A 72,089-nucleotide genomic window follows, 5' to 3' on the forward strand; every position below is an offset into this window, starting at 1 on the left:
GCTCATCCGCCCTTTGACTGGTCATGTTTGTGGTCCTGCTGGGGATCCATAGCCCCCTCCTCACCTGACAAACCAGGTGGGGGAGACGGTTTAGTCGTGGACTATCCGACCATGGAGCAGGTAGCACGGGATTACATGGTACCCGTGGCAGGGGGAACTCCCCCCGACCCATTCCTCCTGCTACTTATTTCCCGCCACCCATCCCTGTATACGCCTTCTCCATCGCCCAATCCGATGTTCCCTTTTTATTTTATTTTCCTCCTTCCACCCTTGCCCTGGCTTTACATTTCGCTGCTCTCCTTTCCTTATCTGACACGCTTTGGTCTCCTCTTCACCTCATATCTCTATCCACCTCCCAACCACTCCCTTCACCTGCATTTGCCTACAACTTGCCAGACTTTGGCCCAACCCTATCCCTTTTCCAGTTTTCTTCCACCTGCCCAATCAGTCTGAAGAAGGGTCTCCCCCCCCCCAAAAAAAATGTAATCTGTCCATTCCCTCCACAGATGCTGCCTGAGCTGCTGAATTATTCCAGCATTTTGCTTTTTGCTTAAAAACAGGAACAGCTATGGATGCTTATCTACCCAGAATGTTGTGGGTTGTAGCTTTACTTGCTAAGCTGTGTGAAGTTACTTGAGCATTCATTCAATGGGTGATCTGCCTGCAACCTCAACTCCACAGCTCCATCTATCATCAGGAATTTTTTCACTCCCTTCCTTAAAAACAAGCTGCCCTGTCTCTGCTTCAAAACATATTCAGAGGCTCTACTACCCTCTTGTGGAAGAGTCTTCCAGATAATCAAAATCCTCAAAGAAAATCCTCAGTGGGACACAGCGGTAGAGTTGTTGCCTCCCAGGGCCAGAGACCCAGGTTCAAGCCTGACTATGGTGCTGGCTGTAGGAAGTTTGTACTTGTAAGTTTCTCCCTGTGACACGTGGGTTTTCTCTGAGTGCTCTGGTTTCCGCCCATACTCAAGATGTGCAGATTTGTAGGTTAATTGGCTTCTGTAAAATCTCCCTAGTATATAGAATAGAACGAGTTACGGGTGATTGTTGGTCGGTGGGGACACGGTGGGCCGAAAGCCCTATTTCCATGCTGTATCTCTGAAGTTTAAACAAAGTGCCTCATCTCTGTCTTAAAAGACCATAATTTATTTAACCATATAACATATAACCATATAACAATTACAGCACTTAAACAGGCCATCTCGGCCCTACAAGTCCGTGCCGAACAATTATTTTCCCTTAGTCCCACCTGCCTGCACTCATACCATAACCCTCCATTCCCTTCTCATCCATATGCCTATCCAATTTATTTTCAAATGATACCAACGAACCTGCCTCCACCACTTCCACTGGAAGCTCATTCCACACCGCTACCACTCTCTGAGTAAAGAAGTTCCCCCTCATGTTACCCCTAAACTTCTGTCCTTTAATTCTGAAGTCATGTCCTCTTGTTTGAATCTTCCCTATTACCATACTCCAGATTTGATCTCACCAATGCCTTGTACAATTTTAACATTACATCCCAGCTTCTATACTCAATGCTCTGATTTATAAAGGCTAGCATACCAAAAGCTTTCTTTACCACCCTATCTATATGAGATTCCACCTTCAAGGAACTATGCACGGTTATTCCCAGATCCCTCTGTTCAACTGCATTCTTCAATTCCCTACCATTTACCATGTCCGTCCTATTTTGATTTGTCCTGCCAAGGTGTAGCACCTCACATTCATCAGCATTAAACTCCATCTGCCATCTTTCAGCCCATTCTTCCAAATGGCCTAAATCACTGTAGACTGTGGAAATCCTCTTCATTATCCACAACACCCCCTATCTTGGTATCATCTGCATACTTACTAATCCAATTTACCACACCTTCATCCAGATCATTGATGATACATGACAAACAACAAAGGACCCAACACAGATCCTTGAGGCACCCCACTAGTCACCTGCCTCCAACCCGATAAACAACCATCCACCATTACCCTCTGGCGTCTCCCATTCAGCCACTGTTGAATCCATCTTGCTACTCCTGCATTTATACCCAACATTTATTTATTTATTGATATTAGAAGCGATTGTACAATGATAAAACATTCGGCATCTAAGATGTTACAATTATTGTACAACTTCATTTTTAACCTTGTAACCTGAAAATGAAAAAAGAAAAGAAAAAGAGAACAAGAAAGGGAAAAAGTGAAAAGATAGCTCAAAAAAGCACAAAGAAAAGTCCCCTAAACTACCAACGTAGTGTGGCCAAAAAATATAGAAATAAGAAAAGAGAAAAAGGAAGGTGGAGCTATACCTGCCCCCCCCCCCCCCCCCCCCCCCCCAGCCCCCCCGCCCACCTCACCCAGCACAGCATCGGATTTAAATGTAAATTTGTGTTGCACCATGCTATTCTTGTACAAATTCGGTGAAGGGTGTCCATGTCTTGAGAAATGGATCTGTTTTTTCCGCCAAGACAAGCTGAATGTTTTCCAAATGTAGTGTCTCGGACATTTATTTTTAAACAGCATTGCCTAGTTCTCAATTCTACCACAATGAACGCATATTAGAGTCAGGGTTATACAGCACGAAAACAAGCTCTTCGGCCTAACTTGCCCTTTCCAACCAACATGCCAATCCCATCCTTTTTGTCCAAACCTGTGTGATTTTAGAGGTGGCATTGCTGGCAGAGCTGCTGCCTTTCAGCACCAGAGACCCGGGTTCGATCCCTAACTTAAGTGTTGTCTATGTGGAGTTTGCACACTCTCTGTGACCACGTGGGTTGCCTCCGGGTACTCCAGTATCCTCCAGAATCCCAAAGACTTGCAAGTTTGCGGTCAATTGGCTCCTGTAATTTCCCCAAGTGTGTTGGGGGTGGATGAGAAAGTGGGATAACCTAGAACAAGTGAGAAACAGATCAATATGGACATGTTGGGCAAATGGGTCTGTTTCCACACCTTTTTTCAATTAGTTATTCAATCAGTATTTGTAATGAATATGAAGGTGTAATGGATTTGACACACACTTATAAATTTCTGCAAATATAAACCTCGCCATTCCATCCTTTCCTTATGAGGGAAATGTATATATTATTTATTCCCTTTATTCTATTACTTCATTAAACTGAATTGCAGATGCCTTATAATATTAATAACATTCTCAGTGAAGCTTTGCCTAAGGCAATTTAATCTTTTATTAGCCCTAAAATAGTTATCTATAGGAAGCATTATCTTACTGGCCTATTAAATAGGTTACCATATGAAATGCTAATTACAGCTTCTCTACAGTTAGTTCTCACATCTCTCAAAGCATTCGGGGGTATTAGCCGGAGGTTGCAGGTAGACCTAATAGAAGTATATAAAATTATGAGAGTCATTGATCTTAAGAGTAGAATTAGGCCATTCAGCCGATCAATCATGGCTGATCTATCTCTCCCTCCTAACCCCATTCTCCTGCCTTCTCCCCATAACCTCTGACACCTGTACTAATCGAGAATCTATTTATCTCTGCCTTAAATATATCCACTGACTTTGCCTCCACAGCCTTGTATGGGTTCAGTCTTAAATGATGTCTGTGTGGAGTTTGCATTTTCCACCTGTGAACACATGAGTTTTCTTCAGGTATTCCCGTTTCCTCCCCCATCCCAAAGACATGCGGGGTGGTAGGTTAATTGGCCTCTGTAAATGAGTGTGTGCGGAAGTGGGCTAACGTAGAGCTAGTGTGAACGGGTGATCAATCGATGGTCAGCACGAAGGGCCTGATTCCACTGTGTCACTAAACTAAGCCTAAACTGTCAACTACGAGAAAAAGTAGTAACTTTTCATTTTGGCATGTTAATTGTTCTGGAGCACATTCTGTATTTCCTAACAACAATTATTGATTTCAGGCACTGTTTCAGTATTTGCCAGTGATGGTTCAGTTATAATATCACATGGTGGAATTGAATCAGGTCAAGGATTGAATACCAAGGTAAGCTGCTGAATCAGTGGAATAATAACAGCTTTGTCTGTGGGCCAGGTTTTATTTCTTTCTTTCTTTCTTTTAATTTCTTGATCCCAACCTTTTCCTCTTAATTTTCCTCTCTTTGCACCTTGTATCTCACTTGCTGGATTTCATTTTGCTCCTCGCATACAAATTATCGGGCAGTCAAACTCATTTCAGTAGAGCTAAGTCATCCTGAATTAGAAATGTAATAGGGTGAGATGAATGCAGAACGTTTTGGATGGATAACCACAAGGGAGAGATAGGCTTATTGGTTAAATTGGGTGGAAAGTACCAAATCGCCATGCAACGTTAGTCACCATGTGGAGGAAGTGAGTGTTTAGCCAGTGACAGTGCACTCCTGCATTTGAGTCAGAAGATGATGGCTTCCTGACACAAAGCCATGCAGCATCTGCTGATTGACTTTAAAATATGGCCATTCAAGACCGCAGTGGCATCCTAGAGTATACCCTGCTCTGGAAATGGCGATGACTGACTCAGCAATAGTGTTCTCAAGTGAAAGGAGTAGAATTAGGCCATTCGGCCCATCGAGCCTGCACCGCCATTCAATATGATCATGGCTGATCATCCAACTCAGTATCCCGTACCTGCCTTCTCTCCATACCCCCTGATCCCTTTAACCACAAGGGCCACATCTAACTCCCTCTTAAATATAGCCAATGAACTGTGGCCTCAACTACCCTCTGTGGCAGAGAGTTCCAGAGATTCACCACTCTCTGTGTGAAAAATGTTTTTCTCGTCTCGGTCTTAAAATATTTCCCTCTTATCCTTAAACTGTGACCCCTTGTTCTGGACTTCAGATCCAGATTCAGATTCAGATTCAACTTTAATTGTCATTGTCAGTGTACAGTACAGAGACAACAAAATGCAATCCCCAACATCGGGAACAATCTTCCTGCATCTAGCCTGTCCAACCCCTTAATAATTTTGTAATTTTCTATAAGATCCCCCCTCAATCTTCTAAATTCTAGCGAGTGCAAGCCGAGTCTATCCAGTCTTTCTTCATATGAAAGTCCTGACATCCCAGGAATCAGTCTGGTGAACCTTCTCTGTACTCCCTCTATGGCAAGAATGTCTTTCCTCAGATTAGGAGACCAAAACTGTACGCAATACTCCAGGTGTGATCTCACCAAGACTCTGTACAACTGCAGTAGAATCATGGCTGATCTCTGCCTCCTAATCCCATTTTCCTGCCATAACCCTTGACACCGGTTCTAATCAAGAATTTGTCTATCACTGCCTTAAAAATATCCACTGACTTGGCCTCCACAGCCCTCTGTGACAATTAGATAGCAGAGAATTGTGGACGCAGCCCAGACCATCACACAAATCAATGTCACTTCCACTGACTCCATCTACACCTCATGCTGCCTCGTCAAGGCCAGCAGCATAATCAAGTTCCCGTCGCACCCTGGCCACTCCTCCTTCTCCCCTCTACCATCAGGCAAAAGGTATAGTAGTATGAAAACACACACCTTTAGACTCAGGGACAGTTTCTTCCCAGCTGTTATCAGACAATTGAACCATCCTACCATCAACTAGAGAGCAGTCCTGAGGTACTATCCACCTCAGTGGAGACCCTTGGACAATCTTTGATTATATTTTACTGGACTTTATCTTGTACTAAACATTATTCACATTCCCTTGATCATGTATTTGTACTGTGGTTGGTTCAAGTGTAATCATGCATTGTCTTTCCGCTGACTGGTTGCCACACAACAAAAGCATTTCACTGTACCTCAGTACACGTGACGGTAAACTCAACTCAAACTCAAAAAGGTAAGAATTGAACAAAGGCAAGGCAAGCATACTTGGTTGAAAATAGATAATAGACAATAGGTGCAGGAGTAGGCCGTCCGGCCCTTCGAGCCAGCACCGCCATTCAATGCGTTCCTGCCTTCTCCCCATATCCCCTGACTCCGCTATCTTTAAGTCATATCTAGCTCTCTCTTGAAAGCATCCAGAGAACCGGCCTCCACCACCCTCTGAGGCAGAGAATTCCACAGACTCGCCACTCTCTGTGAGAGAAAGTGTTTCCTCATCTCCGTTCTAAATGGTTTACTCCTTATTCTTAAACTGTGGCCCCTGGTTCTGGACTCCCCCAACATCGGGAACATGTTTCCTGCCTCTAGCGTGTCCAAACCCTTAATAATCTTGTATGTTTCAATAAGATTCCCTCTCATCCTTCTAAACTCCAGAGTATACAAGCCCAGCTGCTCCATTCTCTCAGCATATGACTGGAGGAGCACAGTGTAAGTTAGTTTGTCTGAAGAAACAGAGGGTTTAGGGAAGATAATGTATCATATGGGCACAGACCTGCAGTGTACCTTTAATTACGGTTGCTTCATTTAAGGGCATCAATGGAAAACAGACTAAACAGATCCAAACATTGAATGGCAGCAAAGATGGTTATGAATTTGAAATAAGTGTACATTCAGCAAAGTTGACAGTTTAAAAAATATATATAATCCAAAATGTTTTAATTCAATTATATACAAATACAGAGTAGTCACACAATCAAGACTGGCAGTTGACAAACAAACAGTTGTCAGATTAAAATATTGTCAACTTTGTCTACAATACATCCCCCCCCCCCCCCCCCCGCCCCCCCCCGCCCAGCATCAACCAGCATTCACAGAAGGCCTCACAAGGTTTACAGCGTTGACCTATATAAGATTTAGGTCTGAACCTTTTGAGGAGTGAGGTGATGAGGGAGGTTTTGGAGAAAAAAAGGCCAATACCTTTTCCATTTTATGTTTTGATTCATTTAATGGTGAAATATGTACCTGATTTCCATGTCTCTTGCTATTTAGGTTGCTCAAGTATGTGCCTATATGTTGGGGATTCCAATTGATACTGTCCTCATAAAACCGACCACAACTGATAGCAGCCCAAATTCTGCAGCAACAGGTGGCAGTATCACCAGTGAGCTAAACTGTATGGTAAGGCATTTATAACATTATTTTAAATATAATCACAGTCTAATTTATTTTACGGTTGAGTTTCATCCGTTTCTGGCGGAGGTGGAATTCATCGCCACAGACGGCTGTCGAGACCAAGTCAACAGATTTTTCAGGCAGAGATTGACCGATTCTTCATTAGTAATTAGGCCGATTGGGAAAAGGGGAGATGCAGCGAGACCTGGGTGTCATGGTACACCAGTCATTGAAGGTAGGCATGCAGGTGCAGCAGGCAGTAAAGAAAGCGAATGGTATGTTAGCCTTCATTGCAAAAGGATTTGAGTATAGGAGCAGAGAGGTTCTACTGCAATTGTACAGGGTCTTGGTGAGACCACACCTGGAGTATTGCGTACAGTTTTGGTCTCCAAATCTGAGGAAGGACATTATTGCCATAGAGGGAGTGCAGAGACGGTTCACCAGACTGATTCCTGGGATGTCAGGACTGTCTTATGAAGAAAGACTGGATAGACTTGGTTTATACTCTCTAGAATTTAGAAGATTGAGAGGGGATCTTATAGAAACTTTCAAAATTCTTAAGGGGTTGGACAGGCTAGATGCAGGAAGATTGTTCCCGATGTTAGGGAAGTCCAGGACAAGGGGTCACAGCTTAAGGATAAAGGGGAAATCCTTTAAAACCGAGATGAGAAGAACTTTTTTCACGCAGAGAGTGGTGAATCTCTGGAACTCTCTGCCACAGAGGGTAGTTGAGGCCAGTTCATTGGCTATATTTAAGAGGGAGTTAGATGTGGCCCTTGTGGCTAAGGGGATCAGGGGGTATGGAGAGAAGGCAGGTACGGGATACTGAGTTGGATGATCAGCCATGATCATATTGAATGGCGGTGCAGGCTCGAAGGGCCGAATGGCCTACTCCTGCACCTAATTTCTATGTTTCTATGTTTCTAATGGTGTCAGGGTTGTAGGGAGAAGGCGAGAGAATGGGGCTGAGAGGGAAAGATACATCAGGCATGATTGAATGCCGGAGTAGACTTCATGGGCCGAATGGTCTAATTCTGCTCCGATCACTTATGAACTTAACTGATAAATGTTTAAAGTTGGGCCGAAGGGCCTGTTTCCACACGGTATCACTCTATGACTAATGTAGCTGGGACATTGTTGGCCAGTGTGGGCAAGTTGGGCCGAAGGGCCTGTTTCCACACTATCACTCTATGACTATGACTCTCGGGCCAATGACATGTTCTTACTCCAAAATGTTATTCAAGTACATGATTCTTACTTAAAAATCTGGTGTAACATTTAGAGGGCTCTTCTTTAAGAAGTGTTCAAAAATTCATAGGTTGTAGGAGCAGAATTAGGCCATTCGGCCCATCAAGTCTGCTCTGCCATTCAATCATGGCTGATCGATATTTCCCTCTCAACCCCATTCTCCTGCCTTGTCCCTGTAAACCCTGACACCCGTGGTTAAAAGGAGGGAATGTTACTGGATGGCAGGTTTGCTGCACCCAAATACAACACAATACAACTTTATTTGTCCCAGGTGGGAAATTGATCTGCCAAAGTCATAAAACGCACAATACATGAAACATGAAATTAAAGCCCAAGAAGAGACGTTGAAGGAGTGAACCATCTCAAAAAGTACAGGCGTCTCTGTCCCTTCTTGTACAGGGCCTCTGTGTTCCTGGTCTAGTCCAGTTCACTGTCCAGGTACACTCCAATGGTAAACTGCACATCCACACCATTGATGGAGACGGGACAGGGGTGTTCCTCTCCTCCTAAAGACCACCACCAACTCCTTAGTCTTGTTGCCTTCGACCCAATGCTGTCTGTGCGGAGTCTGCATGTTGTCCCACGGGCTACATGGATTCCCCCCCCCCCCCCCCCCCCCGATGCTCCAGTTTCCTTGCATGTCCAAAAGACTTGCTGGTAGGTTGAATGGCCCCTAGTATAGTTAGGGGCTGGAGAAACACAGGGAGTTGGTGGAAATGTGTGGAAGATTAGATTACAGGGAAGCAAATGGGGGAATGGAATTGACAGTCTTGCTGCAGTAAATAACATGGACTTGGTGGGCCAAACTACATTCATCTGTATTGTGATTAAAACCTTAATGTACATTAGAAAGCAAGGTGCAGTTAGAGAAGTACTTTAGACTTTAGACCTTTTAGTTTTAGTTTAGAGATATCGCCCAGAAACAGGCCCCTCAGCCCACCGAGTCTTAAACAATCAGCGATCCCCATACACCAACACTCTACAGGGACAATTCTACATTCATACCAAGCCAATAAAACCTACAAACCTGAACGTCTTTGGAGTGTCAGAGGATACCGACGATCTGTGAGAAAACACGGGCAGGTCACGGGGAGAACGTACAAACTCTGTACAGACAAACACCCGTAGTCAGGATTGAGCCCGGGTCTCTGGCGCCGTGAAGCAGTAGCTGTACAACTACGCCACGGGGCTGCGTTAGCCAGTGCCACTTTATTTTGGACCCATGAGATACATCACGGAATAAGGCCTTTCGCCCACAGAACCCACGCCAACCAATGATCACTATCGCACCGCACACACTAGGGACAATTTACTATTATTTCCAAAGCCATTACCCAGCATTTCTTTGGAGTGTGTGAGGAAACTGGGGAACCTGGAGAAAACCCACTGGGTCACAGGGAAAACAAACAACTCTGTACTGACAACACCTATAGTTCTGATCGAATCTGGGCCTCTGGCACTGTAAGTCAATAGACAATAGGTGCAGGAGTAGGCCATTTGGCCCTTCGAGCCAGCACCGCCATTTAATATGATCATGGCTGATCATCACCAATCAGTTCCTGCCTTCTCCCCATATCCCCTGACTCCACTCTCTCTTGAAAGTATCCAGAGAACCGGTCTCCACCTCCCTCTGAGGCAGAGAATTCCACAGACTCACCACTCTCTGTGTGAAAGGCAGCTGTTCTACCGCTGCAGCAACTGTGTCACCCGCTACTCCACTGTTTACTTGCAGAAGGAAACATAATTAATGTGAACAAGAGAATAGTGTGCAAAATTAGAGCACATGGTATTGGGGGTAGGGTATTGACATGGATAGAGAACTGGTTGGCAGACAGGAAGCAAAGAGTAGGAATTAACGGGCCCTTTTCAGAAAGGCAGGAAGTGACTAGTGGGGTGCCGCAAGGCTCGGTGCTGGGACTCCAGTTATTTATATATTAATGATTTGGACGAGGGTTAGGTACGGACTAGAAGGGTCGAGATGGCCTGTTTCACGGCTGTAATTGTTATATGGTTATATGGAGGGAATTAAATGTGACATCTCCAAGTTTGCAGATGACACAAAGCTGGGTGGAAATGTGAGCTGCGATGAGGATGCTATGAGGCTGCAGGGTGACTTGGACAGGTTGGGTGAATGGGCAGATGCAGTATAATGTGGATAAATGTGAGGTTATCCACTTTGGAGCAAGAACAAGAAAGCAGATTATTATCTAATTATTAGCTAAATGGTATCAGATTAGGAAAAGGGGAGGAGCAACGAGATCTGGGGGTCCTTGTACATCAGTCACTGAAAGTAAGCATGCAGGTACAGCAGGCAGTGAAGAAAGCTAATGGCATGTTGGCTCAAGAGGAGTTGAGTGTATGAGCAATGAGGTCCTTCTGCAGTTGTACTTGTGAGACCGCATCTGGAATATTGTGCAGTTTTGGTATCCTAATTTGAGGAAGGACATTCTTGCTATCGAGGGAATGCAGCATAGATTCACCAGGTTAATTCCTGGGATGGTGGGACTGACATATAATGAAAGAATGGATCAACTGGGCTTGTATTCACTGGAATTTAGAAAGATGAGAGGGGATCATAGAAATATATAAAATTCTTAAGAGATTTGGCAGGCTAGATGCAGGGAAAATGTTCCCAATGTTGTGGAGTCTAGAACCAGGGGTCACTGTTTATGAATAAGGGATCGGCCATTTAGGACTGAGATGAGGATTTTTTTTTTCAGCCAGAGAGTTGTGAATCTGTGGAATTTTCTGCCACTGAAGGCAGTGGAGGCCAATTCACTGGATGTTTTCAAGAGAGAGGTAGATATAGCTCTTAGGGCTAACGGAATCAAGGGATATGGGGAGAAGGCAGGAACGGGGTACTGATTTAGGATGATCAGCCATGATCATATTGAATGGTGGTGCTGGCTCGAAGGGCTGAATGGCCTGCTCCTGCACCTGTTGTCTGTGTTTCTATGCATACCATGTCTGGATGGTGTGAACTAGCTATTAAACTGCTGCTCATTCTATCTTAGCACCTCTTGCTGTGAGTGAAACCGAGGACAATGTTATTGAGTTTCTTTTGCACTAGATCAGGGTTGCTTCTCTGCGGGTAGGCACAAAATGCCAGAGTAACTCAGCGGGAGAAACAGCACTTCTGGAGAGATGGAATGGGTGATGTTTTGGGATCACACCCTTCAGTCTGAAGAAGGGTCTCGACCCGAAACGTCACCCATTCCTTCTCTCCAGAGATGCTGCCTGTCCTGCTGAGTTACTCCAGCCTTTTGTGTCTCCCCTCGATTTAAACCAGCATCTGCAGTTCCTTCCTACACACACTGCTTCTCTGCTGTTAGCCCTATGGAGATCAGGTAACTTCAGGAATTTGTACATCTCTTACTCTATATGTCCCTTAAAATTCCACCTTAATGTATGTTATTGAGAATAGACAATTTTGTTTAATCAAGACGGGCAGCATGGTGGTACAGCGGTAGAGTTGCTGCTTTACTACACCAGAGACCAGGGTTCCATCCTGACCACGGATGTACAGAGTTTGTACGTTCTCCTCGTGTGTTTTCCCCGTGTGCTCCAGTTTCCTCTCGCACTCCAAAGATCAGCAGGTTTGTCGGTCGATTGGCTACGGTAACATTTGTAAATTGTCCCTAGTGTGTGCAGGATAGTGCTAGTGTGCGGGGGGCCGCTGGTCAGCACGGACTCCGTGGGCCGAAGGGCCTGTTTCCACTCTGTATCTCTAAACTAAGCTAAACAAAATAATTTAGTTCCTCATGGAATTGACAGGAATCCTTCTGGAGGATTTGGATACACGGTTGGTCCCGAGTATATGACTGATATGACTTCCACACAGGGTGTACAACTTTGTTGTGACATACTGAAGCAGAGAATGAAGCCGGTGAAGGATAAACTTCCTCCGGGCACGTCCTGGAAGGACCTGGTCGCTGCCTGCTATCAAGCCAAGGTGAATTTGACTGTACAAGATTGGTGAGTAATTAGCTAACCTTTCCTTGGATCACATTAGTGTATTCAGTTTGTATTTGCAGCGTTTAAAATAAGTTCTAATACAAGCTGAAACTTTCTAGTCAAACTTACTGTGGTCCGAAACCTTTGTGGTCTGGGATGCATTGAATATATAATACAGATTTATACTGATTAATCAATTCTAACTAAGATTCAACAAAGATCTAAAATGATCTAAGAACCACACCATGTTATATACAATTATACCCGTTACATATTTACATATTCTGTGGTGCTGCAGCAACTTAAAGCCCTGTCCCACGGTACGAGTTCATTCCAAGAGCTCTCCCGAGTTTAAAATAAATCAAACTTGTGTTAAGCACGGAGAATGAACGTAGCAGGAACGTCGGAGCTCGGGGACGTCTCTTAACGGCTCGTAACGCTAACGGCAGGTACTCGGGAAGACTCGCTATCGGCAGGTAAGCTTGTGAAGACTCGTGAGGATTTTTCAACATGTTGAAAAATGTCCACGAGAGCCCAGAGTACCGACGAGTGGCCATTACCATAAATCTCCGAGTTCGATTCAGGGCAAACTCGGGAGAGCTCTTGGAATGAACTTGTACCGTGGGACAGGGGTTTATGAATTTCATTGTCCCATCTGGGGTCATATGACAATAAAACACTCTTGACTTGACTCTTGATGTGTAGCCAGCTAGTTAATCTTCCAGTGCAGTTTTTACACTTCCGTCTGACAGCGTATCCAACTTACAGAAGGAGTCCGGGCAATTTTCAGAATTGACCAGGGTGTATCTATAGATTCATACTGCACAGAAACAGGCCCTTCGACCCAACGACCCATGCCGACCAACATGCCCCATCTGCATTAATCCCATCTGCCCCCTTTTGGCCCAAACCCCACTAAACCAGTCCTATCTAAGCTGTCTAAATGCTTCTCAAACGTTGCGATAGTACCTGCCTCAACTACCTCCTCTGGCATCTAGGTTCCACACACCCTCACCTTGATCCTATGTCCTCTGGTTTTCAATACCCATACTCGAGATACCCGGTACTCAAAACGAACAGTTCTCCTGCTCGGAAGATGATGATCGGGGACATTTACTGTGCCCCAGATGTTCTGAGGTCTTGCACTTCTGATCCCAAGGGTGCCAGACCTGCCCCTATACACCCCGATACACGGTTACCAAAATATGGATGCAGATGCTAGATGTGAGACCACACCTGGAGTATTGCGTGCAGTTTTGGTCTCCAAATCTGAGGAAGGACATTATTGCCATAGAGGGAGTGCAGAGACGGTTCACCAGACTGATTCCTGGGATGTCAGGACTGTCTTATGAAGAAAGACTGGATAGACTTGGTTTATACTCTCTAGAATTTAGGAGATTGAATCTTATAGAAACGTACAAAATTCTTAAGCGGTTGGACAGGCTAGATGCAGGAAGATTGTTCCCGATGTTGAGGAAGTCCAGGACAAGGGGTCACAGCTTAAGGATAAGGGGGGAAATCCTTTAAAACCGAGATGAGAATAACTTTTTTCACACAGAGAGTGGTGAATCTCTGGAACTCTCTGCCACAGAGGGTAGTTGAGGCCGGTTCATTGGCTATATTGAAGAGGGAGTTAGATGTGGCCCTTGTGGCTAAGGGGATCAGGGGGTATGGAGAGAAGGCAGGTACGGGATACTGAGTTGGATGATCAGCCATGATCATATTGAATGGCGGTGCAGGCTCGAAGGGCCGAATGGCCTACTCATGGACCTAATTTCTATGTTTCTATACAGGGAACCAAGGCTGCTACTTGTTAAATTATATCGCCCTTCATTTCTTTAGGTAGAGTATTGATCTTATAAAATATTTTTGCGTTGTATATATCTTGGCCATCTAGTCTGTATCGACAAGAAATACTGCTGCAACCCTTTGTTGCCTGTGGTTCAGTTAGATTAATTTAGAGATGCAGCATGGAAACAGGCCCTTCGGCTCGTTGGCCAACGATATCCTACATACTGGGGATTGTTTACAATCTTTACCCAAGCCAATTAACCTACAAAGCTGTATGTCTTTGGAGTGTGGGAAGAAACTGGAGCACCTGGAGAAAACCCACACGGTCACGTGCAAATTCCATGCAGACAGCATCCGTAGTCAGGATCGATATACAGAATCCATCATCGCATACATCAATATATACAGAATCCGTCATCGCATACATCAATATATACAGAATCCGTCATCGCATACATCAATAAATGTATTGAGGATGTAACGGTGGTAAAAACCATCAGGAGGCGTGCCAATCAGAAACCTTGGCTAACTGGGGAAGTGTGTTCCCTACTGAGAATCCGGAATACGGCATTCAAATCTGGGGACAACGAAGCATACAAACTGGCAAGGGGTAACCTATCCCTGGGGATCAGGGAAGCGAAGAGGCTGTACGGACAAAAACTCAATAGCCACTTCGCAAATGACAAAGACACACGTCGCTTGTGGCAGGGATTTCAGACCATCACTGACTACAAGCCCCCCCCGCTGCGCGGATATGCCAAAACAACCCCTCCCTACCAGATGAACTGAACGAGTTCTACGCACGGTTTGAGGTTAAAAACAGCACCCAGACACGTGCACTACTGCCATCTCCCAGTGACCAGTCGCTCAGGCTGTCCGCAGCCAGAGTTAAAAAGGCCTTTGCCAGCGTCAATCCACGCAAAGCTGCAGGGCCGGACAACATTCCTGGATGCGTTCTAAGAGACTGTGCCGGGCAACTGAAAGATGTCTTCACAGACATTTTTAACATCTCACTCAGCCAAGCAGTAGTGCCCAACTGTCTTAAGAGTGCCACCATCGTCCCTGTCCCGAAGAAACCAAACCCAGCCTGCCATAATGACTTTCGACCAGTGGCCCTAACACCCATTGTAATGAAGTGTTTTGAGCGACTAGTTATGCAGCACATCAAAAATAGTCTACCTGCCGACCTAGACCCACTGCAGTTCGCCTACAGAGCCAACCGATCCACAGAGGACGCAGTCTCAACAACACTGAACCTCGTATTGTCACATCTCGATCGGAAAAATACCTATGCCAGGATCCTCTTCATAGACTTCAGCTCTGCTTTCAATACAATCATTCCGCAGCAGCTGGTGGAGAAGTTGGAGCTATTGGGGGTTGATGCTGGCACATGTAGCTGGGTCCTGAACTTTCTGTCGCAACGGCAGCAGACAGTCAGGGTGGGCAGTAGGACATCAAAAACCATAGCCGTGAGCACTGGCTCACCCCAAGGCTGTGTCCTAAGCCCCCTGCTGTTTAGTCTGCTGACACACGACTGTACTGCCAGACTCAATAACAACTTCATCAACAAGTTCGCTGTTGACACAACAGTGGTGGGTCTCATCAGTGACAATGATGAATCGGCGTACAGGATGGAGGTGGAGCTGCTCACAGGTTGGTGCAAATCCCACAACCTCATTCTTAACGTGGGAAAAACTAAGGAGATGGTGGTTGACTTCAGGAGGGCGAGGAAACAACACCATACACCTCTGCACATCGACGGAGCTGATGTGGAAAGGGTCAGCAGCATAAAGTTCTTAGGACTACATCTGTCTGATGACCTGACGTCCACGGCCAACACCACAGCTCTGGTCAAGAGAGCCCAGCAGCGACTTCACCCTCTCCAAAGACTACGTAAAGCAGGCCTCCCCACCACACACCTACGGACTTTTTATAGGGGGACTGTCGAGAGCACATTGACCTACGGCATCACTTCCTGGTTCGGGAGCTGCAAGGCGTACGAACGGCACCAACTAGACAGGATAGTGAAGACCGCCAGCAGGATTATTGGTGCTCCACTCCCCTTCCTGCTGGACATATACAGGAAGAGATGTATCAGCAGAGCCATCTCCATCATCAAAGACCCTTACCACCCATCGCATGACATTTTCTCCATCCTCCCATCTGGGAAGAGGTACAGGAGCATTAGCTGCAAAACCAGCAGGATGCTCCTCAGCTTCTTCCCACAGGCTATAAGACTGTTAAATGGACTTTGCCCCCTGCCAAGTATCGCGCACAACCCCCACACTGCAGCAGAGCCACTGTTGTGCCGCTGCCGGTCGGAACGCCTGTTGAATGTTTAGTAGAGTGTTAAATTTGTTCATGACATGATTTTTTTTTTTTTTTTTTTTTTTTTTTTTTTTTTTAATTTTAATTCCTATTTATTTTTTAATGCAAACTGAATGGACACTGGTTGAGCAACGTTTTTTTTGTTTTCCTCTGGGTATGCGAATACTCAGGAAATGACAATAAAGATTTACAATTACAATTACAATTACAGAACCCAGGTCTCTGGTGCTGCAAGGCAGCAACTCTACTTATGCGCCCACCGTGCTGCCCCAGTCGTAGAGATATACGACCAAGAACCAGACCCTTCGTTCCACCGAGTCCCCGCTGACCATCAAACACTCCTTTACACTAATACTACATTCATTCCTTTTGTTAAATATCCCCTCATTCTCATCAACAAGTTCACAAGTTGTAGAATTAGGCCATTCGGCCCTCGAGACCATTCTGCCATTCAATCATGGCTGATCTCTGCCTCCTAATCCCATTTTCTCCCTATAACCCTTGACACCCGTTCTAATCAAGAATTTATCTATCTCTGCCTTAAAAATATCCACTGACTTGTCCTCCACAGCCCTCCGTGGTAATGAGTTCCGCAGGTTAACTACCCTCTGACTAAAGAAGTTCCTCCTCACCTCCTTTCTAAAAGAACACCCTTTAATTCTGAGGCTATGACCTCTGGTGCTAGACTCTCCCACCAATGGAAACATCCTTTCCACATCCACTCTATGCCTTTCATTATGTGTTCCTGCAAAACGGTTAATCCGGAAAGGGCTCTGGAAAACCAGAATGCCGGAAAATCGGTGGTGAACCTGTACGTCTAAATAATATTACAGTTCGCAATGTACGTTTGACATCTGGTGGAACAGCAGTTGCCTTTCTACTGGGTTGTTGTGAATGAAGAGACTTAGTGAGTTAAAGGTATATATGTTAATGACCTGAAATTAAGGAGAAAATATCGTCATAAATGAGCATTTCCAGGAGACATGGTGGCAATGTATTTTTACTCTGGTGCCAACCTGTGCGTTCTGAAACCAAGAAATAACCCCAGAGGTTTTAAAGCAGGTAATTACAAAAGAATAGCTGTATGATTCTCAGCATTATTCTCCGTGCCTGTAGGAAGTGGCTGCTTCCCCACAGTGGCAGGTCAGAGATGTAAACACACAGGAAGCATGACCCCTCCTCCGATCCTTGCATTTGCTCCAGATTGGTTCAATTTCCCTCTTCTTAACCATTTCATTCAAATGCAAATGTACGTGAATCACAGGACACAGTACAGCGATGTTAATACAAAACACATCCAAATATCTTTCACTGGGTGGTTCGAAATATTCCAACTTTTTAATTAAAAGCAGAAATGTTTAATCAGAATGTTGAATGCTCATGGTGGCACGGTGGTGCCACGGTAGAGTTGCCCCCTGAAGCCCGTGTCCCACTTGGGCGACCTCCACTGTGACCTCTGGCGAGTTTGCCCACGACCCATAGTTGTGGCAAGATCGCCACGTGGTTGTAGGAGGTCTTCGTCACTCTCCTTCATGGTCGAGAGTGGTCTCCGCGTAATTGAGGCTTCAGCTAGGACGCGGCGTATTTGTCAAAATGTTACAAATTGACCGCAACTAAAAATAGGTCGCCGGGGGAAAAATCAATATTTTTTTAGTCGTAGGTCTAGTCGAAGCCGGTCGTAGTAGTTTGTGATGATAGTCGTAGGTAGTCGAAGGTAATAGCTCCGAGGTGAAAAAAGGTAATTTAAACAGCAGAACGTCACCTCTGTCACTCCAAGGCATGTTCATTCATAGCTGGAGATTTTTTTTGGAGAGGAGACTTGTGTTTTAGAGATGGCACCAAAAAGGCAGCAGCGCAGGGGGAGGGCACAACCCTAAAAAAACCTGCCATGTAGGTGTTGCCCACCCAGGAGGAGGAGTGGCAGGAGGTGATGCCACAGGGGGTGAGGTGATGCCACAGGGGGTGATGCCACAGGGGGTGATGGTGCAGGGGGTGATGGTGCAGGGGTGTGATGCCACAGGGGGTGATGCCGCAGGGGGTGATGGTGCAGGGGGTGATGGTGCAGGAGGTGATGGTGCAGGGGGTGATGGTGCAGGGGGTGATGGTGCAGGTGGGGTGATGCCACAGGGGGTGATGCCGCAGGGGGTGATGGTGCAGGGGGTGATGGTGCACAGGGTGTGATGGTGCCACAGGGGGTGATGCCGCAGGGGGTGATGGTGCAGGGGGTGATGGTGCAGGGGGGTGATGGTGCAGGGGGTGATGGTGCAGGAGGTGATGGTGCCACAGGGGGTGATGCCACAGGGGGTGATGGTGCAGGGGGGTGATGGGTGCAGGGGGTGATGGTGCAGGAGGTGATGGTGCAGGGGGTGATGGTGCAGGGGGGTGATGGTGCAGGGGTGATGCCACAGGGGGTGATGCCACAGGGGTGATGGTGCAGGGGGTGATGGTGCAGGGGGTGATGCCACAGGGGGTGATGGTGCAGGGGGTGATGGTGCAGGGGGTGATGGTGCAGGGGGTGATGCCACAGGGGGTGATGGTGCAGGGGGTGATGCCACAGGGGGGTGATGGTGCAGGGGGTGATGCCACAGGGGTGATGCCACAGGAGGTGATGGTGCAGGGGGTGATGGTGCAGGGGGTGATGCCACAGGGGGTGATGCCACAGGGGGTGATGGTGCAGGGGGTGATGGTGCAGGGGGTGATGGTGCAGGGGGTGATGGTGCAGGGGGTGATGGTGCAGGGGGTGATGGTGCAGGGGGTGATGGTGCAGGGGGTGGGTGATGATGCACAGGGTGTGATGGTGCAGGAGGTGATGGTGCAGGGGGTGATGGTGCAGGGGGGTGATGGTGCAGGGGGGATGGTGCAGGGGGTGATGGTGCAGGGGGTGATGGTGCAGGGGGTGATGGTGCAGGGGGTGATGGTGCAGGGGGTGATGCCACAGGGGGGGTGATGGTGCAGGGGGTGATGGTGCAGGGGGTGATGCCACAGGGGGTGATGGTGCATGGGTGATGTGATGGGTGCAGGGGGTGATGGTGCAGGGGGTGATGCCACAGGGGGTGATGGTGCAGGAGGTGATGTGCAGGGGGTGCAGGGGGTGATGGTGCAGGAGGTGATGCCACAGGGGGTGATGGTGCAGGGGGTGATGGTGCAGGGGGTGGTGATGCAGGGGGTGATGGTGCAGGAGGTGATGCCACAGGGGTGATGGTGCAGGGGGTGATGGTGCAGGGGGTGATGGTGCAGGGGGGATGGTGCAGGGGGTGATGCCACAGGGGGTGATGGTGCAGGAGGTGATGGTGCAGGGGGTGATGGTGCAGGGGGTGATGGTGCAGGGGGTGATGGTGCAGGAGGTGATGCCACAGGGGGTGATGGTGCAGGGGGGTGATGGTGCAGGGGGTGATGCCACAGGGGGTGATGGCAGGGGGTGATGGTGCAGGGGGTGATGGTGGCAGGGGGTGATGGGGGGTGATGCCACAGGGGGTGATGCCACAGGGGGTGATGGTGCAGGGGGTGATGGTGCAGGAGGTGATGCCAGGGGGTGATGGTGCAGGAGGTGATGCCACAGGGGGTGATGCAGGGGGGGGTGGTGATGGTGCAGGAGGTGATGGTGATGGGGTGATGGTGCAGGGGGTGATGGTGCAGGGGTGATGATGCCACAGGGGGTGATGCCACAGGGGGTGATGGTGCAGGGGGTGATGCAGGGGGGTGATGCCACAGGGGGTGTGGCAGGATGGTGATGGTGCAGGAGGTGATGGTGCACAGGGGGATGATGCCACAGGGGGTGATGGTGCAGGGGGTGATGCCACAGGAGGTGATGCCACAGGGGTGATGGTGCAGGGATGCCAGGGGGGGTGATGCCACAGGGGGTGATGCCACAGGGGGTGATGGTGCAGGAGGTGATGGTGCAGGAGGTGATGCCACAGGGGGTGATGGTGCAGGAGGTGGTGCCACAGGGGGTGATGCCACAGGGGGTGATGCCACAGGGGGTGATAGTGCAGGGGGTGATGGTGCAGGGGGTGATGGTGCAGGAGGTGATGCCACAGGGGGTGATGTGATGCCACAGGGGGTGATGGTGCAGGAGGTGATGGTGCAGGTGATGGTGCAGGTGATGCCACAGGGGGTGATGGGGGGGGGTGATGCCACAGGAGGTGTGATGCCACAGGGGGTGATGGTGCAGGGGGTGATGGTGCAGGAGGTGATGGTGCAGGGGGTGGTGTGGGGGTGCAGGGGGTGATGGTGCAGGGGTGATGGTGCAGGGGGTGATGCCACAGGGGGTGATGCACACAGGGGGTGCCACAGGGGGTGATGCCACAGGGGGTGATGCCACAGGGGGGATGGTGCAGGGGTGATGATGGGGTGATGGCAGGGGGTGATGGTGCAGGGGGTGATGGTGCAGGGGGTGATGGTGCAGGGGTGATGTGATGCCACAGGGGTGATGGTGCAGGAGGTGATGGTGCAGGGGGTGATGGTGCAGGGGGTGATGGTGCAGGGGGTGATGGTGCAGGAGGTGATGGTGCAGGAGTGATGCCAGGAGGGGGTGCAGGAGGTGATGGTGCAGGAGGGATGGTGCAGGGGGTGATGCCACAGGGGGTGATGGTGCAGGGGGTGATGGTGCAGGGGGTGATGGTGCAGGGGGTGATGGTGCAGGGGGTGATGGTGCAGGGGGTGATGGTGCAGGAGGTGATGCCACAGGGGGTGATGCCACAGGGGGTGATGGTGCAGGAGGTGATGGTGCAGGAGGTGATGGTGCAGGGGGTGATGGTGCAGGAGGAGGTAGCCCTGCATGAGAGACCCCTGGAGGAGGAGACCAGGCTGGTAGTACACGTCCCCACCACCACCCCATCCTTCACTGCCACATTTGAAGGCAGCAAAGCAGCCCTTTCTCCTGTGTCTGACACAGCATCAGAGGCAGATGCCCCATTGGTGGTGAGGAAGGGCTGGAGGAAGGTTATGCCCTACACCTTCACCAGGCAGCAGGAGGGGGACCTTGAGGAATGGTTCCAGCAGAATGCCATCCTGTACAAAAAGGAAAATTCAAAATGAGGGGTACAGGGACAAGGACAAGAATGGCACCCTTGCCATCCACTGCTCCACATGTGTGCTTAAAGTTCCATCATTTGTCAAAGCCCAGCGCCACTCTCTCCCAGTCACCTGGTGTACGGGGACAGTCCATCACATCATCTCCATTCACCCATTGACACCTCTTCTTGTGCTCCCTCTTCACCCTTGCTCTTCCCCTTCTGCCTTTCTTAAAAGGCTGCTGAAGCAAAAGGGCTGCTGCAAATAGCAGTAGATGTATTTTTACTAACATCCTCCAAACTAGTTCCTTCCTTGCTTGCATGGTTCAGAATGATTTAAAAAAAAACTCGGGAGGCATTTTTTAGTGAGAAAACAATGCAGACATGACATCATATTATCAGGTGACCATTTGAGCCGTAGACACTCGTCACTGGTCGTTGTTGGTTTTCGGTGTGGTCCTCTGCGGTGGAAGGGGGTCGTGCTCATTCACGGACCAATTTGTCAGAGACCATCCTCGAGTAAAACGTACATGGTCGAAGCCAGTCTTCAACAGAGTGGAAGGAGGTTGAAGGAGGTCTTCACCATAGTCGTGGCAGGTCGTAGGTCACCGCGACCTTGATTTAAAAAAAAAGTGGCTTAAGGTCGCCAGAGGTTGCGGTGGAGGTTGCCCACGTGGGACAGGGCTTTACAGCGCCTGAGACCTGGGATCAATCCAGACTACGGGTGCTATTCGTTACGGAGTTTATACATTCTCCCCGTGACCGTTTAGTTCAGCTCTAGCCCTCTCCCTCCCCCCTCTTACACTCCACAGACGTACAGGTTTGTAGGCTCTTCTTCTTGTGTATGGCGTACACAGCCTAAAGTTGCAGGACAACTTGTTCTATTTGATTTTATTTGATTGTGCACGCCGGGTTGATTGCATTCGTCGAAACAGGGCGGACCACGTGAAGGTTGCAATCTCCCACCCCGTTTGTAGGCTAATTGGCTTGTTATAATTGTAAATTGTCCCTCGTTGGATATAGTTAGTGTTACACAGGGATCGCTGGTCGGCACAGTCTCTGGGCCGATGGGCCTGTTTTCGCGCTGTATCTCTAAACTAAACTATAAAGTGTATAATCTGTGCTGTACGTTTTGAAAGAGTAGAAGGTCATTGGTTGATGAATCTGTGAGGTTGTGACTTTGTATCGTTTGTACAGGGTGTGGCCTGACCCACGGCCAGAAGGAGCTCCACAATATAACTCGTATGGGGTGACTGTGGCTGAGGCTGAAGTTGACGTCCTCACAGGAGAGAACCAGATCACCCAAGTGGATATACTTTTCGATTGTGGTGAAAGGTAGGAAACAAATGTCAAGCAATAGCAATACTCTGCATCAACATGAGGGGATTGCCACTGCCCCGTAAAGTTTAGACACACAAGGTGGTCACTATTTTGGCATCCTTTCACTCAGTTAATACAGGCAGTGGGTACTCAATCTGCTTCGTAAAGCAGATACAATTACACAAAATCTTATCTAGTGTTTCTCGGTGGATTAAGCAACATTTGTTTTAATGATGGGCGAAGATTGAAGGGTTCTGGAAGGTAACATCCTATTTCTGAAGATGGGACAAAATTAATTTCTCTGATATGTGACCTTCATAAGTTCCAAGAACAGAATTAGGCCATTCCACCCATCAAATCTACTCTGCCATTCAATCATGGCTGATCTATCGTTCCCTCTCAACCCCATTTTCATGCCTTCCCCCCGTAACCCTTGACACCTGTGGTTAAAAGGAGGGAATGTAATAATAATAATAATAATAATATATTTTATTGTCATTGCACATTAGTGCAACGAGATTTAGTATACAGCTTCCAACCGATGTCAAAAAAGTAAGATAAATAAATAAACTGTGCGCCGTGACCATCTGAGGGAGACAGTCCAGGGGGGGTGGGGGGCACTCAGCAGGGCCAGCCGCTATAGCTCTGGGAATAAAGCTGTTTCTGAGTCTGGAGGATCGGGCGTAGAAGGCCTTGTAGCGTCTGCCGGAGGGAAGTAGGTCGAACAGTCCATTACAAGGGTGTGAGGAATCTTTATGGATGCTTCGAACGGCCTTCCTGTTACAGGATGGCAAATGTGTGAGGCAACACGGTGTTGCAGAAGATGGTGCTGCTGGCACTTGTGTTATGGAAGAGCACCACACCAGAAGGGTCTGCAGTGGTCAGGAAGACCTTTCTCTTGCCTCCTCCCACTGCAAGATCAGTTGGGGATGAGCAATTTAATTTGATCTTGCCAGCAATGAAATTAAACACTGTTGCACCTCATTGTGTTGCTGAAATCAGAGACAAGGTTCACCTGTAGATCTTGCCCTCATCTCCCACACCATGAGATAGCTCCTCTATGGCACTTTGCACGTCCTTACTGAATCCACAGGATGTCGGACTTTGCAAGCAGCCCATCCAGCGCAAAGCTTATTTCTCAATGGATGTCATCACAAATTAGTTTAGTTTAGCGATACAGCCCCTTCGACCCACGAGTCTACGCAAACCCAGCGATCCCCACACACTAACACCTATTCTACACACACTAGGGACCATTTACCATTTTACCAAACCCCATCAAGGAATCCTACAAACCTGTACATCTTTGGAGTGTGTGGAGGAAACGGGTTGCAGAAGGTCCGGAGTGTTATGAAAGAGCACTTCACATCACAGGGGGAAGTGGTCAAAAAGACCTTACTCTTGCCACCATAGTCCAGTTGGGGATGAGCAATAATTTGATCTTGCCAGCAATGAAATTAAACAAAGTTGCACCTTTATTTGCCCTCATACACCATGAGCAGCTCTTTAAAAACAAATCCACAGATAGCTGCAACAAAGTGCAAAGTATTTCATCACTAATCATTGACAAAAAGTTAATACACACCTTCGAACGACAATCAAACCCAGCGATCCCCACACACTAACACTATTCTACATGTAAAATTTTAAAGAAACAACCTACAAACCTGTACGTCTTTGGAGTGTGGGAGGAAAACAGAAAAACCCACGCAGATCACAGTGGAATCCAGGACTCCACCGCTGGCCCACCGTCTTGCCCACTGCTGCTTACTTTAATTTTCATTTCTTTACCTGCATCTTTTTAAATGCTGAAGTGAAGTCAGTCTTGCACTCTGAACAATATACATATTGAGGCACAAATTGTGAGACACAGTCTCTTGGGATGTGAGCACAGGAACAGAACTGGGAATACAACACAATGCAGTTCTCAGTTCTGCATCCCATGCCTTTCTCGTGAAACGTCATTCCAACAATACCATTTCAAACTGTATTTTTCACAAGAGATCACCTCAACTTTCAGCCCCAAAATAATGAATCGACTTACTTTGGAGGGGTTGCGTTGAAATTTTGTTCATACATAACTTGCATCAGTGTAGAGTTTCATGGGTCTATAAACTATCCTGTCAATAAGAAATAGTTACACATTACAGTCTGGTCTACAGTTTAGTCCTATTACAGAATACATTTTGCAATAATCCATTAGCAATTTTCTAAAGTGCTCTGTATGTTTCAAGTAATTCAATAAATTATAGCAGTAAAATGTAACCAATTAGTTGGAATGATGTTTGCACAAGGAAGTATGGGAAGGAACTGCAGAATCTGCCTTACTTCGAAGATGGTCACATACAGTGGGTCGGGCAGCATCTGTGGAGAAAAGGAATAGGTGGCGTTTTGGGTCGAGACCCTTTTTCAGATTGAGAGTCGGGGAGAGGGAAACTAGAGGTATGAAAATACAGAACAAATCGGAGCCGGCACCAATGGCCAAAGAGCCCACAATGGTCCATTGTTGGATGTGGAGGAAGTGATAATGAGGGGATCCGAACAGTAAAACTAGCAAGACAACTAAGGTAGGAGGAGGGATGGAGAGAGAGAATGCAAGGGTTACTTGAAATTAGAGAAATCAACATTCATACCCCTGGGTCGTAAGCTGCCCAAGCACAAGGCGGTTGTTCCAAAGTCTGACTTTAACTATTGAACACTGATTTCTCCCTAATAGTTAGGTGGTACCCTTCTAAAATCACCAGAACTGGAAGGAGTACAACACTAGCAACTTAATTGATCTGCTGTTTAAAAATTAAAGTTCTGGTATTGCCAGAGGCAGTACTAATGTAGTGACCCATGCACTATTTACTTCAAAAGTACAAAAAGTACAAACAAAAACAAGACGGGTGGATTCTTGATTAGTACGGATGTCAGGGGTTATGACAGGGTTGAGAGGGAAAGATGAATCAGCCATGATTGAATGGTGAAATAGACTTGATGGCTGAACGTCCTAATTCTGTTCCTGTCTCATGTATTTATGAAAATCCTCTTTGAATGGAGTGGGTGGTGGTGATATAATCTGTGCCTCCTGAATCCTAACATCATCTAATTTGTCCACCACTGTCAATGCCACTGTCTGTGGCATTGATACGAAGAGAATGATTTTAATGCCAAGTTCTGTAAAAGGAGTGAGTTGAGCAACAAGGGATAGATAAACAACTCTCGTGTTTCTCTGGTCTTGTTTCTCATTGCCACTTGTAGCATGAACCCTGATGTTGATGTTGGACAAGTCGAAGGTGCTTTTATCATGGGCATGGGATATTGGCTAATGGAGAAGATGGTTTACGATCCAAAGACTGGGGCTGTGCTGAATGCAGGAACATGGGAATACAAACCACCGCTCAGCAAGGTATGTTTAGAGTTGACTGGAAATTTATTGTTTAATTGGAGAAGTTGGTAGACAGTTTATGCTTTCAAAAAAAAATCCCTTTTCAGATATAGATATAGATATGCCATTTATTGTCACTATACATGTACAGTGAAACTGAAAGCTGCTCGTACTCAGTGCATACATACAATTTAGCACAAAAAACAAGAAACAGAAAAAACAAAAAGCAGAAGGGAGATGGGGGGGGGGAATAGGTGCACAAATTCTGCGGCGCTACATACATATATACATATATACAGATGGAAGTCCGTGTTGGGCGGTGTAGTCAGTGCATGTGTGAATTTGAATTTATAGTAGATATAATTCTCGGAAAGCAACTATTCCTGAGTCTGTTTGTCCTGGATTTGATGCACCTATAGCGCCTTCCAGAGGGCAGCAGGTCGAACAGTCCAAACGCAGGATGGGAGCTGTCTTTGATGATCTCCTTTGCCCTGCTAAGGCAGCGGGAGGTGTAGATGTCCATCAGGGAGGGGAGAGGGCAGCCAATGATCCTCTGCGCTGTCCTGGTTACCCTCTGAAGCCTCTCCCTGTCTGCCATGGTGCAGCTGCCATACCATGCTGTAATGCAGTATGTCAGCAGGCTCTCGATGGACGAGCGGTAGAAGGTCAGCAGCAGGTTAGAGTCCAGGTTGTGCTTCCTGAGGACCCTCAGGAAGTGCAGCCGCTGCTGAGCCTTCTTGATGACCGCTGTCGTGTTGTCCGTCCAGGAGATGTCAGCAGCGATATGGACACCGAGAAACCGGAAGGTGTTGACCCTCTCCACACACTCGCCGTTGATGTGTAGGGGGGCTAAGTCGGTGCTGTGCCTCCTGAAAGTGAGGATAATTCAGGATAATCCAAGGCAAGAAATAAACTTTATTATATTTAGTGGCATTTCCAGTGTGGAAACCAGCTCTTTGGCTCAATTTGCCCACACCTGCCAACATGACCCATCTATATTAGTCCCATCTGCCTGTGTTTAGCCCATATCCCTCTAAACCTGTCCTATCCACACGGCTGGCCTTAGGGAGTGCGGGGCCCAATTGAACAATTTTGGTCAGCCCGGGGATCCCAGCCAAGGTGTGTCAGCCCCGTTATTTAGTATATATTATGAAATTGTACACTTAGGTGCCATGGATTGTACACTGTGTGAATCTCTCCTGCTCCCACCTGTTTGACTGTCAGTAGCTCCGCTGGCTTCCAACCTTCACCGTAGCTGCTAATTACCATTAAACTGCAATATGTGATTGGACACAATGTCCTTGGAAACAGCGGCTGATTGGACGGTAGGAGACCTATTTGTTGATTGGATGGGAATTTTAAGCCAAGTTGGTTGGTGATTGGACGCAACCCCCTTAGAGACAGTGATTGATTGGCCGCCAAATAATCGGGCACAAAAAAATGAACAAATAGGAAAACAATAATCGCTGGTCGGTGCAAATTTAGTGGATTATCTGGTTGTGTCTCCAAACTAATCTGGTTGTATCAACCAGACTATCTGGCTGTATCTCCAAACTAAACTGGTTGTATCAACCAGACTATCTGGCTGCATCTCCAAACTAAACAGTATAACATGCAGGTACATTCATTTCAAATTAAATTCAGTGATTATTTCACATGATTTCTCATTGTGTGAAGCTCAATATCTGACCAATTTCTGTTTAACGCGTTTGGTCTGCCGTGAGCATTTTTCTCCCAAAACAGTTCATATCGAGCAATACGATCAACGAACCAGACAGCAGTGGACGCAGTCACGCGATTAGCAAGCGATTGGTGAGATTTGATGGGGCACCCTGAGCTTTTTTTGCACAATTATTAGGGTTAAGTTATTGAATTTAGTAACTATTGTTCTCATTTCTCATACGTTCTCATACAATCTATGAATATTGTGTTTACACGCCTTTATGCGGCTGCAAATAAGAATTTCATTGTTCTGTTGTGGGTTGCACCTGACAATTATACATTCTTGACTCGACTCTTCACTCATGCATTTGTGCAATAGAAAACGGGTAACCATTGCACTCTGCGCCATTAAAAAGTCAGCAGTTAGTCAGGAAGTGACTATTCGCCTCCAAAGAGCAACCCTTTGTTAGGTGGCTTCACTAAATGGTGTGACTCAATATTCCTCCAGCAGTTTTTTTTTTTTGCTCAAGGTCTGCAGCATCTGCAGTCGCTTGCAATTTAATACTATGTTCCGCTGCGATCTAACTAATAGATGGCCCATGTTGAAGCACACGCAGCATTGAAATGCTAATACGACAATTAGCAAGAATATTGAACAATACAGTAACACGTAGCTCAGAGGACACTGAGGTTTAAGTTTACAAATGCTCATTTTTACGAAGCAAGTCACTTTTGGCAACGATACCAGTTTTTAAAGAAGGCAGACTTTGCACTGACCACTTGAAAATAAATCAGTGGTTAACTGGCAATGTAAATGTGTTGGTGTGCCTGCCACCATAGCAGCAGACACCGTGGGAGGAAGGTGGGGGAGATGGAGATGAATGTGGACAGACGGGGTGAAACAAAAAGATAAAGAGTTGGTTTCAATCCAACAGCAGTACAACACGTGAAACAGCTGGTCACGGGGCTAAGAGGCTGAAGTGCTTCAGGCTGCTGTTGGACTGAAACCAGCTCTTTATCTTTTTGTTTCACAGAATCACTTCAACCCCGGTCTCTGCATTACAAGTGCAACATGAACAGTGATGGAAATGGATTTTAGGAACTAGGGGTACGCTAAGGTCCATGAAGTTGAGGTTGGGAAGGGGGGGGGGGGGGGGGGGGGGGGGTAGACACTATAAGCCCCTCTGTGAGAAATGTTATTTCTCTGAAATTGAAGATAGACATAAAGCTGGAGTAACTCAGCAGGACAGGCAGCGCAGCGACTCTGGAGAGAAGACCCTTCTTCAGGCTGAACTAAACTCTCGGCGGTGAGAGTACTTGTGATTGTCTGAAGAAGGGTCTCGACCAGAAACGCAACCCTCTCCACAGAGCCCATGCCTGTCCCGCTGAGCCACCTTCAACTTCAGAGCCAAACAAAAAACACAGAGTGCTGAAGGAACTCAATGGGCAAGGCGGTTGCTTCACCCGCTGGGTTACTCCAGCATTTTTGTCTACCGCAAAACGTCAATGATTCCGGGAATGCCGAGGTGACAGGGTGATAGAGAGGGAGTGGGAGAGCTAGAGAGAGACAAGATGGGGAACGGGAGAGAGAGCGCGGGAGAGAGACAGAGGGAGGGAGAGAGCGAAAGACAGAGAGACACAACGTGGGTTGGTAGGTGAATGACTAACCTGCACACCAAGAAGAAGCCCCTTCGCGCGGTCCGGTGCCCTCAATCATGATGGTGAGTTTTAAGAAATTCTCAATGTGTCATCAATGTATCGATCTACATTCCTCAGTTAATGTAATTGTGTTTTGAACAAGTATTAATGACGGCTTGTGAATTGTATTCAAAGGAACACGGCGTAATTAATATTTGTTCAAAACACAATTATATTTACGGAGGGATGTGGATCGATGCATTGATGACACATTGTATAACTACTTGTTAACTACTGGCTGTTAACAAGTGCTAACAGTAGTAGTTAACAAATCATTTGTGTCTGATGGCCGTGCAGCGGTTGTTATCCATGTTCGTTTAAAAAAAATAATCCGGATGGCGAATGTTTAAAAAAAATCTTTATTTAACAAAGCGAATTCGTATTTCCGTACGAAATACGGAACATTAGTGCGGGGCCCCCCTTAGGCGCGGGGCCCAATTGGGAGCAATTGGTCCAATCTGTTTAAGGCCGGCCCCGCCAATCCATGTACCTGTATAAATGGTTCTTAAACATTGCGATAGCACCTGCCTCAACTACCTCCTCTGGCACCTCATCACCCTTTGTGTGAAAAAGTGAACCCTCGGGTTCCTATGAACCCACGTCCGTTGAAAAAGACACAGGTACTTTTGCATTTTTCAAAGAGAACTTTCAATACAGCAACTAAAACTACCACCAAATACCATCCTCCCATTGCAGTCCAAACTGTGCTGTACTGTAACTGAATACGTCAAATTCAAATTAAATCTTTCCCCTCTAACCTTAAACCTATGTCCTCTAGTTCTTGATTCTCCTACTTAGTTTTAGAGCAAGAGACTCTGGAAGTCTACCTGATCTATTTCTCTCATGAAATTGTCCACCATTATAAGGTCACCCCTCATCCTCCTGTGCTCCAAAGTGTCCAACTTTTTATATTCCCAAATTCGCTGATTCCCTTCATAAATTTCAACATCATTTGTTAATGGTTGTAGACTGGAACTGCATATGTATGAGTTTAGTTTATTGCCATGTGTATCAAGGTACAGTGAAAAGCTGGAGCATGTCATGTGTATCGAGGTACAGTGAAAAGCTTTTGTTGCTTGCCAACTGTATACTTTTGTGAAACTATATACTCTATATTTTGTTGGCCAAAAGAAAGGAAGCAGTTACACCAGAAACAGCAAACAGAGACGTGAGGACCAAAGCACAGCAAATCCATTCATTTTATTGAAATGTATTTTTGTATCTTGTTTACCAGTGTATACCTGTCAGCTTCAACATCGAGCTGCTGAAGAATGCTCCCAACCCAATGGGTGTTCTGCGCTCTAAGGCCAGTGGGGAACCGCCCCAGTGCATGTCCTGTGCAACGTTATTTGCGGTGAAGCGAGCTATTGAGGCTGCGCGAGAGGATACTGGACACAACTCGTACTTTCCACTAGGTGAGTACAATCACTGGGTGGAATGCTCACAATTTCAGACCACACTTACTCTAATGCTACCACGGATCTCTTTATTTCAAACATCCCAATACAGTTGGAAAACATGGCCTTGTGTAACTACAGAAGTAAATGAGTTAATCTGAATTGTTTCAGTTTGCAAAACGAGTTATCAAATCCAAGTATCGTGTCAGGTGTGGGGTGCTAAAGGGGCTGACCCACTTGGGCGACCTAATCCGCGAGTTTAGAAGAGTGTCTTTGACCTTCAAACTCGCAGCATGGTCGACACGTGGTCCTAGGAGGTCCTATGAGTAGCAATGTTACAAAATTTTGAGATTTAAAAAATCAAGTCTGCAATTTATCCCATCAGATAAAGCATAACAATAAGTTTAATTTGACACCTAATTCACTTTCATATCTCAAGTAATAAAAAAGTTATGGCCATTTTCATACTCGGAAATTAGCATCTTGTTCCCTATTGATTTTCTATGGACATAACAAAAAAGCTGTGATCGTGGACAGTCAAAAGCCCATAACCTTCTTAAAAATTAAGAGAACTGAATGAAATTTTCAGTTATCATAGATTGAAGCATTCTGAAACAAATATAAAATAATCTTACTTGGATGACCTGAAATTAAAGCATATAATTAGTTAGTTACCCAATTGTAGCTAATTTTCAAACTTCAATTATTAGATCTAAACATCTATCCATTTCTTAATAAATGAGTAACATTTTTAAATAGCCCAAGTGTCCAAATAATATTCACAAATAATTCACAATAAAACATGATTTTTAAATCTCATTTACATCAATTTATAGGCCAAATGGAAGGAATTTAGTGTTCAATTGCTGTAAATTAAAGTCAATTTAAATCGGCTTTCTAGTGGGTTCCTGTGAACGCGCTGGTTTAGAACGTTCACATTGCGCTGGATTTGTGCCCTCAAACGCCCAGAAAAATACTGCGGGATATAAAGAGCCCAAAATGAGCTACTCGCTATAGAAAACTTTAATAACAGGGTTATATACAAGCCCCATTTAATGTAAAAATAAGGTACATACCTTTAATTGTTTGCTTTATAAAACCCTGGGGCTGCGAGAGGTTGCGGAGTGAGAGAGTGATTTTTAAACTACTATAAATATTATACAAGGCCATAAAAACTAATAATACCTTTTGCGACGGGTCTTTCAGCGATTTTCCGTTAATGATTTACTAGGCTGAACATTTTCGATTGGAACAGCCTAGTAAAAATCGCGTTTTAAACCCGCCCCCTCTAAACAGCGCCAAAATCGCGCACACGGGGCTGGGGCAGATGCTCAGCCACGATTCAGGTAGGTTTTGTAACATACCTACTATGAGGTCGCAGGAACTCTCCTTCATGCTCGAGGGAAGTTCCCGAATACTCGTGGCCTCAGCTAGGTCGGTGAAAATTTTCCAGCGTGTTGAAAAATTTTCCGCAAGTAAAATTTGGTCGGCATGGTTCTTTTGAACTCATAGTGCAGTGGAGTGGGTCGCTATTTAGTTACAGGCATTGAGGGCAACCGTAGGCAATCTCCTTCACTGACCGGGCTTTTTGATTGGCTCATGGGAGTTTTCAGGACCAAGGAAAACCCACCGGTAAGTTAAATGCCCGCTAAACTTTATTATACTTCTTAAAAATGTCTCAACTCCTTCGACCCCCCCCCCCCCCCTTCCGCGCCCTTCTCCTTCCCCCCCCCCCGCGCTCTCTAAAGAACTTACCGTTACTGTGCAGCCGTTTTATCTTCCTCTTCATCGCGGATGTGAATTTCAGACAGCGCTCCTCCGCTTTCCCTGGCCCCCGCCTTTGCGGTGTGTGTGTGTCTGTGTGTGTGCGGTCGGTCGATCCAGTTCAAGGTTGCAACGCAGATGGTCGATCCAGCTCGCGGTTTTCCAGGCGAGTGCCCTCGAGGTTGAAGACACTCTTCTGGACTTGCGGATTAGGTCGCCTAAGTGGGACAGCCCCTTAATCTATAAACTTCATTACATTATATAATCTGAGGAGTACCTTCAGCAACACACTGGTTCCGCCAAGATGCAGTACAGAACACCACAGGAGATCCTTCTTCTGTGTGGCTATCAAACTGTACAACTCCACCCCCCTTCTGTCGTGGGGTAGACTGAGACCCCTTCTGCTTGCATGGTTACCGGAGGAATTTTGCAGGTACCTTGGGAACCTCCTCTCCCCCCCCCCCCCCCCCCCCACCTCCCCCCCCCCCCCCCCCCCCGCCCCCCCCCCCCCCCCCCCCCCCCCCCCCCCCCCCCCCCCCCCCCCCCCCCCCCCCCCCCCCCCCCCCCCCCCCCCCCCCCCCCCCCCCCCCCCCCCCCCCCCCCCCCCCCCCCCCCCCCCCCCACCACCCCCCCCCCCCCCCCCCCCCCCCCCCCCCCCCCCCCCCCCCCACCCCTCCCCAATCGTTGCACCCCACCCACCCATCTTACCCCCCCACACCCCCCCCCCACCCCCCCCCCCCCCCCCCCCCCCCCCCCCCCCCGCCACGCCCCCCCCCAGCCTCACCCCTCCCCAATCGTTGCACATCCCCCAAGCCTTTCTACTCATCACTTTCTAATTTCATGTTTCATGGATCTTGTGTTTTATGACTGTTGTCAGATCAATTGCCCTCCTGGGATAAATAAAATTATATCATTTGGTATAATGAAGGAATTTAGGGATGAGCTTCGGGTGCCTTCAAAAGAGAATCGAGTAGACACTTCAGAGGGAATAAGTTGCATGGCTGTGGGGAGAAGTGGAGGAATAGGGGATTATTAATATGGTCGTTGTTATTCGACTTTTGGATTGCTGTGGGTCCACTTTTGCAAATATTTTGGGGATAAATTATATAGTTAGTGGAGAGGGAGAACAAAATGTTGAAACTCCCAAAGATAAATACGGGACCATGACACGGTGATTTCAGCATCCAACCTCAGCTAACCACTGTATTGTGGTGCTCCCCCACCCCTTGCCATCTCCAATCCTCTCCCCCTTGTCCCTCCTGTCCTTCCCCACTCTCTTGCTTACTCCCACTTAGTTTAGTTTTAAAGATACAACGAGGAAGCAGGCCCTTCGGCCCACTGGGTCCGTGCCGACCAGCGATCCCCACATATTAACACTATCCTACACCCACTAGGGACAATGTTACATTTATACCCAGCCAATTAACCTACATACCCGTACGACTTTGGAGTGTGGGAGGAAACCGAAAATCTCAGAGAAAACTCGCGCAGGTCACGGGGAGAATGTTTAAACTCCGTACAGACAGTGCCCGTAGTCGGGATCGAACCTGGGTCTCCGGTGCTGCAAGCGCTGTAAGGGAACAACTCTCCCGCTGCACCACCGTGACCTCTCTTGCCCTCCCTCTCCCCTTCCCCCCTCATAAGGTTCTCCTCTCTGCCCCTCCTCTTCATATCCCCTCTCCAGCCCATATCCTCTCGTCCATACTCCCGTACCTTCCCCCTTCCCTTCCAATGGTTCAATGGTCCTTCATTGTCACGTGTACTGTGGTACAGTGAAATTTGATTTACCGTACAGTCATACAGGTGCACAAACTTTTATCCGACAGCCTTGGGACCAGACACTTTTCGTAATTTGGAATTAGTCGGTCTTCGGAATGGAAATTTTTTAGCGTAGATTTTAATGGCTGGCTCGGTGGTAGAGTGCCTGGCTCATATTCGCAAGGTCGCGAGTTTGCGCCTTGATCCCGGCAGTTCCTCGGTCGCGAGTTTGAGTCTTCAATGTAGTTTTTTCTTACAGAATAAATGTCTGTATGAAATGCAGTGTGTTGAATGAATTCCTGAATTTGTAAATGTGACCGCAGCATTGAATCACCTCCCGCACTCATGTCACCCTAGCGGGGCTTCATGCCCTAAGGCGGCCTAAGGCGACATTTTCACACTCTTATATCCGTGTGCAGCAGAGGCGCCAAACGTGAGCTTTGGTGTGCAGACGACATCCTGGAAAAAATGTCTGGTTTCTTCCAGGTAGGCGATATACCCTCCCGCGCAATATACCCTCCACTTCTCTTTTTAGTTCCCCTTTCTTCCAGGACCGATCCGAGGTTCCGCTGTCACCTCTGCGGGCCACCCTCGGTGAACGCTCACTCAACTTTGTCTTGGGATTCCTACTCTCCCGCGCAATATACCCTCACCTTCTCTTTTATGAATGGGGATTTAGTTCCCCTTTCGTCGAGGACCGACCGGAGGTTCCGCTGTCACCTCTGCGGGCCGCCCTCGGTGAACGTCCTGTCTCCCTGTCCCTGGGATAGCAGGGGGCGATCAAACAGCACAATACCCCCCTCCCCCTCCAACTCCAGAGGAATCCGCTCCCCGATGGGCCGCTACGGCGACAAGTGGCAGTTCGCCCACAGCCCGAGCTGCGCGACCCCAAGAACAAGACGCACCTTGCGCACCATCAGCAGCTGCCCCTCTGGAGTTGGAGCGGGGCTGGGCTGGAGTTGCTGATCTGGGATCTCCGTGCTTGCAGTGGGCCTGGGGGTCGGTGTCCCGATGAGGGGGCACAGCTCGGGCTGTGGGCGAACTGCCACTTGTCGCCGTAGCGGCCCATCGGGGAACGGCTTCTGGTGGTCCCGATGTCTCCCGCTAGTTTGCAGTTTTCCTCTGGAGTTGGAGCGGGGCTGGGCTGCTGCTGGCTGTGGGTCTCTGGGATCTCCGTGCTTGCAGTGGGCCTGGGGGTCGGTGTCCCGTTGGTCCTGACGTCTCCGGTGACTGGCATTGCCGACGTGAAGACAGTGCAAAGCCCCCACGCCGGTGCAATGGGTGGGGAGCTGGAGAGGGGAGGGAAGGGGTCACACACATGTCCGGGAAGCAGAGGGGTGTAGGTGGGGTGAAACTGAAGGGAGCGACAATCTGCTGCTCCCTGCCCGCTGAGTTAAAAAGTTCCCACGCAAGACTCACGGTACACTGTGTATCGTGAGTCTACTGTGGGAACTTTTTAACTCAGCGGGCAGACAGCAGCTGATTGTCAATTATTAACCCTCCCGCGCAATATACCCTCACCTTCTCTTTTATGAATGGGGATTTAGTTCCCCTTTCTTCGAGGACCGACCGGAGGTTCCGCTGTCACCTCTGCGGGCCGCCCTCGGTGAACGTTTTCAAGGACCTTTCTTCAAGGACTGAAAAAATGTCGCTATTCGGAGGTTTTCGTTATTTGGATCTTCGGATAAAAGTTTGTGCACCTGTACAAAAAAGCAACAAGATCCAAAACTACATATAGATTAAACATAAACAGCCACCACAGCGGCGTGTGAGAATCCCCAGGACACACAGCATAAGCGGAGACCAACAGCCATCTGTTCAATGTCCGGGCCACACACACACACACACACACGCACACGCACACGCACACGCACACGCACACACACACACACACGCACACGCACACACTCCTTCACCGTGATGTGACCAGAGTTGTACCGACCGCTGTCACTCTCTCTGCAGTCCCTGTCCACCCGAACAGTCAGAAAGCCGTTCACACCCGCACTAGACTACGGGATGTCCTTGTGAAGCCATGTCCCCGCAAAACAACAAGATCACTGCACTCACGACACTCCCTTTGAGTCCTCACCAGTGCAGGCAGCACATCCACCTTGTTTCTCAGTGTCCTCACATTACCTACCATGATGGAAGGCAAAACAAATACCTTCTTCCACCTTTTCTCCCGCGGTCGTGGCGATCTAACCTCCCGCGGTCGTGGCGATCTAACTTCCCGCGGTCGGGGCGATCTAACTTCCCGCGGTCGGGGCGATCTAAGCTCCCGCGGTCGTGGCGATCTAACTTCCCGCGGTCGGGGCGATCTAACTTCCCGCGGTCGTGGCGATCTAACCTCCCGCGGTCGTGGCGATCTAACTTCCCGCGGTCGTGGCGATCTAACTTCCCGCGGTCGGGGCGATCTAACTTCCCGCGGTCGGGGCGATCTAACTTCCCGCGGTCGTGGCGATCTAACTTCCCGCGGTCGGGGCGATCTAACTTCCCGCGGTCGGGGCGATCTAAGCTCCTGCGGTCGTGGCGATCTAACCTCCCGCGGTCGGGGCGATCTAACCTCCCGCGGTCGTGGCGATCTAACCTCCCGCGGTCGTGGCGATCTAACCTCCCGCGGTCGGGGCGATCTAAGCTCCTGCGGTCGTGGCGATCTAACCTCCCGCGGTCGGAGCTCCCGAGGTCGATCCCTAACAAAGGGACCATCAAGCTCCACGATGTCAAAGCCACTGACGGAGATACAACACGGTTGCATCTCCATCTCCCCCAACCCCCACATAATACAAAACTAAAGATACACTAAAACATACAAGTAAAACAAACTAAAAACAACAAAAGAAGAAAGGTACAAGACAGACTGTTGGCGAGGCTGCCACTTCTCATCTCCTCTCCTCCCTTTCCCCTTCTCCTCTCCCCCCTATTGCTCTGTCTGAGACAGGGGTCTTTTGGAAGATGAAACCCTCACTCTCTTTTGTCTGAAGGGGTGAGAAAAATGATCCAAGCCATAATAGAAATTTGAGAAGTTGTTTTTAAATCTGGCTCAACGCGAGCAAAACATGCCAGCATCTTTTCAACATCACTTTTCAACAACATCCACTCCAATCCACAGTCCTGGTGTGCAATTTAGTATTGCAGGAACATTTTCTCGACTATGGTCCTTCAAGATAATTTAATTGCAAAGAATGGGAGACATTATGCATAGAAACGAGGATTCTGCAGGAAAACCTATTTCAACGCAGTCCTCATGGCCAGTTATTTACTGTTATTTAAACAGAATTATTGGTGACGTGCTTTTGACCCAATCTCCCAAATCTTTGTTAATATGTTTGTTGCTCTGATTTTCTCTACAGATGGACCCGCAACTGTCGATGTCATCCAGACAAGCTGCCTCGTGGATTACAAAAACTTCACAATCTGAAAACCGCACAGTGATATGCTACTACCGAATAATGTTAATAATGTGACATTGTTTTGTCTTTACCACTAAGCGCGATGTCATGCAATATCACCGTGATTGCCTTACAGTCTTGTACTTCACTGTTTAACCCTATAACAATCGCTTGTTTGTATCTGAACTAATACCTCTCCGATAAATGCAATTGGGGAAAGTTAATGTCTCATTCCATGGTTTCCACAGATTTCCAGTTGAACTGGAATAGACTCCAGAGAATCCCCATTAAGCATCAATGCTATTATTAACAAATAAGGCTAATCTATTTAACAATTTGCAGTATAACCTTCAACCCATGAACTTGAAAATGAGAGCACATACTGCATTTAATTTTGATTGGATTTGTTTAAAATGGGATTTTAGTGAAGCAAACCGTTTAAACAATTCTCAATCATTTAATAGGAGTCGATTAGAACTTCAACCCGAACTATTCACTTTGAATGGATAATTGAATGAGTTTATATTCTTGCCAAAAGATGGATATTTTAGCATATGAGGAAGCCATTTAATTTGCAGTCCCTGTGGCACCTCTTTGCCGGTTAGGATGGCACAGTGCCACAGCAGATAGTGTTGCTGCCTCACAGCACCAGAGACCCAGGTTCGATCCTGACGTCGGGTGCTGTATGTGTGGAGTTTGGATGTTCTCCCTGTGATTGTGTGGGTTTCCTCCGGGTGCTCCGGTTTCTACCTCCATCCCAAATATGTGTGGGTTTGTAGGTTATTGGCCTCTGGAAACTGTCTCTTAGCTTATAAGGAGTGGGTGAGAAAGTGGAATAACATAGAACTAGTGTGAATGGGAGATCAACTTTTGACGAGGTCTCTGGATGAAACCCACACAGGTCATGGGGAGAACGTACAAACTCCATACAGACAGAACCGGCAGTCAGGATGGAAGCCGGATCTCTGGCGCTGTAAGGCAGCAATATTGCTTTGCCACTGTGTTGCCAAACTAAAGTAAAATCAAAAACTAATTCAAATTCAGTTTTTTATCTCTTTGTTTCAAATGTTTCTATGGCTATGAATTCTACAGTCTATGCATGAGAGATTTTTCATATCACTTTCATAAAGTTCTCAACAATTCCACCAAAGCATCTTTAGCTTCTGTAACCAAGGCCTAATTTGGACCACCTACGTTGCAGCAAATCTACAAGGTTAGATCATTTACCGTTGATTACTTAATACCCAACATCTGTCATTTTTTCCCCTTTGCTTACTAAGGACATATGTCTGTTACTGACACAGCCAACTATTCCTGCCCATCTCTAATTGCCTTTGAGAATATGCTGCTGAGCTGTGCTTTGCCGTGTGTGTGTGTGTGTGTGTGTGTGGCAGCCTCACCGTGAATTAATACTTTATTGTCACATGTGACAAGTCACAGTGAAATTCTTTGCTTGCATACCCAATGTACGTAAATAGTCACTACATAAAGGGCGTTGACAAAGTTACAAAGAATCCGCACTAGGACCACCTTTGTTCTTCACCCCACCACCCCCTCCCTCACGGCAGTCCCCTCCCTCCCACACTGAGCCCTCCTTTGTCCATTGCGCTTCCCCCCCCCCCCCCCCCCCCCCCCCCCCCCCCCCCCCCACGCCATCATCGACCGCTGCACCGACCTCTACATTGCCGCCGCCACCGGGTCCTCTCCGGACGCCTCCGTGTCGCCAACCCAGGCTCCGTCAACGCGCGACACGCGGGCTCTAACCTCAGCATCCTCACTCCACTCGCGACCAGCGTCTACATTGTATGACCACAGTACAATAATATTTTTACTTGCAACACATGAACAGCACCCAGACGTAATACACACGGATACAGTGCCCTACATAATGTTTGGGACAAAGACCCATCATTTATTTATTTATTTGCCTCTGTACTCCACAATTTGATATGAGTAATGGAAAGAATCACATGTGGTTAAAGTGCACATTGTCAGATTTTAATAAAGGCCATTTTTATACATTTTGGTTTCACCATGTAGAAATTACAGCTGTGTTTATACATAGTCCCCCCATTTCAGGACACCATAATGTTTGGGACACAACAATGTCATGTAAATTAAAGTAGTCATGTTTAGTATTTTGTTGCATACCCTTCACAAACAATGACTGCTTGAAGTCTGCGATTCATTGACATCACCAGTTGCTGGGTGTCTTCTCTGGTGATGCTCTGCCAGGCCTGTATTGCAGCCATCTTTAGCTTATGCTTGTTTTGCGGGCCAGTCCCCTTCAGTTTTTTCTTCAGCATATAAAGGGCATGCTCAATTGGGTTCAGATCGGGTCATTGCTTGGCCATTCATGATTTGACCATATTTTAGCTTTGAAAAACTCCTTTGTTGCTTTAGCAGTATGTTTGGGATCATTGTCTTGCTGTACAATGAACCGCCAGCCAATGAGTTTTGAGGCATTTGTTTGAACTTGAGCAGATAGGATGTGTCTATACACTTCAGAATTCATTATGCTACTACCATCAGCAGTTGTATCATCAATGAAGATAAGTGAGCAAGTACCTTCAGCAGCCATACATGCCCAGGGCATAACACCCCCACCACCGTGTTTCACAGATGAGGTGGTACGCTTTGGATCTTGGTCAGTTCCTTCTCTCCTCCATACTTTGCTCTTGCCATCACTGATACAAGTTAATCTTCGTCTCATCTGTCCACAAGAACTTTTTCCAGAACTGTGATTGCTCTTTTAAATACTTCTTGGCAAACTGTAACCTGGACATCCTATTTATGTGGTTAACCAGTGGTTTACATCTTGCAGTGTAGCCTCTGTATTTCTGTTCATGAAGTCTTCTGCGGACAGTGGTAGAAACATAGAAATTAGGTGCAGGAGTAGGCCATTCGGCCCTTCGAGCCTGCACCGCCATTCAATATGATCATGGCTGATCATCCAACTCAGTATCCTGTACCTGCCTTCTCTCCATACCCTCTGATCCCCTTAGCCACAAGGGCCACATCTAACTCCCTCTTAAATATAGCCAATGAACTGGCCTCAACTACCCTCTGTGGCAGAGAGTTCCAGAGATTCACCACTCTCTGTGTGAAAAAAGTTCTTCTCATCTCGGTTTTAAAGGATTTCCCCTTTATCCTTAAGCTGTGACCCCTTGTCCTGGACTTCCCTAACATCGGGAACAATCTTCCTGCATCTAGCCTGTCCAACCCCTTAAGAATTTTGTAAGTTTCTATAAGATCCCCTCTCAATCTTCTAAATTCTAGAGAGTATAAACCAAGTCTATCCAGTCTTTCTTCATAAGACAGTCCTGACATCCCAGGAATCAGTCTGGTGAACCGTCTCTGCACTCCCTCTATGGCAATAATGTCCTTCCTCAGATTTGGAGACCAAAACTGTACGCAATACTCCAGGTGTGGTCTCACTAAGACCCTGTACAACTGCAGTAGAACCTCTCTGCTCCTATACTCAAATCCTTTTGCAATGAAAGCTAACATACCATTCGCTTTCTTTACTGCCTGCTGCACCTGCATGCCTACCTTCAATGACTGGTGTACCATGACACCCAGGTCTCGCTGCATCTCCCCCTTTCCCAATCGGCCACCATTTAGATAATAGTCTGCTTTCCTGTTTTTGCCACCAAAATGGATAACCTCACATTTATCCACATTATACTGCATCTGCCAAACATTTGCCCACTCACCCAGCCTATCCAAGTCACCCTGCAGTCTCCTAGCATCCTCCTCACAGCTAACACTGCCCCCCAGCTTAGTGTCGTCCGCAAACTTGGAGATATTGCCTTCAATTCCCTCATCCAGATCATTAATATATATTGTAAATAGCTGGGGTCCCAGTACTGAGCCTTGGGGTACCCCACTAGTCACTGCCTGCCATTGTGAAAAGGACCCGTTTACTCCTACTCTTTGCTTCCTGTTTGCCAGCCAGTTCTCTATCCACATCAATACTGAACCCCCAATGCCTTGTGCTTTAAGTTTGTATACTAATCTCTTATGTGGGACCTTGTCGAAAGCCTTCTGGAAGTCCAGATACACCACATCCACTGGTTCTCCCCTATCAACGCTACTAGTTACATCCTCGAAAAATTCTATAAGATTCGTCAGACATGATTTACCTTTCGTAAATCCATGCTGACTTTGTCCAATGATTTCACCACTTTCCAAATGTGCTGCTATCCCATCTTTTATAACTGACTCTAGCAGTTTCCCCACTACCGATGTTAGACTAACTGGTCTGTAATTCCCCATTTTCTCTCTCCCTCCCTTCTTAAAAAGTGGGGTTACATTTGCTACCCGCCAATCCTCAGGAACTACTCCAGAATCTAAAGAGTTTTGAAAGATTATTACTAATGCATCCACTAATTCAGGAGCTACTTCCTTAAGTACTCTGGGATGCAGCCTATCTGGCCCTGGGGATTTATCAGCCTTTAATCCATTCAATTTACCCAACACCACTTCCCGGCTAACCTGGATTTCACTCAGTTCCTCCATCTCATTTGACCCCCGGTCCCCTGCTATTTCTGGCAGATTAATTATGTCTTCCTTAGTGAAGACAGAACCAAAGTAGTTATTCAATTGTTCTGCCATGTCTTTGTTTGAACACATAAGGATGTTGGGCTTACCAGTGCTCTCTTTCTTCTAAATGATGTCCCAAACAGTTGGTTTTGGTAAGCCTGAGGTTTGGCTGATGTCTCTAACAGTTTTATTCTAGTTTCTCACTCATAATGGCTTCTTTGACTTTCATTGGCACAACTTTGGTCCTCATGTTGATAAACAGCAATAATAATTTCCAAAGGTGATGGAAAGACTGGAGGAAAGACTAGGTGCTGAGAGCTCTCTTATACCCGTATTAAGGAGGCATTTACACACACCTGAGCAATTACAAACACCTGTGAAGCCATGTGTCCCAAACATTATGGTGCCCTGAAATGAGGGAACTATGTATAAACACAGCTGTAATTTCTACATGGTGAAACTAAAATGTATAAAAATACCCTTTAAAATACTCTGACAATGTGCACTTTAACCACATGTGATTTTTTTCTATTACAAATCTCAATTTGTGGAGTACAGAGGCAAATAAATAAATGATGGGTCTTTGTCCCAAACATTACGGAGGGCACTAAATATAATAATCAAAAAATTCAGGGAATTAAATCTACACAGCTAGTGCACAAAAAAACAAAGTAGGTACTTGAAAATTCCAAATGAGAATTATACCAGTGCCTGGGAATTTACTCCGTTCTAAAGCTTTTGAGCTGATTTTTGGCCGTATTACCAGTAGTCTGGATATAGGGGCAAATTGAATCGGGAGTTAAAATTGGCATGTCGTAAAGGTAATGCTATGGTTGTTATGGGAGATTACAACATGCAGGTAAACTGGGAAAATCAGGTTGGGACTGGACCCCAAGAAAGGGAGTTTGTGGAGTGTCTCCGTGATGGATTCTTAGAGCAGCTTGTATTGGAGCCGACCAGGGAGAAGGCAATGCTGGATTTAATGTTGTGTAATGAACCGGATTTGAGAAAGGAACTCGAGGTTAAGAAGCCATTAGGAGGTAGTGACCATAATATGGTCAGGTTTAATCTACAATTGGAGTGGGAGAAGGGTAGATCGGAGGTGTCAGTGTTGCAGTTGAATAAAGGGGACTATGGAGCCATGAGGGAGGAGCTGGCCAAAGTTGACTGGAAAGATACCCTAGCAAGGATGACAGTGGAACAACAATGGCAGGTGTTTCTGGGAATAATACAGAAGGTGCAGGATCAGTTCATTCCAAAGAGGTAGAAAGATTCCAAGGAACACCAGGATTAGTATAAAAATAAAATAGAAGAAGTACAAAGATGAGCGGGAAGCCAGAGGATTGGGTAATGTTTGAAGAGCAACAGAAGATAACTAAAACAATACGGGCAGAAAAGATGAGGTACGAAGGTAAGCTATCCAAGAATATAAAGGAGGATAGTAAAAGCTTCTTTAGTTATATGAAGATGAAAAAAATAGTTAAGACCAAAGTGAATTTATTATGGGGAACAAGGAAATGGCAGATGAGTTGACAGGTACTTTGGATCCATCTTCACGAAGGAGAACACAAACAATCTTCCTGATATACTAGTGGCCAGAGGATCTGGGGTGACGGAGGAACTGAAGGAAATCCACATTAGGCAGGAAATGGTGTTGGATAGACTGATGGGACTGAAGGCTGATAAATCCCCAGGGCCTGATGGTCTGCATCCCATGGTACTTAAGGAAGTGGCTTGAGAAATCGTGGATACATTGGTGATCATTTTCCAATGTTCTATAGACTCGGGATCAGTTCCTGTGGATTGGAGGGTAGCTAATGTTATCCCACTTTTTTAAGAAAGGCGGGAGAGAGAAAACTGAATTGTAGACCAGTTAGCCTGACATCGGTGGTGGGGAAGATGCTGGAGTCAATTATAAAAGATGAAATAGCGGCACATTTGGATGGCAATAACAGGATCGGTCCGAGTCAGCATGGATTTACGAAGGGGAAATCATGCTTGACTAATCTTCTGGAATTTTTTGAGGATGTAACTAGGAAAATAGACAAGGGAGAACCAGTGGATGTAATGTACCTGGACTTTCAGAAATTTGATAAGGTCCCACATAGGAGATTAGTGGACAATATTGGGGCACATGGTATTGGGGGTAGAGTGCTGACATGGATAGAAAATTAGTTGGCAGACAGTAAACAAAGAGTAGGGATTAACGGGTCCCTTTCAGAATGGCAGGCAGTGACTAGTGGGGAACCGCAAGGCTCGGTGCTGGGACCGCAGCTATTTATAATATATATTAATGATTTAGATGAAGGGATTCAAAGTAACATTAGCAAATTTGCAGATGATACAAAGCTGTGGAAGTGTGAACTGTGAGGAGGATGCTATGAGAATGCAGGGTGACAGACAGGTTGGGTGAGTGGGCAGATGCATGGCAGATGAAGTTTAATGGGGATAAATGTGAGGTTATCCACTTTGGTAGCAAAAACAGGAGGGCAGATTACTATCTAAATGGTGTCAAGTTGGGAAAAGGGGAAGTACAACGGGATCTGGGGCTCCTTGTTCATCAGTCAATGAAAGTAAGCATGCAGGTACAGCAGGCAGTGAAGAAAGCAAATGGCATGTTGTCCTTTATAACAAGAGGAGTTGAGTATAGGAGCAAGGAGGTGCTTCTGCAGTTGTGTAGGGCCCTAGTGAGACCACACCTGGAGTATTGTGTGCAGTTTTGGTCCCCTAATTTGAGGAAGGACATTTTTGCTATTGAGGGAGTGCAGCGTAGGTTTACAAGGTTAATTCTTGGGATGGCGGAACTGTCATATGCTGAGAGAATGGAGTGGCTGGGCTTGTATACTCTGGAGTTTAGAAGGATGACAAGGGATCTTATTGAAATATATAAGATTATTAAGGGTTTGGACACGCTACAGGCAGGAAACATGTTCCCAATGTTGGGGGAGTCAAGAACCAGGGGCCACCGTTTAAGAATAAGGGATAAGCCAATTAGAACGGAGACGAGGACATTTTTCACACAGAGTTGTGAGTCTGGAATTATCTGTCTGAGTGGAGGCAGTTTCTCTGGATCCTTCAATAGAGAGCTAGATAGGGCTCTTAAAGATAGCGGAGTCAGGGGATATGGGGAGAAGGCAGGAACGGGGCACTGATTGGGGATGATCAGCACATGATCACATTGAATGGCGGTGCTGGCTCGAAGGACCGAATGGCCTACTCCTGCATCTATTGTCTATTGTCCATTATCGGCTTCTAAAGATCATAAGCGATAGGAGTAGAATTAGGCCATTTAATTATGGCTGATCTATCTCTCCCTCCTAGCCCCATTAGAAACATAGAAAAATAGGTGCATAGTTAGGCCATTCGGCCCTTTGAGCCAGCACCGCCATTCAATATGATCATGGCTGATCATCCACAATCAGTAACCCGTTCCTGCTTTTTCCCCAATATCCCTCGATTCCATTGGCCCTAAGAGCTAAATCTAACTCTCTCTTGAAAACATCCAGTGAATTGGCCTCCGCTGCCTTCTGTGGCAGAGAATCCCACAGATTAACAACTTTCTGGGTGAAAAAGTTTTTCCTCATCTCAGTCCTAAATGGCCGACCCCTTATTCTTCAACTGTGACCCCTGGTTCCAGACTCCCCCAACATTGGGATCATTTTTCCTGCATCTAACCTGTCCAACCCTTTAAGAATTTTATATGTTTCTATCAGATCTCCTCTCATCCTTCTAAATTTCAGGGAATACAAGCCCAGTTGACCCATTCTTTCATCATATGTCAGTCCGGCCATCCCGGGAATTAACATGGCAAACCTACGCTGCACTCACTCTATAGCAATAATGTCCTTCCTCAAATTAGGAGACCAAAATTGCACACAGTACTCCAGGTGTGGTCTCGCAAGGGCCCTGTACAACTGCAATAGGACCTGCTTGCTCCTAAACTCAAATCCTCTCGCAATGAAGGCCAAGATGCCATAAAATTTATTCACTGCCAGCTGGTACCTGCATGATGTACAGGCACACCCAGGTCTCGTTGCACCTCCTCTTTTCCTAATCTGACACCATTCAGATAATAATCTGCCTTCCTGTTCTTGCCACCAAAGTGGATAACCTCACATTTATCCACATTATACTGCATCTGCCCCCTCACCCAACATATCCAAGTCACCTTGCAGCCTCATAGTATCCTCATCGCAGCTCACATTGCCACCCAGCTTTGTGTCATCTGCAAACTTGGAAATGTCACATTTAATAGTAAGATTAAACGAGTACTTACCAGTATGAAGTTTGATCTGTATTTTATGAGGAGTTACGATGAGGGATTACGTGAAGACCCCAGCCCAGTGCGCAGGTGCGGCATACTTCGAAGCAGCGGTGTGAAATCACAGGATAGACACAATATTTGAAGTAAGATAGTAAAGATCATGAGACATCAGTTTATTAGTTTGATCTATATATTGAGGGTGGGAGCGGAGGGCACGTAATCCCTCATCGTAACTCCTCATAAAATACAGATCAAACTTCATACAGGTAAGTACTCGTTTAATCTTACTATTTTACTTCGGAGTCACGTGAGTGATTCCGTGAAGACTTCAAAGGTCTGTGATTTCAAACCGTGTAACAGTTTTTATTTCACTCACTGCCGAAGTTTTTGAGGGAGGAAGTGTTATCGTAATCAACCAATGGATCTGCTTTCACAAGAAACAGAAAGGTATTTGTTAACAATAACAACATAAAGAGCTCCCCTGAGCTTAAATTAATATTGCAGTTTGTAATATTCTTTCTGCAATTAAATCAGGCTTATCAACGGTTTACAATAAAAAATGTTCTGAACGTCGTTCCCTTGACCATTCTGCCGTATTGAGAATGTGGTCAACCGGGATGTCCATTCGTTCAGCCGCTGATATCAATGCTGCCCTAGTGGAATGGGATTAAAATGTATTATTATCTATTCCGGCAGCTTTCAGTACCTGTTTGAGCCACCTTGGAGTGGTTTGGCTCGTACCCCATCTTGGGGTTTCTGTGGTTGACCCATAGGCTTTCCTCTCCCTCTAAGATTGTGGGTTGTGTCTATATATTGTAGTAGATGGGTCACCACACTCAACCTGGACTCTGGTGGGTAGGCCCGGAATCCCACCAGTGAATTGGGCGTTCCTGGTCCATATAACCATATAACAATTGCAGCACGGAAAACACAGGCCATCTCGACCCTACTAGTCCGTGCCGAACTCATAATCTCGCCTAGTCCCATATACCTGCGAGTTGGGTTTTTACCAGACCTAGAATGATGAACGTGATGCGTCTGGGGTAATCACCATGTTATCCAGTCTAGTTTTATGGAGTGACTGGACTCTGTGAGCGTATACAAGAGCCATAAGCATGAGCGTTTTTAACATAGATAGAGCAAGACTGAGGGATCTGGCTGGTGCCATTCTCTGAGATATGTCAATATCACACCGATATCCCATACATGGGTATACCTCCATGCTCTGCTGTCCTGCTGTTTTAGATAAGCAGACAAGGCGCTCCATGCTGTATTTACGGCACTGTAACTCACCTTTTAGTCATGGTGTAGATGTTCCAGGAACTCCAATACGTCAGTGGTTGAATAGTTTGGTATGTTGTCCCTGCGTCGTGGCAGTATTTTACCCATGTTAGCTCTTGGTGACTGTTCGCAGGGATGCCGACATGGTGGTAATGGTTCCTTTGGATAATCCCAGTCCCTGGTAAGGTCTATTCAAAACCTGCACCCAGAAGTTTGATGTTTTTCTGGCATGGGTGGCTTATGCCTGATACTGGGTTGAGTCAGCAACCATGGTCCACTAGGGAAACCCATAGGTGACTCGCCCACCATGTCGTGATGAACTGGGAACCATGGCTGTGTAGGCCGGTCGGGCACGTTCAATATCTCGGAGACAGATTCCATCTGTATTGCGAAGTGCCCGACTGATGAGGCAGAAGGGAGGAAGGCAAAGCAGAAATTCCCCCCTTCCAGCGTGTAGGCATCTATCGCTGCTGCCTCTGATCTGGTTCCTAAGTCACATACATAGGTTACTGGTGATTCCGTCTTGTGCAACCAAATTGATATCTGGCTTTCAAACTGCTTAATACCTTTAGCAGATATTTTGGGTTTGACATCTATTCAATGTTATCATAAATTTTTACCCGTGACGTGGTGTCTCCCACTGTGTTCTAGCTTCCTAGGACATAGGCAGCTGATAGTTAAAATGTCTTTTGACACACCATTGCCAGATCTGTTTGACCAATTTGTTGCACAATAATGATTTTATGCTCCCCATATGGTTGATATAAGCCACCACCATAGTATTATCAATCCGTAACCACATATGTACGTGCTGCATTTGAAATGCATATGCTTTTTAGCCCAATAGGCGATCACCAATCCCAAGTAGTTGATGCCCGGTGTGTGTAGTAACGATGTTTGTGAATTGGTCCATCTGTTACCTGTGCTGGATATGGAGTTTAGTTGCTCCCCAGCCTAAAGTACTGGCATCGGTTTTTAATAACCAAGTTGGGATTGGTGATGATAATAGGGCTGAAAACTATGCCAAATATATGTCTGCCCACCACTGTAATTGTGATATAGCTTCAGTGGGTACATTCATGATTTGATTATAGTGACCCAAGTACCTTGGCAAAGTAACAGTCATATGGATGGAATTGTTATTGAAGCCCAGATAATCCATGGTAGTTAACGGCTTCAATTCTGGTTTATCTGGGCGTGGGATGAACCTCAGAGCTTTAGGGAGCTGTTTCGTAGCTAGAACTGCTGCCACAGCTAATTCCTTTGTTTCCCCTAATATGAGGATATCATCCAATATATGCCATGATTATGCTTGTTTTCTTAATATTTTCATGGCCATTTTTAATATTTATAATAGTTTAGGGCTGAGGTTAGACCATTGGGAATGCTCTATACTCCCATAGTTGCCCTAACCGGGATATCCATTATCCAGGTAAAAATTTATTTTTAGGTATCTATAATGATCCTAGTGTATGGGTATAAGATAGTTAGCATCTTCCATATCAATGCTCGCCATAGGTATCCTTTGGAGATCAGATGTCTGGCAGTGACAAAAAACCCGTCTCCATCAAAGTGTATATACTCAACAGATTTATTTAGTGATATTAGATCAATGATGATGCTACATTCACCATCTTTTGTAGTTTTGGTGAATATATTCGCTACAAATTCCAATGGTTCATGTTTACTCCCATGATCCGTTTAGTAATGAGCCTTTCTAGTTCAGCTTGACCTTCTCACTTCTCTTTCTTAGAGGGAGAAAATGCCCTTTGGGCGCATTGCTGAACTGGCGGTAATATGCCCAATTTGAATTCAAGTTTTTATCCACTAATACTGTTGAGTATATTTTAGTTATTTGTGACAGCACCCCATGCTTTATCAACAAGTGTAAATGCCCCCCCCCGCAGTTAGTAGAACACCCTTATTTAGTGTAAACTGGGAGGAACCAGACTACCTACCTCCATGTTTATTGTTTTTTCTAGGCCTAGTTTTGCTGGTATGCTGGTGCTGTCGGTGGGGCGGCGCATTTTCCCACGGCTCCGCTCTGGGCCCCTGTCTAAAAAGAACTATGGGGGTAATGTGAAGCGGTCGCCAGGCTTTCACCAGTCCTTGTTCGATATTGCTGGTGGATGCCGAGGGGTGCTGCCAGCTGGGTGTTGGATGCGATGTCCTGCTCGTTCCATGGCCTGCCCTCATGAGGCGCACAGGTTTAGCTGCCTCTCTTCCCGCAGCAGCGGTTTGCATAGCCCCGTATATTTTGGGGTTGCGTGCAGGTGTTATATGCACAAATGTCAGTCGAGTATCCCAAATTTGGGAACATCTTGGGCGTCAGCACACTCGTAGTGCAACGGGATAGTCTTATCCTGGGAGAACCACCTTGGTGATCATGGCGTCTCGCCTGCCAGGTGAGTATGATCCGTGGAAAACGAGCAAAGGCGGTGACATCTTGACCCTTCTGTTAGGAGCTTCAGAATTCGCTGCTTTTAGCTCTTGTCTGCGAGTCTGCTGACCCAGCTGCCTGCGGATTTGCCTCTAGAAAGGCCTGCTCCTGCAGGGCTTTGTTTGGGAAGATGGTCGCGTGGAGGAGCCATGTAGTGGCCCACGACACCCAGTAGCTCTTCCTGATCCTGCTCCCCTGGCATACTGCTGTTCTCGTCCGCCTGCCCAGCGTTTAAGCCAGCCCAGCCCTGGCCTCCTTAGCTAGCCTCAAAAGAGGGAGCAAAAGGGTGTGCTATAAATTGGAGGAGGCATAGCTCAAACTCCGCTGTTGCATCAATCCCTCGACAAGGGAGATGGCTAGTGCAATAGCACTGGGGTAGGAGTGTCAGCTCCCTTGGCATTCAGCCAGTGCCCCTTTTTTCCTGGAGGTTTTGAACTCCATGACCTCCTCTGGCTTGGGGAGACAGACATACTTATTTTTGCTGTCTCCACCTGTTCCAGTGTTGGAGGAAGTTGGCTCCTGTAGAACCTGTTAAATTGGGAACATTTTTGTCTTACCTGTATGTAGAGGCTGCCTGCCGTTTTTCAGGCGGCATTGTAGCGGTTCCCGGGCGGCGATTCTCCTTGTCAGGAGTCTGCAGGGCTGCCGGTCGGGTTTTAAATTTCCCTCCGGTCCGCTGCTGTTAACCAAACAGCTGTTCAGCGGACCGGCATCAGCGCAGCTCCCTGTCAGCGGTCCGCAGCGTGTGCGGTCCCGTTTGCGCCTATCCCCCTCCACTGTCGGCTCCTTCGCTGGAGTCGAACGGGGGCCGCTTACTCTGCTGTTTTGCTCCCCCTGGAGCAAAAACCACAAGGCCCGATTAAGGTAAGTACTTACCTCACGTTCCTTGCTTGCGGGAGCGCCCGACTCCCGCTGGCCGCGTGTGCACAGCTGTGCGATAATGCCGCACCTGCGCACTGGGCTGGGGTCTTCACGGAATCACTCACATGACTCCGAAGTAAAATTCCCTCGTCTAAATCATTAATATATATTGTAAATAATTGGGGTCTCAGCACCGAGCCTTGTGGCACCCCACTCACCACTGCGTGCCATTCTGAAATGGACCTGTTAATTCCTACTCTTTGCTTCCTGTCTGCCAACCAGTTCTCCATCCATGTCAATATCTTACCCCAATACCATGTGCTCTAATTTTGCACACTAATCTCTTGTGTGAGACCTTGTCAAAGGCTTTTTGAAAGTCCAGATACACCACATCCACTGGCTCTCCCTTATCAATTCTACATGTTACATCCTCAAAATATTCCAGAAGATTAGTCAAGCATGATTTCCCCTTCATAAATCCATGCTGATTATGACCGATCCTGTCACTGCTTTCCAAATGCGCTGCTATAGCATCTTTAACAATCAAGCATCTTCCCCACTACCAATGGTCTATAATTCCTCGTTTTCGCTCTCCCTCTCATAAAAAGTGTAGTTACATTAGCTACCCTCCAGTCTGCAGGAACTGATCCAGAGTTGAGAGAACGTTGGAAAACGATCATCAATACATGCACGATTTCTAGGGCCACCTCCTTGAGTACTCTGGGATACAGACCATCAGGCCCTGGGGATTTATCTGCCTTCTGTCCCAACAGTTTACCTAACACCATTTCCTGACTAGTGTGGATTCCCTTCAGTTCCTCCCTCCCACTAGATCCACTGTCCCCTAGTATTTCTGGGAGATTGTGTCTTCCTTAGTGAAGACGGAACCATGCCCCAAGGTACAGTGATATTTGAGTTACCATGCAGCCGTACAATTAATAGAACGATAGAATGTAACATAAACATCCCCCACAGTGATCACAGTGATGAAGGCAATAAAGTTCAGTCAGTCTTCCTCCTTTTGTTCACCCATGTTTGGGGCCTTGACCCTCCGTAGTCGTTGCAGCGGACGGCCCAATTGTCCAGTCCCTCTTGAAGCTCCGATATCGGGACAGATGAAACACACTGAATCGGCCACTTTCTTACCGCAGACCACGGCTTCACGATGTTATAGTCCACAGGCCGGCGCTCGGAGCCTTTCTTCTGGCTCCGTGACGGAAGTCCTCGCCGCGCCTGCTGCTGAAGCTCTGGGCCGTCTCCGGGAAAGGCCGCACCAATCCAAGTGGTTGTTAGGCCGCGGGGGAGGTGAAAATGCGACTAGGAGAAATGTGGCATCTCCACCGAGGCAAGTGGCTGGAACCGGTTTCCCCCTTTCCCCACCCCACCCCACCCCACACTTAAAAACATACCGAGAAACATTAACACGTACATTTAGACATACTAAAAAAACATAAACAAAATGACTGACACACTGCTGCTGGCGAGGCTACCACTCGCGGCACCACCTGATGGTGATCGTTTAACTGTTCCGACTTTTCTTTGCTTCCCATTATAAATTCACCTGTCTCTGATTGTAGGGGACCTACATTTGTCTTCACATTGTGAGTGACCATAACCCTTGACACCTGTACTACTCAAGAATCTATCTATCTCTGCCTTAAATATATCCACTAACTTGGCCCCTACAGCCTACAGTGGCAAGTAATTTCACAGATTCACCAACCTCTGACTAAAGAAATGGTGCCATGAGATGGGTGATATGTGGAAGAGCTAATTTTTTGTGTCTTTAAATGTTATTGTACCTGCATGATGGAGTCCAGAAACACAGTAAGGGTCTTGGATAGTTAGTACATCAGGACCATGCCAATTCTTGTGCAGCATTTAATCCAGAAATTCTCTTAATTTCTTTCTAAATAATCATTTCCATGTTAGTAAGCAACTGAAAGTAAGCATGCACGTACAGGAGGCAGTGAAGAAAGCTAATGGCATGTTGGCCTTCATAACAATATGTGTTATGAGATGAATATAGGAGCAAAGGGGTCCTTCTGCAGTTGTTCAGGGCCCTGGTTAGACCACACCTGGAGTATTGTGTGCAGTTTTGGTCTCCAAATTTGAGGAAGGACATTCTTGCTATTGAGGGAGTGCAGCGTAGGTTCACAAGGTTAATTTCCGGGATGGCGGGACTGTCATATGTTGAAAGAATGGAGCGACTGTGCTTGCATACGGTAGAATTTAGAAGAATGAGAGGAGATCTTATTGAAACATATAAGATTATTAAGGGATTGGACACGCTAGAGGCAGGAAACATGTTCCCGATGTTGGAGGAAGTCCAGAACCAGGGGTCACAGTTTAAGAATAAGGGGTTGACCATTTAGAACAGAGATGAGGAAAAACTTTGTCACTCAGAGAGTTGTGAATCTGTGGAATTCTCTGCCTCAGAAGGCAGTGGAGGCCAATTCTCCAGATACTTTCAAGAGAGAGATAGATAGAGCTGTTAAAGATAGCATTGTCAAGGGATATGTGGAGAAGGCAGGAATGGGGTACTGTTTGTGGATGATCAGCCATGATTACAGTGAATGGCGATGCTGGCTCGAAGGGCCGAATGGCCTACACCTGCACCTAATGTCTATTGTTAGGGCTCCAATTGGGCACCCGACAATAGGAGAAAGGGATTGCTTGTTTGTGGGTGTCCTGCTACAAATTTCCAGTGGTTTGTTTACGAGGATCCAGAGAACAATGCAGCAGCCTGCAGTACAAAATAAGCTGCTGGAAGAACTCAGTGGGTCAGGCAACATGTGTGGAAAGATATTAATTTACTTCAGAGATGTGGCACGGAAACAAGCCCTTTGTCCCACCGAGTCCGTGCTGGCCAGCAATCACCCCGCACACTAGCACTTTTGCCGAAGCCAATTAACTTACAAACCTTTACATCTTTGGAGTGTGGGAGGAAACCAGAGCACCCAGAGAAAACCCACACGATCACAGGGAGAATGTACAAACTCCTTACAGTCTGTCAGGATCGAACTCGGGTCTCTGTCGCTGTAAGGCAGCAACTCTACCGCTGAGCCACCATGCCACCCTAGACTGATGATTGATCTGATCAAGTCCCTTCTTCAGACAGGCGGGAGGTAGCTGGTGAAAGCAGTGATGGGAAAGGGTGGGGCCAGAGCTGGCAAGTGATACGTGGATACAGGTAGGGAGATGAGTTGGCTAGGGATTATCTGCAACATCTTGCAGTCTCCTTATCAGGAGTCCCTCCCCCACCCAGAATACTTAACATCTTCAGTCAAAGTGAAGTCTCAAATCCCATGTCCTGCACTTCAAGAAAATTATCAACAGCATTTTTGTTCACTTTTATTTTGGTTTTAGCAAATTCGAGAGAAATTGAGATTAACACTACAACTAAATCTGTGATAGAGTTTTAAACAGGATGCGTTCTGGCAATGCATTAATTATTCAAGTTTTGGCCAAGGAACCTCCCTGCATTATGAATCGTTGCAGCCAACATCCACAGAAACTCCGTAGACAGCATTTTAATCGGGAGATATCAGGTTGGTTGAGAAACAGCTCCATCCAAGACCGCAAGAAATTGCAGAAAATTGTGGCCATAGCCCAGACCATCACACAAACCAACTTCTCTTCCATTGACTCCATCTACACTTCACACTGCCATGGCAAGGCCGGCAGCATAATCAAGAAAAGTTCTCACCCCAGTCACTCCCTCTTGTCTCCTCTCCCTTTAGGCGAGAGGTTGGTTTATGGGATGGTCCGGGCTGCGTCCACAATTCTCTGCAATTTCTTGCAGTCTTTTTAGTTTAGTTTAGGGATACAACACGGAAACAGGCCCTTCGGCCCACCGGGTCTGCGCCAACCAGCGATCCCCACATATTAACACTATCCTACACACATTAGGGACAATTTTTATATTTACCAATCCAATTAACCTACATACCAGTATGTCTTTGGAGTGTGGGAGGAAACCGAAGATCTCAGAGAAAACCCACACAGGTCACGGGGAGAACTTACAAACTCCGTACAGACAGTGCCCGTAGTTGGGATCGAACCCCAGTCTCCGGCGCTGCATTCGCTGCAAGGCAGCAACTCTACCGCTGCGCCACCGTGACACCCAGATGGAGCTGTGCTCAAACCGTGCTGTGATGCATCGCGATAAAATGCTTTCTACGGCACATCTGTGGAAGTTGGTGAGAGTTGTTGGGGACATGCTGAACTTCCCAAGCCTTCTAAAGAAGTAGAGGCGTTGGTGGGTTTTCTTGGCCATTGTTTCAATATGGGTGGTCCAGGACAAATTGTCGGTGATATCTATTCCGTGGAAATTGAAGCTTTCAACAATCTCTACTTCAGTGCCGGTATGTCTACAGTTTCACTTCCTGAAGCCAATCACAGTCTCCTTTGTGTTGCTGACATTACGAGAAAGGATGTTGTCTTGACACCAGGTCGAAAGGTTCTCAATCTCCTACCTGTAATCTGTTTCATCATTATCTGATATCCAGCCAACTACAGTTGTGCTGTCCGTGAATATGTAAATGGAATTAGGTTTGTACATGGCTGCCCTCTCATGGGTATGTAAAGAAGGGGGCTGAGAACACGATCGTGCAGAGCACCAGTGTTGAGGATTATCGTAGATTTGTCCCCTATCCACACTGCTTGGGGTCTGGTGGTCAGGAAGTGGAGGATACAGTTGCAGAAATGGGTGCTGACTCATTGAGTTTGGTGGTGAGCTTGTCAGGGATACATATTAAAAGTTGAATCTATCTTCTTCTTATCGAGTCCACATACAAGATTAGAAGCTGTTCAGCCGGAGCTGAACGCACTTCTCGACAACTGCACAATGGTGTCTGTCTTGTGCTTCTTGTGTGTGGTGGGGGAAGGGTTGGTGGAAACAGGGCAGTGACGTGAACACTCTTTCCTTCACCCCAGTCTAATCTATGTATAGATGTATGACGTAGGTGTGGAGGGAGGAACCGCAGATGCCGGTTTACACCAAAGGTAGACACAAAATGCTGGCGGTACATACATAGAACAAATGAATGAAAGATATGTAAAAAGTAATGATGACCAAGGAAAGCTGGAGCCAGCCCACTGTGGTTGTGGAGAAGGTGAAAACGAGGGATGCCAGCAGTGAATCTAGTATGATGACTAGCATAGGGAAGGGATGGAGAGATAGTGGATCCATCAATGATTTGGATGAAGGGATTCAAAGTAACATTAGCAAATGACACAAAGATGGGTGGCAGTGTGAACTGTGAGGAGGATGCTATGAGAATGCAGGGTGACTTGGACAGGTTGGGGGAGTGGGCAGATGCATGGCAGATGAAGTTTAATGTGGAGAAATGTGAGGTTATCCACTTTGGTATCAAAAACAGGAAGGCAGATTATTATCTAAATGGCGTCGTTGGGAAAAGGGGGTCCTTGTTCATCAGTCTATGAAAGTAAGCATGCAGGTACAGCAGGCAGTGAAGAAAGCGAATGGCATGTTGGCCTTTATAACAAGAGTAGTCGAGTATAGGAGCAAATAGGTCCTGCAGTTGTACAGGGCCATAATGAGACCACACCTGGAGTATTGTGTGCAGTTTTTGTTCCCTAATTTGAGGAAGGACATTTTTGCTATTGAGGGAGTGCAGCATAGGTTTACAAGGTTAATTCCCGGGATGGCGGGACTGTCATATACTGAGAGAATGGAGCGGCTGGGCTTGTACACTCAGGAGTTTAGAAGGATGAGAATTAAGGGACAGAAGTTTAGGGGTAATATGAGGGGGAACTTCTTTACGCAGAGAGTGGTGGCGTTGTGGAATGAGCTCCCAGTGGAAGTGGTGGAGGCAGGTTCATTGGTATCATTTAAAAATAAATTGGATAGGCATAATGGATGAGAAGGGAATGGAGGGTTATGGTACGAGTGCAGGCAGGTGGGACTAAGGGGAAAAAAATTTGTTCGGCATGGACTTGTAGGGCCGAGATGGCCTGTTTCCGTGCTGTAATTGTTATATGGTTATATGAGAGGGAATCTTATTGAAACATATACGATTGTTAAGGGTTAGGACACACTAGAGGCAGGAAACATGTTCCCGATGTTGGGGGAGTCCAGAACCAGGGGCCACAGTTTAAGAATAAGGGGTAAGCCATTTAGAACGGAGATGAGGAAACACTTTTTCTTCACAGAGTGTTGTGAATCTGTGGAACTCTCTGCCTCAGAGGGTGGTGGAGGCCGGTTCTCTGGATACTTTCAAGAGAGAGCTTGATAGGGCTCTTAAAGATAGTGAAGTCAGGGGATATGGGGATAAGGCAGGAATGGGGTACTGATTGGGGATGATCAACCATGATCACATTGTTTGGCGATGCTGGCTCGAAGGGCCGAATGGCCTACTCCTGCACCTATTGTCTATTGATACAAGGGTTACTTGAAGTTAGGTAAATCATAACATACCGCTGGGGTGTAAGCTACCTGTGAAATATGAGGTGCCTTTTCTCCGCTTTGCATTTGGCCTCACTCTGACTATGGAGGAAGCACAGGACAGAATGGGAAGGGGAGTTAAAGCAACCGGGAGATCAGGTAGGCCAAGGAGGACTAAGCGGGGGTGGTGTCCGTCCTTATCCAGGTGTTGCAGAGAGGAATGTTGGGCCAGGTAGATGGCATCAGCCGTGGCCCTGCTGTGGGCGTTCCATGACCAGCCTCTCAAAGCACCAGCTGACCCATTGTGAAAGGGCTGCTTCAGCCACTGGTCCCAGGGAATAAACTTGGTAATCAGTGCTGTAGTTGAAACTCCAATCAATATGGTTTCTTAGTCCGTTGAAGGCAATGGCAGTAGTTGAGTACACATGTGCCACGTTGTCCCACAAGATGGAATGTACTGAATGTTTTCCTGCAGTCCAACCATAACAATACTCAGGCCCCTGGCGTTTAGTTTAGTTTTAGAGATGCAGCACCATAACAGGCCCTTCGGCCCTCTGGGTCCGTGCCGACCATCGATCCCCGCACATTAACACTATGCTACCCCACTAGGGACAATTTTTACATTTACAAATTCAATTCACCTACAAACCGTCTTTGGAATGTGGGAGAAAACAGAAGATCTCGGAGAAAACCCACGCAGGTCACGGGGAAGACGTACAAACTCCGTACAGACAGCACCTGTAGTCAGGGTCGATCCCGGGTCTCCAGCGCTGCATTCGCTGTAAGGCAGCAACTCTACCGCTGCGCCACCGTGACTGGCCTGCCTTCATCAGTAATCGGAGCAGAATTGGACAATTTGGCCCATCAAGTCATGGCTGATCTATCTTGTGCCCTTTATTACAAAAAAACGTATTTTTAAAGGGACCTTTTTTAGCTCTGCTGATACAAAATGTAATTAGTTTAATGGTGGCATCTTATTTTGCCGCTGCCCAACCAGATGTAACAGAAACAATTCAGTAAGTGGGTAGATTGTCTTTGACGATGCACCTGGCTAGATGACACCCTAGTGATATTGCTGGGGGCTGGGACACTGACATTTACCAGGGGCACTGCAGTCCCAGTACTACTCACAATCTGGCTACAGATGGTCGCCATTTTGTCTATGGCTTGATTCATCATGAGATATGAACGGAATATTCAACCTTCAAATTCACTTCTTAAAAACGTTTAAATGATGAATTACACTGGGGGTAGAATAATCCGACTGTAAAAATGATTCAGGGGGCCCTAACATCTACTTTGAAGACTGGGCTTTCCATCCACTTAGCTATTTTTCCCTCAGACCTATTGAAACCCATTCTGATGCTGTCTCTTGTGCAGTAAAGAAGTTATTGCATTTAAAATATGTAAGTCAACCGCTTGAAGTGGCTGTGTGTCACATTGAAATTCAAGTGAGGTTTCAGCGCTGACATCCCAGAGAAAAAATATCCGCTTGTCATGATGACAGTTCAGTGAAAATCCCCTAGGGAATAATTGGGCTGATGAGTTATTCTTTTAAGAAAATTACTTGCACAATGTAATGAGCAGGAACATATCTGAAACACCAGCTTTTAAAAAAACAATATAGTTGGTCCAATGGCATTCATCTTAAAGGGGAGACAATGATGATCTACACCCATCTCCCTGCTTTTTGTCCATGCTACTTTGTGATTCTCGTACACAAAGTGAATACTATGCAGAGCGGATTGCATTGCTTTGCTCCGTGGAAGGTGGTTCTACTGCACAGTATTACCATCTAGTGGTAAGTATGTGCATCGGCAGACACCACACTGCAATTGTGATGCTGTAAGGTGTGGCAAGAAACAGCTTCAGTTCGAGTATATTTATGAACAAAGCAGTGGTTTTAAACATAAATCCCCCTCTCCGCCATATCCCCTTCATCCCAGTACATGTATAGCCTCTGTGGTTTGTATCATGGCCATTGTGTTCGCAGCACTAATACACAGTAACAAAAAAGGGCTGCAGATGCTGAAAATCTTGAACAACAAAATCTAGACACTGTCCTTGACACAGGAGTTCGGGCCCGGTGCAGTTTCCACTATGAAACAAACTGTCGGAGGAACTCAGCGGGTCAGGCAGCATCTGTAGAAGGAAACAGACATTTTGAGCCAGGGTGAATCTTAAAAAAAAGCTACTGACATTTTACCAATTGTATTTTTCTTTGACGGTCCTCACAATAAACCATTCACAAAGGGAGTTAAAGGGCAGTACATTTTAACATGATAAAATTAGGGATGCTCGAAACACAAGGTAAATGAATTAACAGCATGAAGAAGTGAATGGGTGCAATCTCATTGCTGTTACAGAATTGTATTGGCAGTCGACCAACTGCAACCGTGTTAAATATCCCAGGATATTCAACATTAAGACAAAGAGGGAAAGGGATGGTGCAGCATTATTAGTAAGAGAAGAGATTAGTACAGTGGTGAGAAATAATATAACAGATCATCATATTGAAGTGCAACAAACATAGGTTGCAATAATGCAAAGGTTTGTAGGAGTTATTTACTGAGCACCAAATAGAAACATTCATGTACCAGTAATTCTGGGAGATTTTAAATTCTCATATGGAATGAAAAAAATAACGTCTGCTTCAGTAAGATAGACACAAAGTGCTAGACTAACTCAGCGGGTCAGACAGCATCTCTGGAGAAAAGGAATAGGCGATGTTTCGGGTCGGGACCCTTCTTCAGTATTTGCTTTAGGAAGTAAAAATCTGGACACTGTCCTTGCTCAGGGGCAGGTGATGTTTTCACTATGAAACAAACTGTCGGAGGAACTCAGCAGGTCGGGCGGCACCCATAGAGGGAAACAGACAGACAGGATTTTTATGACTATCCCAACATTTAAGAAACAGTTAGGCAGGTACATGGATAGAACAGGTTTGGAGGGATATGGACCGAATGCTGGCAAGTGAGACTCATGTCGCTGGGACATGTTGGGCGGTGTGGGCAAGTTGGGCTGAAGGGCCTGTTTCCACACTGTATCACTCTATGACTCTAGGTGGAAGGTAATGCTTTTCTTGATAAATATGTTGAAAATCCAACAAGGAAAAGCCAATTTTAGCTCATGTTTTCTGCAATGAAGAGGGGTTGTTGATTGATACTTTTATTGTCAATGTTTGTGTTATATCTCACTTTGACTGCATGAGAAATAAGGGTTTAACAGGAATAAGAAACTCAAATAACCAAATATTAGCCAAAGAATAGGACAAGAGAGGTTTGGGAGCTTAAAAACGTATCAAGTTAATGGTACTAATGATCTGCAGCTCTGAGTTTAGAAAGAATCAAGTAAGCATTTAATTGTTCTTTAGTTTATTCTTGAGATACAGCGTGGGAACAGGCCCTTCGTCCCATCAAGTCCGTGCCAACCAGCGATTCCCACGCACTTACACACTAGGGACAATTTACATTCATCCAAGCCAATTTAATCTACAAACCTGTACGTCTTTGGAGGAAACCGGAGCACCCGGAGAAAATCCAGGCGGTCACGGGGAGAATGTACAAACTCCGTACAGACAGCGCCCATAGTCTGGATCGAACCCGGATCCCTGGCGCTATAAAGCAGCAACTCTACCGCTGCACCAGCGTGCTGCCCATTCTATTTCTGTACCTACAACAATTCAACACCCTTAACTCGTGACTCTTGAAGAAGAGGCTTTGACGAGAGTGTGTGGCTTTAACATCATCTTCCAAGTGAACGTGCAGACATGATTGAGGTTTGGTTACTGGATAGAGAGTAAATAGAATGAAGGGATCAAGTGGGGTTAGCGTGCTGTGTCACGTGGGGTTAGCGTGCTCTGTCACGTGGGGTTAGCGTGCTCTGTCACGTGGGGTTAGCATGCTCTGTCACGTGGGGTTAGCGTGCTGTGTCACGTGGGGTTAGCGTGTTGTGTCACGTGGGGTTAGCGTGCTGTGTCACGTGGGGTTAGCATGTTGTGTCACGTGGGGTTAGCATGCTGGGTCACGTGGGGTTAGCGTGTTGTGTCACGTGGGGTTAGCTTGCTGGGTCACGTGGGGTTAGCGTGTTGTGTCACGTGGGGTTAGCATGCTGGGTCACGTGGGGGTTAGCGTGTTGTGTCACGTGGGGTTAGCATGCTGGGTCACGTGGGGTTAGCGTGTTGTGTCACGTGGTGTTAGCATGTCACGTGGGGTTAGCGTGCTGTGTCACGTGGGGTTAGCATGCTGTGTCACGTGGGGTTAGCGTGCTGTGTCACGTGGGGTTAGCGTGCTGTGTCACGTGGGGTTAGCGTGCTGTGTCACGTGGGGTTAGCGTGTTGTGTCACGTGGGGTTAGCATGCTGGGTCACGTGGGGTTAGCGTGCTGTGTCACGTGGGGTTAGCATGCTGTGTCACGTGGGGTTAGCATGCTGTGTCACGTGGGGTTAGCGTGCTGTGTCACGTGGGGTTAGCGTGCTGTGTCACGTGGGGTTAGCGTGCTGTCACGTGAGATATCAAAGGAGTCGATGCTTGTGACCAGTTGCTTATTATCCTTCTCAATAATTTAGCTAAAAGGAAGAGATTTTAAATGTCCAAGTGGTATTGGCTGGTTGATCATTGAAATGTATACCAAGATACAATGAAAAGCTATTTTTTCTTGCTATCCAGTTCAATCACACTGTACATGAGTACAATTAAGCTCTGTGCAAGTAAACAGGCAATCAGTTGCCAAGAATTTAGTTTAGTTTATTGTCACGTGTACCGATGAACAGTGAAAAGCTTTTTGTTGAGAGCTAACAAGTCAGCGGAAAGACAACACATGATTACAATCGAGCCGTCCACAGTGTACAGATACAGGGTAAAGGGGAAAATGTTTTGTGCAAGATGAAGTCCAGTAAAGTCTGATTAAAGATAATCGAGCATGTGTTCACAAATGTGCTGACAAGACTAATGTGAGTATGGAGAAGGATGAAAGGAGGTTTCAACAGGACCTGGACAAGCTGAGTGAGTGGGCAAGGACATGGCAGATAGAATATAATGTGAGGTCCTCCACTATTGTATTGTATTGTATTGTATTCAAATTTATTGTCATTGTCTCAATTTGAGACAACGAAATGAATTTTCCTTACAGGCAGTATCATTAAAAAAATCACAAAGAAATTATAAAAATAAATAATAAATAAATAATAAAACATATTAAAAAATAAAATTGAAATTGAATAAAAAAAATTTAAAAAAGCACAAATACAGAAGTCCACGACACAACATAACATAAATGGCACCCAGGTGAGGACGGCACCATAGTCCAGCCAGCCTCCCCTCCGTGTTCATCCGTGGACGGGGCCTTCCAAGCACCCGCAGTCGCCGCCCCGGGTGGCCCGATGTTCAGGCCCTCACGCCGGGCTGGTGGAACGCCGACGCCGAACCCCGACGGTGAGCATCCTCCTCCTCAGCGGCCCGGACCTCCCGATCAGCCGCCTCCCGCTGCCGGAGTCTGCAGCTCCCGAGTCCACAGGCCGAGCCGGGCAGAGTCACAGGACCCCGCGCTGTCTATCAGCGCCGCCCGCGTTGGGAGCTCCGCAAACCGCAGCTCCGTGATGTTGGTGCAGCAGGTCCAGCACTCCGGGCTCCAAACGGCGACCCCCGGTAAGGCATCACCAGCCCCGCGATGTTCCAGCGCTGTCCCGCCGCTGCTGGAGCTCCGGTCGATCCCGGCAGGAAAGGCCGCGCCAATCCAGGTAGGTAGGCCGCTGTGGGGGGGGGGGGGGGGGGCGAGGACGCGACTCGAATAATAGTCGCGTCCTCACCAGGAAGCGGCTGAAGGACGGTATCCCCCGCACCGTGCCCTCTTCCCCCACATAAAAACACCAAAAAAACACAAAAAAACACACTTTTACATAACTAAATAAACAAAAAAACAAAAAGATACCGGGCTGTAGGTGGAGGCTGCTGGCACCAGCGCCACCGGAAGTACAATATTGCACACAAAAGAGATAAGTGGTGTATTTGTTAAATGGTGAATGATTGGATACTGTAGATATCCAAATGCATTGAGATGTTTGCTTAAACACATTACTGAAGGTCAACATGGAATGGAATACTTTATTGTCAAGTGTGACAAGTCAACGTGAAGTTCTTTGCTTGCGTACCCAAGGTATGCAAATAGCTGCCACATAAAGGGCGCCGACAGTTACAAAGTACAGCGGCTCCTGCTTTATTCTCCGACATCCGGCTCCTCCCCCTCCCCCTCCCCCTCCCCCCCCCCACCCTCCCCCCCTCCCCCCCTCCATGCCGGGTCCCCCTTGTCCTCCACTTCCATTGAACATGTAGATCTAGTGAGTGGCAAATGTATGTCATCCTTCATTATGAGAGGGTGTGATTACTGGAGTAAAGAAATCCTATTGGAATACGATTGTGCACCCGGAGTATTGTGCAGTTTTGATCTCGCCCAAGTAAAATATGTACTTGCCATAGTGGGAGGTCAACAAAGATTCACCAACTGGTTCGAAAGGTTTTAGGTGTTGCCATATGCGGGGCATTGAGTAGATTGGTCTGTATTCTTGTGACTGTGACGAAGGTCTCATTGAAACTTACAACATTCTTAAAGGGTTTTATAAGCTGGAGGGACTGAGTTTAGTATCAGGGAATATTGTTTGTTAATGAGGGGCAGACCTTTTAGGAAAAGAGATTATAAATGTCATCGCTGAGAGGAAGGTGAACCTTTGAAGTTTAGTTTAGTTTCAGGATTAAGTGGCTCTTTGGCCCACCGTGTCAATGCCGATCAGCGATCCCCGCACACTTTGGCACAGTACCCGCAGAACATCCACACAGGTCATGGGGAGAACGTACAAACTCTGTATAGACAGCACCTGTGGTCAGGATGGAACTCGGGTCTCTGGTGCTGTAAGGCAGCAACCGTGCCGCCCATTATTCTCTACCCCAGATGGATGTGGAAACTAAATCCCTCCATTCATTAGTACATACATTGGGCATGAAAGGAATGAGAGGATGGTGGGGTTAGTGCATGAAGTTGCCAATGCAGGAGAAGGTCAGGTATGATTTTGGTGAATGGTGGAAAATGATCGAAAGGTCTGTTAGCCTATTCCTGCTCTTGATTCTTGCACTTTATTAAATTCTCAATCTTAAATGTAAGTATGAGTGGGAGGCTTATGCTAAAGTAAGGGAGGTGATACAGCTTCATCCCTCCAAACGAGAAGGCAAGAATAGTCTTGGTCGGAATTCACAACAACGTGGATGAAATCAGTAAAGAACCAGCCAAAACTTCCTTCATAATGTAACATGCCAAGAAAAAAGCCCAAATACACATTATTCACATAAAACGACTGCATATTGCCCGTAGCTCGACAGCCTCGTGGCATGTTTATTAGTTAACATAGAGTTATAGAATCATACAGCATAGAAACATCTTATCCACCCTGAACAAGATGCTCCATCTAAGCTAGTCTTTGCACATATTTGGCCCTTATACCGTGAAACTTTTCATATCCATGTACCAGTTGAAGCATCTTTTAAACATTGTTATTCTTTCCGGTCTAACCTCTTTCCATTTACCCACCGCCCTCTGAGTGACAAAGTCCCCCTTCAGGTTTCTATTCAATCTTTCCTCCATCAGCTTCAACCTATGTCCTCTAGTTGTTGGTTCCCTGACCTTAGGGTGCATTCACCTGATCTATTCCACTAATGATTTCACACACCTCCATAAGATCACCGCTCCCCCTCCTGTGCACAAAGGAATAAAGTCCTAGCCTGTCCAAACTCTCCCTAAAGCTCAGGCCCTTGAGTCCAGACACTTTGTTCAATGAGCTACTGGAGCCCTTGTTGGAAAATTGACCATCGGGATGGTCTTTGTCCAGTGGGTTACAGCAATGCTGACTAGATACACTGTGCATATCCAGTCCCTGGTGCATGGGAGTCAGGTGGACCTCGCATTTGCTCGTTAAAAACTCTACATTCTCCCTTTGCCTACAAACCAAGTGACACCTTTTATATGAAGCAGCACTGGAGCTATTTCTTCATTCATTAGTCAATTAATTTGGTTAGTATGGGTGTCAAGGGTTATGGGGAGAAACATCGAAGGCAGGAGAATGGGGTTTAATTAGTTTATTGTCACATGTACCGAGGTGCAGTGAAAATATTTTGTTGTGGGCGGTCACGGTGGCGCTGCCTTACAGCGAATGCAGCGCTGGAGACCCGGACACGATCCTGACTACGGGTGCTGTCTGTACAGAGTTTGTACGTTCTCCCTGTGACCTGCGTGGGTTTTCTCCGAGAACTTCGGTTTCCTCCCACACTCCAAAGACGTACAGGTTTGTACATTAATTGGCTTGGTAAATGTAAAAACAATTGTCCCTACTAGGTGTAGTGTTACTGTGCGGGGATCGCTGGTCGGTGCGGACTCGGTGGGCCGAAGGGCCTGTTTCCGCGCTGTATCACTAAACTAAACTAACCAGTCAGATGAAAGACAGTACATGATTACAATCAAGCCATTCACAGTGTACAGATCATGATAAAGGAATAACGTTGAATGTAAGATAAAATCCGATCAAAGATAGTTCGAGGGTTTCCAATGAGGTGGGTAGTAGGTCAGGACTGCTCTCTAGTTGTGGTAGGATGGTTCAGTTTTCTGATAACAACTGGGAAGAAACTGTCCCATTCAGTTGAGAAGGAAAGATGCATCAGCCAGCTAATGGGGGAGTAGACTCGATGGGCTGAATGTCTAATTCTGCTCCTATTACTTATGAACTTATGAATCAAATGGTCCAATGGAGGTCATCAAAGCCTGAACGCCTTGCAAGATGCAAGCGTCACCATCTGACAGACCTTGACTTGTAAGGTTGTGTACTACCTCAAGAAGGTGAGCAGTAGTTCTCACCCATGAGGAGGAAGAGATGGCCAAAGGTTCTGAACCACTTCTGTTGTTGGGCAGATCCTGTCACCATACCCTCCACTAATAATTCTGAATAGTAAGGCAATTCCCAATCGTCACTAAAGCTGAAGGTTGAAGGTGGTGCCTTCCATTTTGCAGAAGAATGCAGCCTGGTGCCTTCCAACGGGCTCCTTGGAGATCAGCCCAATGCAGGGGCTATGGCAGAAATATTGATATAATGTCAAAACGGGAATCCTTGGCGATTGGGAGCCATGAAAAAGGGGTCTAAGGCCAGGGGACCTGTTATGGCAGAAATGAAATGATTCAAATGTCATTAGAAACGGGCATAGTCCTCGAGGATTGGCGTACTGCGCATGTTGTTCCATTGTTTAAAAAGGGTTGTCTTGCCCAAGGACACAACGACAGTATGCACTCCAAGCGGGATTTGAACCGGCTACCTTCCGGTCGCCAGCCGAACTCTTAGCCCATTGTGCTATCTGTCGTCCCAACGTCAGTGGTGGGCAAATTAATGGAAAGAATACTTAGAGATAATATATATAAGCATCTGGATAAACAGTGTCTGATTAGGAACAGTCAACATGGATTTGTGCCTGGAAGGTCATGTATAACTAATCTTCTTGAATTTTTTGAAGATGTTACTCGGGAAATTGATGAGGGTAAAGCAGTGGATGTGGTGTATATGGACTTCAGTAAGGCCTTTGACAAGGTTCCTCATGGAAGGTTGGTTAAGAAGGTTCAATGGTTGGGTATTAATGGTGGAGTAGCAAGATGGATTCAACAGTGGCTGAATGGGAGATGCCAGAGAGTAATGGTGGATGGTTGTTTGTCAGGTTGGAGGCCAGTGACGAGTGGGGTGCCACAGGGATCTGTGTTGGGTCCACTGTTGTTTGTCATGTACATCAATGATCTGGATGATGGTGTGGTAAATTGGATTAGTAAGTATGCAGATGATACTAAGATAGGTGGGGTTGCGGGTAATGAAGTAGAGTTTCAAAGTCTACAGAGAGATTTATGCCAGTTGGAAGAGTGGGCTGAAAGATGGCAGATGGAGTTTAATGCTGATAAGTGTGAGGTGCTACATCTTGGCAGGACAAATCAAAATAGGACGTACATGGTAAATGGTAGGGAATTGAAGAATGTAGGTGAACAGAGGGATCTGGGAATAACTGTGCACAGTTCCCTGAAAGTGGAATCTCATGTAGATAGGGTGGTAAAGAAAGCTTTTGGTGTGCTGGCCTTTATAAATCAGAGCATTGAGTATAGAAGTTGGGATGCAATGTTAAAATTGTACAAGGCATTGGTGAGGCCAATTCTGGAGTATGGTGTACAATTTTGGTCGCCTAATTATAGGAAGGATGTCAACAAAATAGAGAGAGTACAGAGGAGATTTACTAGAATGTTGCCTGGGTTTCAGCAACTAAGTTACAGAGAAAGGTTGAACAAGTTAGGGCTTTATTCTTTGGAGCGCAGAAGGGTTAAGGGGGGACTTGATAGAGGTTTTTAAAAATGATGAGAGGGATAGACAGAGTTGACGTGGAAAAGCTTTTCCCACTGAGAGTAGGGAAGATTCAAACAAGGGGACATGACATGAGAATTAAGGGACTGAAGTTTAGGGGTAACATGAGGGGGAACTTCTTTACTCAGAGAGTGGTAGCTGTGTGGAATGAGCTTCCAGTGAAGGTGTTGGAGGCAGGTTCGTTTTTATCATTTAAAAATAAATTGGATAGTTATATGGATGGGAAGGGAATGGAGGGTTATGGTCTGAGCGCAGGTATATGGGACTAGGAGAATATGTGTTCGGCACGGACTAGAAGGGTCGAGATGGCCTGTTTCCGTGCTGTAATTGTTATATGGTTATATGGTTATATGTTATATGGTTAATCTGCCAACATCAGTCTCTCCAGAGCATCCGCCAGTCGTGAGGGCAAAAGTTCTTCTCAGATCAAAAAGCCTACCCTTTATTCTTAAACTGTGGCCCCTGGTTTTGGACTCCCCCAACATCAGGAACATGTTTCCTGCATCTAAAGCGTCCAATCCCTTAATAATCTTATGTCTCTATGCTTATAAAACTCTGATCTTGGATGTGTGTGTATTGTGCGATGTTCGTGTGCGTTTCACATCTCCTCGAAAACACGACGGCTAACAGTGACATTTTTACATATTCCGATAGAGATTTACGCCATGATGTAAACAATCGCCCTCTCTGAAAATTTCATGCATTAAATCTCAAGTTATTTATGAAAATGTTCAAAGATTTCAAATAACTTAGAAAATAAACGAGATGGTGGCGCTGATGATTTCACAATGGATGTGACTGCCTGCCGCTGCTCGCACTGCGAGTGACGTCACCCCTTGTTATATCTTCTGTACTTCTTGGCTTCTTGACTTTCACTTCTTTAAATTTGTCACTTAGCGTTTTTAAACTGCGCGCTCCGCTGGGCTCCTTGAAGTTCTAGAACATGGCGGCGGTGGCTGTTTGTCAGAGGTGACCTCAAATTGGACTATTCAATGTTGATACTGTCAGGTTGTATGCTACCTAAACCGAATGTGATGTACTGTCCCTCCGGTTTGCTTTTGGCCTCACTCAAGCAGTGGAGGAGGTCCAGAGGAGGTCCAGTGCTTCATTTGTTACATATGCAACTGCGCAGTGAATTTCATTTTGCATATATTGTACATGCAGGCACCAACATTATCTGCACCATGAATCAAAGTCCAATGTCCTGTCAGCCCAAGGCAGAAACATCAATGTGGGATGTGGAAAGGGAGGGGAGTTCTAATGGAGAGATCCGGTAGGTCTTAAAAACATAAAGATAGTAACATAGAAAATAGGTGCAGGAATAGGCCATTTAGCCTTTCGAGCCAGCACCGCTATTCAATATTATCACGGCCGATCATCCAGAATCAGTACCCCGTTCCTGCTTTCTCCCCATCTCCCTTGATTCCGTTTGCCCCAAGAGCTAAATCTCTCTCTTGAAAACATCCAGAGAATCGGCCTCCACTGTCTTCTGTGGCAGAGAATTCCACAGATTCACAACTGTCTGGGTGAAAATGTTTTTGGCGGACAGAGTGCACGTGTTTGGCGAAGTGGTTATCAAGTAGACTTGAAATCGGGTGTATGTCCTTGGCTAATGAGAAGACCATTCAGCAGCCTGATAACACCAGGGAAGAAGCTGTTCCTGAATGTCGTGCTACTGTATCAGGGCCGGGTTTAGATGAAGAGAGGCCCTGAGCGCTTCCACTTGTGAGGCCCCCTCCGCGTTGGTTTTCAGCGCTGGCGGCGAGGCAGCGACCGGACAGCCATGGCGGCCAAATCTCCCACAATTCAAAGTGAGGGAGAAAGTGCCCAGCGCCGACCAGTTGCCGTTGCAGTGCGCATGCGCAGGGCGGCCGATGATGTGCTAGCCGTGGTTGTGCGCATGTGCAGGGGGGGAGGACGTGCAGGCTGCAGCAATGCACATGCGCAGGGCGGCCGATGATGAGCTGGCCGTGGTTGTGCGCATGTGCAGGGGGGGAGGACGTGCCGGCGGATGAGGAGCGAGCGGAGCCCGGCGGCCCGGACACGGATAGCGGGGGGAGATGGAGAGAGAGAGATAGAGAGGGGGGCCACCCAGAGTTGAACGGTACGTGTCCTGCCTGGGCCGGAGACCCCCCTAGATCTCGAGGCCCTAAGCTTCAGCTTGTCTAGCTTATACGTAAATCCGGCCGTACTATATGTGCCTGCAAAGCTGTTACACAGGTACCTACTGCCCAACGAGCAGGTAGAAAAGAACGATTGACCGGGTATAAATGTTCCTGCTTTCCTGTCGCGGTGAGGGCCTGTGCGCTAATTTCACCGTTTGTATCTATTTGTTTGCGCACATCAGGTTGATTGCATTAGCCAAAACAGGGTGGACCACATGCAGGTTGAGTGGTGCAGAGACTGGAAAGATGCCAACACCATCAACTGAGAGGTCATCACAAACCCCACAGTAAAACCACTGGGCTTTGACCTCCATTGCAAGCAATGGCTAACCATGAACAGAATCTGCACCCTCCATGCAAGAACAGCCCATCACCTGCATAAGTGGGGGATGACAGACAGCCCTGCTTGCAACTGTGGACATCCAGGCCAGACAATCCCACACAATAGACAATAGGTGCAGGAGTAGGCCATTCGGCCCTTCGAGCCTGCACCGCCATTCAATATGATCATGGCTGATCATCCAACTCAGTATCCCATCCCTGCCTTCTCTCCATACCACCTAATCCCTTTAGCCACAAGGGCCACATCTAACTCCCTCTTAAATATAGCCAATGAACTGGCCTCAACTACCTTCTGTGGTAGAGAATTCCACAGATTCACTACTCTCTGTGTAAAAAATGATTTTCTCATCTCCGTCCTAAAATACTTCCCTCTTATCCTTAAACTGTGACCCCTAGTTCTGGACTTCCCCAACATCGGGAATAATCTTCCTGCATCTAGCCTGTCCAACCCGGATGGTGGAGTAGACTTAATGGGCCGAATAGCCTAATTCTAATCCTATCACCCATGAACCTATGAACCTCATCCCCAGTCAACAATGCACCATTGTGGGCACCACTTTTCCTGAGTCATCGATGCAGCCTCTGTTCAGTGCCTTCCCATACCCCTAGTATTCCCCTCCCTGACTCTCAGTCTGAAGGAGGGTCTCGACCAAAACGTCACCCATTCCTTCCCTTCAGAGATGCTGCCCGTCCTCCAGCTTTTTGCGACTACCTTCGGGCAGGTGTGCAGATTGGCTGCCAACTTCCCTACTTTATAGTGTCTACATTTGTCACAAAGCTAATTTGAGTTTCCGCGCTGCCTTCATGGAATTAGTTACGTAACTGCAGGTCCCTTCAATGCTTTGATACTTATCAGTGAACAAGTGTTTGGTGCTTCCTCCTAACATCAAACCTCAAATTGTAAATGAAGGAAAAGCGGCTCTCTAATGACACAAGATAAATATCATTTTTCTTATTGTTTGAAGGTACGTGCAGAAAATAGCACGCATGGCGTTCTTGTATTAAAATGCCCCGTATCAGCCCCTTTACACAATGCTATCTCTAGACTAAATATTCTTATTCATCAAATCAGTAAAATCAATGTCCCTGCACTTGCAGTCTGTGAGTCTTCTCATTCCAAGAATACAAATGATTCCATTAGCATCCCCTGAAAGAATGAAGATAATCACACTCTCTGAATAGTGAGACACAAATACTAGCGGCTCGTTTGCAGACCATTCATTTTTAATTAAATCAGCCTCATTGGGTGGTGTATGTTCAGTACTTTGCTGAAATGAACATCAGCAGTTGGATTGCATTGTATTACACTTTCAGGGATAACTCAATGAGCAGACATAATTAATCTAGGACAAAGTGACTTTGCTGCTGTTGGTAATTTTTTGTCGAGATGATAATAGCAGCAGCAGCAGCTGAAAGCTTAGCCAGAGGTACAGCAGCGTTAATAAAAATATCACTGGATTAAATGCCCCTGCCCGATTCCAGATGCCAATAATATCCCTGTTGTGTCAACCCTGCTGGCATTTTAAAGAGGTCAAGAGGAATAAGTTGTTCATAAACTGTCACTGAGTTAACCATTTATTAAATCATAAACACTGCATAAAATGCTATACATTTCAACAGGCTAAAAGAAACAACAAACCTTTCTCAGGCAGCTCCAATTTGTAAACGAATGATGTGAAATATGTTTCAGCGCGTAATGTTTGCCTCAGCACTTAGTCATTGGAAGGAACGAGTTGA

At 46.6% G+C, this 72,089-nt stretch overlaps 1 protein-coding gene across 1 annotated transcript; it reads left to right on the forward strand.

The window, feature by feature from the left end:
- Nucleotides 1–3,880: 3,880 nt before the first annotated feature.
- LOC129693756 (xanthine dehydrogenase-like) lies at nucleotides 3,881–38,990 on the forward strand (the record flags this gene model as incomplete). The annotated part of the gene is made up of 7 exons (XM_055630525.1): nucleotides 3,881–3,963; nucleotides 6,810–6,938; nucleotides 12,022–12,155; nucleotides 22,463–22,600; nucleotides 25,829–25,976; nucleotides 30,550–30,730; nucleotides 37,585–38,990. Coding segments are annotated over 7 exons (881 nt in total), but the record flags the coding sequence as incomplete, so codon positions are not given.
- Nucleotides 38,991–72,089: the final 33,099 nt, after the last annotated feature.

Source organism: Leucoraja erinacea, unplaced genomic scaffold, assembly GCF_028641065.1.
Source record: "Leucoraja erinacea ecotype New England unplaced genomic scaffold, Leri_hhj_1 Leri_417S, whole genome shotgun sequence".
Lineage (NCBI taxonomy): Eukaryota > Metazoa > Chordata > Chondrichthyes > Rajiformes > Rajidae > Leucoraja > Leucoraja erinaceus.